We start from the raw sequence: 71,927 nt of genomic DNA, 5'->3' as shown, positions 1-71,927 counted from the left end.
AGCATTTAATAACTCCGAACACATAAAATCAAAGCACGTTCACATACGTTATACACAATACAAATACAGGTTCGAAGTACGAGTTGTCACAATTTCACTTGATGATTTGGTGAACTTGTTACGCTTTGCTCTTGTTGATTGTTGATCTTGATTAATATGTAACATCCCGAGTCTTCTAGTCAATAAAATCCAAATGTCCCAAATAAACCCGCAATCGAAACTCTGAACACGTACGACGAGAACCAGCACGAAAAAAGAGAAAATCAAGTTTTGGTCATCGTCGCGTGACGTGACGAGATCCTTAAGGATCGTCGCGTAGCGTGGCGGGTCCAGATTCCCCGGATGTCACGTGTTGCCACGTGTCGTCACGTGGCAGACCTATAGGGGTGACTCATGCCACCTAAGCTCTAGCACACCCAGCCGCGTGACGTGACAATGGAGTGTGGAGCCGGTCGCGTGACGCGACAACGTCAAAATTCAGCTATAAATAGAGCAGTTCTTGGGCATTCCAAACTGCTCATATTCGATTTCTCAATCTCTTTCTCTCACTCTCTCGTTCTATGGTTCTAATACCAGAACCCCTAAACCTCGAAACTTTGCTCCGTAGAAAGTGTACTAAACCCTCATCACTGAAACGATACCCTGTATGCCAAAGTGTTGCCTGAATAAGGCTATACTTTGTTAACTATGTTGAGGTTTTGATCTCGTGATTGTCGTTAAAGTTTGATTCGGTTTTTACACTTATGCATTGTACTCTGATAAATTAGATGCTTATTTATCAAAAGACTTAGAACCAGGACTATAGATATACAAGAGACTTAATTATCTGAAGACTCAATAACTACAAGCTAGCAAGGTAAGTCCTCTGAACCGTTTCTAAAACAGGATGTGCTGTTCTATCTGATTGGTAATAACTATGGAATCGACTGTTTATAGCATCTATATTAGGGATTTAACCACGTAATAAAGCATAAACAATCAAGTTCTTATTATTGAATGTGTGATCATGTAATAAGCATAATTGTATTAACATTAATTATAATAAATCATATTAAATGTGTAATCACATAATGAATTTACATTGAATGCGTAATGATTTATGTTGAACGTGTAATCACGTAAGGGGTGTTAAAAAATCACGTAGTCATGCACCGGGTATTCAAAATCACGTAATGGATACCGAGTATTCAAAATCACGTAATGGATATTGGGTATTCAAAATCACATAATCATGTAATGGGTATTTAAAGTCCTGTAAATTATTTTTAAGAATACTATAGCAATAGGCTGCTCGAATTAAAGAGAATGAAATGCTCATTAATACGATGTAATTTAAAAAAAAATATTAACGTATAAAAAAGTTATAGCCGTTTGAAAATTAACGAGTAACTTAGTTGAAAGGATAAAAAATCATCATACCCTTCCCTCCTTAAATTGAGCAAAACAAATTTATGGTCATGATCTTCTCCTACACTTCGTACAAAATTATTCTCTTGTACATGATCTCTTATCAACATATATATGTACCAACATGATTTTATTATTTTTACATGATCTCTTATCAACATATATATGTACCAACAATATTTTATTATTTTTAGAAAATCATACAACATAGACGGCATAAAAAATAAACAAACAAGAAAAGAAAAGGGTTATTGGATTTTATCACCTCTAACTATTAACCAGACCACCCCCAACTATGACTTTGGCGCCCGTCACCCCAACTTAACACTTAGTATGTTCTGTATTCACATCGTTAACTGATCGCTAACTTTTGATCTTGGTACTATACTTTTAGGGTGTCATAGGGATCTTATGAAGGTTTTAGGGATCTTAGGACACCCCAAAAGTATAGTAACAAGATCAAAAGTTAATGATTAGTTAACAACGTGCTGACAGAACACACTAAGTGTTAAGTTGAGGATGACAGACGTCAAAATGATAATTAAGGGTGACAACACTTAGGTGCTGTTTGTTTTTTCTGCGGGAAAAGGTCTGCAGTCTGCGGACCACATCTGCAGGCATCTGCAGGAGAAGAGGTGGACCAAATGTCTGCAGTCTGCAAGGAGAAGATGGTTTGTTTTTTTTATATAAAAAGATCTTCATACACATAACACACACAAACACACACATACACCTCTGCTCTCTCTCTGCCTTCCTCACCACCACCAAGCACCACCGCCTTACACAACCACCGTCGTCACCACTACACCACCGCCCTTCACCGTCTCTCTCTCCTCTCACAGATCTCTCTCTCCTCACTCGATCTCTCTCTCTCTGCCTTCATCACCACCACCGCAAACCCTAGCCTTGAACTCTCTCTCTACAGTCTGTCACCACCACCGCCATCTCCTTCTCAGGCACACCTATCTCCTTCTTCTCCGGCGCACGGCGGCGTGAAAGACGCGAGAAGATTGTGGTGGTTGTTTCTTCTTAAAACAGGTAAGTTGGGGATTTTGAGTGGGTTTTTGGATTTGAGGGGTTTTCATGGAGGTTGTGGTGGCAGGTGGATAGTGGTGACGGTAGTTGTGGTGGTGGCCGGCGGGAGTAGGTGGGGGTTGTGGCAGGTGGATGGTGGTTGCAGGTGGGGTGTGATGGAAGGTGGGTGTTGGTGACGGTGGTTATGGCAGGGATGTGGTGGTGGCGGTGGTGGCAGGGATGTGGTGGTGGAGGTGGTGGCGGTGGTGGCAGGGATGTGGTGGTGGAGGTGGTGGCAGGGAAGAAGAGGTCTGTGCCAAGAAGAGGTTCCAAGAAGACATGGGTCATTGTCTGCGTGGTGAAGAGGTCTCGCAGATCTTTTTTAATGAAAGGTCTGCGAAAAAACAAACAAGCTGCAACATCCAACCGTCTGCCCGCGTCTACGCGACGCAGACATAAGTGGCCAGAAGTGCTTCTGGCAAAAAAAAAAAAAAAAAAAACACCACCTTAATAGCCAATAGAATAATACCACAAAGTCACAATTGTAGGCATAACAATAATAATATAATGAAATGATGATATGATATCTCCTGTTTTTAACATTTCTTCCCACTGCACCTCTCTTTCTATTCTATTTTAGCTTTACTTTCTCTTTCTTTCTGTCACCACTGCAAATCAATCTCTCACTCCCTCTCATTCGTCATTTCACACACCAAACCCTAGATCTCTCCTCTCACCGCATTGCAAACTCACAATTACTTCTTCGATTCACTCGCCATGGAAGAAGTAGCTCCATCTCTTCTACTTGCTCTATCCATGGCGGCACTTGTTCTCTTAACTCAATGCACTTTGTCCCTACAATCGGAGCTCATGTTCTCTTCCAGACTGATTCACCGCTTTTCTGACGAAATGAGAGCTCTTATGGATACGGATGTTGATGTTCAGAGGCAGAAGATGAACGTAGGCTCGCAGCATCAGTTACTGTTTCCGTCTGCTGGTAGCAAGACGATTTCCGGCGGAAATGACTATGGATGGTTAAGTTTTCTTACTTTTTTGCTTGTTTATGTTTTGAATGATTTGTATGTATAGTAGAGGATTAATGCGTATAGTTAGGAATATGAGGTTTAAGGAACTTCCGTTTTTTGCTAGGGCTAGGGTATAATTAACTCTATTAACCAAACTGTAACTGAAATAACCGGAAAGCAGATGGTTTCGTTTAGATTTTTTGTTGATAGATTTTCTCTGGTGTAGGTTACTTACTTCTGCTTTGTAATAGATGATTATCCCGTGTTAGTGTGATAATTTTAAGTCAAAGGTTACTTGCTGCCATGTGACCGGGAGGTCTAGGGTTTGGGTAGTGAAAATAGCCTCTTGCAGAAATGCAGGGTAAGGGTGTGTACGTTAGCTCGATTTGGCCTGACACTCCCCTGGACCCGCGCATGCGGCAGCCTCGTGCACTGTGTTGTCCTTTTTAGTCAACCAGTTAACAAAGTATTGATTAACTGAAAAACCAATGGTTTGGTTTAGAATTTTTGTTGACTGGATTTTTGGTTTGGTTGTAAAAGATGACTATCTTTATCTTATGTCCCTGTGGTTATTTTAAGTCAACGGTCGAGAAAATCCTGTGTTTCCTGCAAAGTGTGCATTTTAGTCAATCTTAACACGCTGAACCATTTCTAATTGTGATCTTGTTATAGTTCCTGCCAGTTATGTTGACTAAGTTGTTATTTGTCACAGGTTACATTATACTTATATTGCTGTAGGGGTGCCAAGTGTTTCTTTCCTTGTTGCACTTGATACCGGAAGTGATCTTCTCTGGCTTCCATGTGACTGTGTGCAGTGTGCTAAACTTTCAGTAAGATACTATGGTAGTCAAAATACCAGCCTTAATTTTCCTTTTGTCTTTACACTGGGGGTGCCTTACCTTTGTGAGTTTATTGTGTTTTATTTACCTGGTACGGCTTTTGTTTAACCTTTTAATATTTACATTTCTTTAAAACAATGACTTAAATATCTATATATTGTTATGGAAGTTACATTTTAAATCGTATATTGTTGTAGAATCTTTATTGAAGGTAAAGTTATTGGTTGATAACTGTTCGTGTTTGTCATAATGCTTGTTGTTACATACATTCATATCTGTTACTATTAAGAACCCTACCAAAAAATGGTATTTTCATTTATTAGTTCACCTGCACATCTAACAATTTAGATAATGCCTTCTGTGTGGGTGTGTGGCCAATTATCTCTTCCGCACAGCTAATAGACTCCACCTCCTGGAGATTTAGTATTAGATACCGATGAGGTCTAGAAAAAAAAACTTGGCTACAGTTTTAGCGCTTATTCAAATTGATTGATTTGCAGGTGCTCCCTGGTATTTGGGGCATCTATTATGCAGGACAATGATGAGAATGAATACAATCCATCCCACTCAAGCACAAGCAAAACCATAACATGTAGCCATGAGTTGTGTGAGTTGGGTTCCACATGCAAAAACCCGAGACAGCCATGCCCGTACACTGTTAACTATGCCTCAACAGCTACATCCAGTTCTGGATCATTAGTTGAAGACATACTGCATCTTGCAGCAGATAGTGTTAATGGATCTAACACCTATGTAAGGGCTCCAGTTATCATAGGGTATATTCTTTACTTGATCTTTGTCATTTTTTATTCCCTCCAGATGTCGTTTTCCCTTTATGGATATTATTAGTAGTTATTAAATGCAGATGTGGTAAGAAGCAGAGTGGTGGTTACCTGGATGGTATAGCTCCTGATGGTCTATTGGGTCTTGGACTTAGTGAGGTCTCGGTTCCAAGCTTTCTTGCCAAATCCGGAGTCACAAGAAACAGTTTCTCTTTGTGTTTTGGCGAGTCAGGTTCTGGGAATATATATTTTGGGGATCAAGGACCATCTACTCAAAGAACAACTCCATTTCTGCCAAAAGATGGAAAATAGTAAGGATTGTCAACACGGTTTAATGCACTTTTTTCTTTTATCCTTTTTAATATTCTGGGATGTAAAGCTTAGGGTATTTTCAGTGTCTTTTGAAAGTGGGTATTTTATTGGATAAATCAGATGTACTAAAAAGGGCCGTGGGAGGTAGTGTTTGGGAATTTTGATTAGCCAAGAATTTATCACATAGAATGACCAAAAAAGATCCTAGTGAAAAAAATTAGATTCGCCGTCACATTGGAGTATAAGTAGGATAATTAGGTATTTAGGTAATTGTTGTTCTACCACTTGATAATCAGTTTAGTTGTAGGTAGTGCGAAACTGATTGTTTAGCGAGATAATCAAAAACAGAATATGTTCACTCAAATATTAAAAACTAATTAAAAAGACCGAGTCATAATAATAAGATAATTAGCTTCGAATTGTAAACCCAAACACCCTTTTTTATAAATGTTATAAAAAAATTGACATTGTCATGCAGCATTACCTACATAATTGGAGTAGAGAACTTCTGTATCGGTACTAATTGTCTTGATCAGACAAGCTTCAAAGCTCAATTTGATAGTGGAACATCTTTTACTCTTCTTCCAGATGGAATATATAAAGCTGTTGTTGAAGAAGTAAGCCTTCATCATCTAGATTCTTTATTACATCCGGAAAGTTCTAAAACCTGACCGTTTGCATTCTCTATTCTCATAGTTTGACAGACAAGCACATGCCACAAAGATAACTTTTGACGGTGTGCCATTTGACCACTGTTACAAGTCCAGGTATTTGAAAAGGAAATAACATTTTTTTATTTACTTTTTTTGTATTTTAATTTTTATGATTCTTTTTTGCGTATTCATGGTGATTTTGGTGCCAAACAGTTCTCAAGAACTGCTAGAAACTCCATCAGTGACTATTAAGTTATCAGTGAACAACACCTTTTTGGTCCGCGATCCACTTTTTGTTGTGAATGACAGTCAGGTTAGTGTTCTAAAAGGTTATTGTTGTTTACTTGTTTTAATGTGAGATTTTCACAATTATCAGCTTCGGTTACCAACTAATTGTTGAAATAAGCGTTCCAAAAAGTAACAGGAGTAATCACCTTTATGTTTGTTAAGTAACATTATCTTTTCAATCCGTTATGAGTCATTTAATTACTAGAACAATGAGTACTTATTTAGAAACATTTTTCTACAAATTAGATCACTTGAACAACAGAAGTTAAATGTGCCTAAAAAGGTTCAATAGATTTTATGAACTTATGATTAAAAGTTGGTTTTCTTTTTGGCTGATTAGAACTAACGTAATTTCATCTCGTTAAGGATTCAATGATATGATGTTTTTTTGCCACCTTTGACTGGCTGTTCCTTTAAGCAAATAAACAAAACAAAAAAGTTGGACTAACAGATGGTCAGCCAAACAGAAAAAAAGTAACTGGACTATGATTTAAGCCCGTGTTATCGCTTCAGTAAAAAAGAAACAAACGGAATTTAGACTAGGAAGGGGTGGACTACATTTCTGAACATATTGTTACAAACTTACAATGCAGGCACTATTGGATTTTGGGCCCTGTACAGGCCCAATTTGTCGCACTTATGGTTTTACGAAGTAGCACTTGCATTTGTTGTTTGAAGATCATAATGTTTTTTGTGCCCTTTTGTTGAATTGCAGGGAGGAATTGTTGGAGTTTGTTTAGCTATACAGTCATCGCCTACTGAAATGGGACTTATTGGACGTAAGCATTCTTAGTCTTCCTTTTGTTTGCTCATTGTTTTTTCAAACTAATTCAAACATCCAGTATTTAGTGAAGGTTGTAAACTATCTATCAGATAGATCGGGTTGACCCACAAACACCTTTTTATCCACTTTTGAAATAAGTTTATTGCGAAAGCAATATTATTACAACAAGAATCTAAAACTCTAATAAAAAACATCTTAGGAGGTTGTGTTCATTAAAAATGACTTTGCACGAGTTTCAATTCGTTTGAACGATTCAAACCCTTTTAGCTAATTTTGTGGATTTAACCCGCTTAAGTAAATTGGTTGTTGAGTTCATGATTTCTTTTTAATAATGTAGAATGCTTCCCTTTTCATATGTGCAGAGAACTTCATGACAGGATATCGGTTGGTTTTTGATAGGGAAAATCTTACACTCGGATGGTCACACTCAAGATGTGAGTATATCAACCACTTCTTTTTACAGACAGTTGATGTCAACTGTTAACCACCTTTTGTCAAATTTATTAGCTTTGGTGGGTATAGTGGTCTATATCAAACTTTTTTTAAGACCATTATTCACTTGAGGATACTCCTTTTACCATAAAATGAAATTCTCTATCACCATATGTTGATTTGATAAACCAAAACTACCAAGGCTTGACAAGAAGTTTCGATATTAGATAAAAGATGTCATATTTGACCCTTGTACGAATCAGTTTTTGACCCTTGTACGGATTACTTTGGGTCACACTTTGCCTCTGTCGAGCTATATGGGATTTATGAAAGGTTGGTTAAAGTGAAAGCCAAAATGTTTTCATAATGCATTAAACCATTTCATTAAAAAACAAGATTATCGTTGTAATAATATAGTTTTTGAATTATAGTTGAAACCTTAGTTTTATTCCTATAATTAAAGAAAAGAAAAAAACAAGGTGTTTATAGGCTGGGCCCGACCCACCCTAAAAGTTTACTTTTTTTGACCCGTTGTCCAACTTTCCAGACGCTTAGTTATATGACATGTCAGCCAAATTTCTTACCAGAAACGTTAGTCGAAAAAAAACTGTTGATCCTTGAAAGACATGGTTATAAATAATGTTTTGATTCTTAGGTCAACCACTTAGGGGCGGAGACACGATAGGAAGTAATGCCAGCTCGCCAATTTCACTACCGACGACAACTGAGCAACAGAGGGCCCCACCTAACACTCATGCGGTTGGACCTGCTGTTGCTGGTAGGACACCCTCAGCTGCTTTCATGTTGAATTCATCTTGTTTACTATTGTTGTTACTTATTTCATCAACTATGGTGTAAATATCACTCTTCCTTATAGCTTTTAGGAGTAAGACTTCCCTTGTTTGTTTGTTTCTGGATATGTTTTGTTCTAAAATGCTTCATGTAAATATATGAAAGAAAGGATGGTGCTTGGTCTAAGTTTGCACTCTTATGTTCATTACATATTCACTTGAAGCTTGATTGGTTAGGAGCGCGACTCCTTCACGGTTGTTTTTTTTTTATCATTGTTGCAACGAGGGGTATGCTAAGACAGAAGTGGACTTGGGAAAGTTCTTTTCCGAAACCCAACTCATGTTTCGGATGAATAGACTTGTGGATGTCAATGGTCCAGCAACATTGAGGACATGTGCCCATATCTTCTATGGCCGAGGCTCGAGGAGGTTCGACATAACTCCCCTTCCTCACTACCACTTAGGGGAAATGCAAACAAGTAGTACATGTCCCATTGTGTTAATATTTAATAGACGCACCGAAATAAGTGCAACTTGTTCTCACGGACACCTAGCTCATTTTGCAATAGAAATAAAGAATTTGAGATTAAACAAAGTGAGGGTAGGGCATAAAGATCCGACTCAAGGATAGAATGTAGCATACTAAATTTTATTTAAATACTAAATTAATGAAATATTCAATTATTTGTAATGGTAGTAAATCCAAGTTTAGCATTAAATGGAATGAGAATTGAAGTTCTATTAACCATAAACACAAGTTTTGACTAAGGTTAACATTGTCACTACTTTTACAAAATTGTTTTGAGAGAATTCTACAAAGAAAGTATTAGAAGTTAAGAGGTTGGAACCCATCTCATATTTTAACTTATCATATTTAACTTAGAACTATTGGACTCGTCAGATTTGAACTTTAATAGCATTAGGATTTAACTGGACTAGTTATTTTTTAATTGGGTTACATCAGATTTTAACATAACTCATATTTTAACTGGGTTGTATCAGAACTCATTAGATTTAACAGAGTTACATCTAATTTAAAAGAACTTGTTAGATTTTAACTGAGTTACATCAGATTTCATTAGATATTAACAAAGTTACATCAGATTTAACAGAACCAGGTAGATTTTAACTGGGTTACATCGGATTTCGTCAACACGAGTAACCTTTTAACATATATATTTTTAAGTTCAACTTTATTATGTAATGGTAAAAATCATAAGTTTAATTAGAAAATACCTTGGTGGTTGTCTATGGTCGTCTTGGAGGTGAATTTTGGTGCTTCACTAGATGTTTGAAATTTTGTTGAGGAGTATTTTTTTTAAGAAGAAAAAAAAAATATTGATTTGATAGAATGGAGAGTTTAGGATGTAAAGTTTTTCATGACTTCTATTTCTATTCATAGACAAAGTTGGGTTACAAGTTAGAGAGTTTAGGATGTAAAGTTTTTCATGACTTTCTATTTATAGACAAAGTTGGGTTACAAGTTGCAGAGTTTTGTCAAATGTCATTCTTACAAAATAATACTCCCTCCGTCCCATTAAAAGTGTCATATTTTGAATTTTCAAAGTCTTTATTTATAAACTTTAACCTTAAATAATTTTGTTTGTGTTAGATAATACTTGATGAAAGTTATATGATTTGAGTGTGTTATACAAGTGTTTTTATTGGGTTAATTTTCATCAAGTTTTATATAACACAAAAAATATATAATTAAAGTCAAAGTTTATAAATAAAGACTTTGAAAATTCAAAATAGGACACTTTTAATGGGACGGAGGTAGTAATAGATATGTTGGACACTGGCGAAACTTGAGATTTCCGACCTGGGGGTCAAAAACGTATATACCAAAAATTTTCTATAAAACGGGTGGTCGAAAACGTATATATCCAAAAATTTCTATACGAAAACTACATACTCTCCACTACTTAACGAAAAGTTCGAGGGGTCGGCCGCCCCCTCCCGCTCCACTATTCTTCGCGAATGATGTTGGAGATATTTTTTTTCCTAGATGAATCTTATCCATTCATTTACATACTAATAATTTAGAAATATTTCTTCTTGCAAGTACCTCACTTGCAAGAATATCTTTATGTATATTACTTATTATATTATTAGATTTTAACTTATTAATATTTTCATTTTTAATCTTATGTTTTTTCCGGTTATTACAAAATAATTTGTTTATCAATTGTACATGTCATCCATATTGGGTGTGGTGACTTGTCACACCCCGACCACGTAGAACAACCGGACGTGGCGGAAACGTCGTGGAGTGTTGTAACAGAATCATTGTTTCATAACCATGGAATAAATAAATTTTGTTTTATTGAATAAATGAACTCATTGTTTTAATACAATCAAATAATTACAACTATGATCTTCCAAGTTTTAAAGTTGCTAAGGCACGAGTCCATCCTAAATGTAGCATGTATCAACAATCATCTCAAGACAGCACCTGAAACATGTGTAAAAATAGGTACGTCAGCATAAAAATGCCTGTGAGATACATATGTTTTGTGAATATAGGATTCATGACTTATAAGTTTAGAAAGAGTTGTTCAACAAAAGTCAGTTATGATCCTTGTAAAATGTTTTGTTTTATAAATCATTCGAAAAGTGATGGTAAAGTAGATGATACGTAAAAGAGTAATGTAAGGTTAATTGAATAACCAAGTAAAAATGAATTTGTATAAGATAAGTTGTTGTAAAACAATGTCTTATGAAAAGTATGTTATTTGTATAAAATGTGATATGACTTAAATTGAAATGATTCAAATAACGCTACGATATGTAATACCATACAAACACTTATATATAGGAAGTACCAGCAGCGTATCCACCATGCTTGTATCATATTACACACGTCTCGTTACTTAAGTCACTTACGCAAACCAAACCACCAATATAGAATGTTCATGTTTAAACCAATAGTCCAATGTTATTGTATAACTCAAGTTAAATGTAAACCATGTAATGTATAAACAAAAGTTATGTATGGTAAGTAAAATGAGATTTCTTAAACCACAAGTAAAAATGTACAAAACAAAGTGTTTGAATAAATCAAAAGTTATGCTTTGTAAAATAATGTAAGGTTAAACGAATTACCTTATAGTAGCATATTAAAAGTATACTTTGGAATTGTAAATAACATATTAAAAATATGTTTTGGTTTGTTGATAAAATATATATGTTGGTTCTGTACAATACCACACATGAGAGTATATCAAACTATACTTTTGGGAGTATATCAAAATATACTTTAAAGGTGTGATTTAAGAATTCATTCAGACCTAGTGCATCAAACTACACCTTTGAGACTATAAGGATACCACAAAGGCAATCCCTATTTGGATGGAGAAACAAATTGGTTTCAGACATTCCATGACAACAGGAATGGGGTGTCTAGTCCTATAGCGCTATATCATACTACCAATCGGTCTGGTGAACGTACAAATTAAGTACAATTCAACAATTAATTTTATAATCTTTGAAAACTCAGTGTTTAAACCATAAATAATCATTCAATATTCAATTTGTCAAAAGATAAGTACTAATAATTATAATCAATTATACTTTGAAATCATGAACATAACAAATAGGTACACATGCTTCACCCCAAAACATTGAAAACAGTAAAAGAGGGGACTATGTACTCATTTGAGATTGCTTAGTAGTCCTTGAGTAACAACCAAACAATGCTAGAGATCACGGATATCAAACGGCACCTAATATGGGTAACTATGTTAATAAACCGGACCTAAGTCGGAGGATTTAGATAGAATGAGGGTTCGTAAACCAAGCGAGTATAGAGGCTCGTGTCATATGGTTTAACAAAGCCTACATACTAAATGAAACCTAACCTAAGTGCTTACGACCCATTACGACCCGTTTAGGTAGCTTATGCTACTTTAACGTGTCGTTCGCGTAAAACGCGTTCGGAACGCCTAACTAGTCCTATGATAAGTAAAATATGCCTTAACATGTCTAATATTGTTACCAAATCAGTTTAGATGTCAAAAGTTATGTTACATATTCTTAATATGAATTTTGGCGTAAAAAGGGCATTTTGGTAATTTACCTAAGGCATATAAACTACCTATCATACAACTACTTAAACGAAACGACCACAAGGTATAACCTCGGAAGGTTATTCCCTATATACTATGGTCACCTAATGTGTTTGGTCGGATCTTAATGATCGACCAAATGGGTCGGGTTCGAAAGTATAAGCGATTGTTTAGATCGCTTACCTTACGACCCTATACAACGTGGTAATCAGTAGGCATAGTCACAAGGGACTATAACCATCGTGATTACGCTCACGTTGCGAAGTTCAAACGAACTTCGCATTGACCATAAACTGGTCAATGCAGAAAGTCAAACAAAGTTTGACTTTCGGACTCGAAAAGCAATAAAAGAACGAAGGAATACTTACAAAGGGTCCCCGAATGCTAATCTTGATTCAAGTAGCTCAGGTATGAAATAATGGTTTCAACTTAGAGCTTCTCAAATCAGATTCTTGTGTGTTTTGCAATGGGGATGGATGGGTATTTATAGATTTCGGTTCACCGTTAGGATCGTTTCTTGGATAACGTTCCTTGATATCGCCCGTACACTTGTCGGAATGTTGTGGTAACTCATTTTGCCCCCACCACAAGAGTTTGACATGTGGCATTGGCCCTTGGAGGGTTTAAGGGCTGTTAACAGCTGAAAAAATGACTTTTGCTGATCAGAAGGGGCCTCGCGTGACGCCAAGGGGGCTAGGTGTCACACTAAGGTCCCCCTGATCAGCAAACACTTTCCAATGTTTCCATTTCAGTCCCCGTTGTGTATTAAGGCCATTTCCGACATGTTTAAGGCTCGTTAAGCCATTTTCAAGGCCCTAAAATGATGCCTAGACATTGTGGACATGAAACATGCTCAAAAATATTCCGGATGTTGGCTCGTTTAGTCGTACGACCGCGATGTTCGGTTAATTACGACGGAATGCACATAAGCGCGAAAAACGATCCAAATTGCGTGACGAATGGATTTTTCTTATGCCAAACACTAAAATAAAATATTTTAGTGCTTACATAAATTTTTGGATGTCCGGATGTATTCAGAACGTAAGTTATGCGCGAAAGTGCAAACTTGTGCACTTTTTGACGCTTTTAGTCCCTGAATGACCCAAAAGTTTATTTTAGCACACCGAACCCCTCAATGCCTATTTCTAAGCTATGTGAAGGATATTTATGGTATGTTTAACTCATGGTCATGTTCCAGAATGTCTGTTACAGTTCAAATCGGCATACTTTCGCAGTTTGTCGAATTTAGTCCCTGTAAGCGATTTAACTTGATTTTGTCATACCAAAGCCTTCAAAACTTATTTCTAAGTTATGTAAAGGTTATTTAAGGTATGTTAAGCCTATGTCACTGTTCCGGAGTGTTTGTTACATTAAACTGGTTATATTTATGCATCGGTGCGCGTATAACCTTCTAGAAAGCGATATAGAGTTTGAAATCGAACAAGAATTGATATGTGCAAATGATACACACATTTGTACAAATCCCAAGTATGAATACAATATTTCATTGGTTTGGCATTTGTTTGATGGTTGAAGTGACACAGGTGTCACATGACTGGTGTCACATTGTGCAAAATGTCACCCGTATTGGGTGTGGTGATTGGTGTCATATTATGCAAGTTCTTAGAAGTCAATAAACTACCCTATGTAAGGCACAATTTTTCAAATCTCATTTTTTTAGTTTTTTAGTGATCTTTGCAACAATCATTAGGTGTTGAACTAGTGCCATTTCTTGGTGTAGAATGACTACATATGATATTTTTAACACGTCTCTAGTGTTATATTTTAACCATATAGAGCATATGATATGTGACTGCAATAAAAGGTACAATGACACACATTTGATTAAATATGATATAAAAATGTACAAAGAAAAATAAATCTTACATTTGAATCTGAAAATCTATATCAACACTAGGGCTGTTCAAATTGCTCGACGCTTGAGACTCGTTCGATGCTCGATCGAAAAATGTTCGGAATTTGCTCATTCGATCCAGCTCGATTGAAAAAGGCGCTCAGTTCGGATCGGTTCGGTTTGAAATGAACCGAGCATGAGCAAAGGTCTGCTCAGTTCGGTTCGACTCGGTTGGCTCGAACTATTTTTAATATATATATATATATACATATATATATATATTAATAAAATAGCTAGTGACACACATTAATAATGTTTGGTCCAAGAATCAACTAACGCACATTTAATTATAGAATTGAAGGCTGATACCAATAGTCTATTGCCCAATAATCCAGAGCAATTGAGTCAAAATGTCAAAACACCGAAATGTGAAGTGTCGATCGATACTCAAATATCAACCCGTCATTCAATTTAGAACTATATAATCTTAGTTACAACCCCGCATCAAACCATCTTAATTCGAATTTTTTGTTGCCAAGACGCCAACTCCCTAAGGTTTTGCTTCAATCAATTCATTCAATTTTAATCTTCTCATAGATCAAAGGTTTGTTTCAACCGGTTGACAATTCATCTTTCTGCTTAGATGATCTCGAAAGAACCGGTTGAGTGTTTTTTTCTATTCCATGTTACTTAGTAAATTTATACCCGTGTTCTAATTGGACGAAACCTTAGAGATGAAAACTGCATTTTACTCTAAAAACTAACAACCCCATCTATTTGTTATGCGACGCTCGATACTCGCTCGACACTCGTTCGAAAAATACTCGGATCGAAAGGCGTTCGTTCGAATTTGGCTCGGTTGAAAAACACTCGGATCGATTCGGTTCAGTTTGTAAACGAACCGAGCACGAGCAAAGGTCTGATCGGTTCGGTTCGGCTCGTGAACAACCCTAATCAACACACAAAAGTTTTTGTAACAAAGAAGGTACTTCATATGGTTATAGATTCCACAACAAGATATAAAGGTAAAAGTCAAGCAAACAAGCTACTTAGAAAACTACCATTACATGTACAAGATTGAGACATAAGAATACTAATTTTTCTCTGAATTAGTCATGCAATCATCCACTAATTGGTTCAGGGTAGATAAGCTTGTTTCCTGCCATTAAAGTTCAAAACATACAATACTTTAGAAAGAAAAAAAAAATATGGTAGCCAAATAAAAACAATTGGGAAGTAGAGTTTATGATCCTCTTATTTTAAAATTTTGACCAATAATCAAACATTTTCACAAACAATCTGGAAGTGACGTAGCAGTCATCAGAGACATGAGTTTAAAAAAAACGTGTAGAGTTTAATAGACATGCTTCAAACAGATCACTGATAATATAATCTTGGGTGAAAAAGCCATGCGACCAAGCGTCGCGATCAATAGCAAAGTTAAGGTTTTTTTTTTTTTTTATATGTTACAGCTACCCATTTTTATACAAAGGGCAAAACCCGTCGCAGGCCCTGGTTTTCGGAGCTGCATTGCGGGCACGCACGAGTTCAATTAAATTCCAGTTCAGAAACTCATTTTTTGCACCCCCCTGCGTGCAGATAGAACTTGTGGTAAAACATGTTATAAAGCTACAATAGAGTAGTAAATATTTTACCTTATAAACAACCACTCACTTTGTTCACACACCAATGTGGGACAGGGGCGGACCTACTATGTAATAAGGGGTAGCCTCCGTTACCCCTTAACGCTCCGACGATAGTGTAAATTTTGAAAAATTTTGACGTTTTTTCGATTTCGTTACCCCTTTTCTTTGAAATGTTGCCCCTATACAAACTTTCTAGATCCGCCACTGATGTGGGACAAAGTATTTACTACCTTTTGGGACTTTCATTCACACACCCAAAACTTCCAACATATAAGTCCTAAACTTTTGCTAGTAACTATTAGTTTTTGTTAAATACACATGTAAAATAGCAAATATACAAGGGTATTTGAGGTAATATACATACAAAAATTTTCAAAATTCTTTTCTAGTGTAATCGCTATTTATAAAATAGCCGTCGATATTTGTCGCTATTCGCTATCGACAACTATGATTGTATGTCATATCGACAACCAAACTGTGACAAAACCTATGAAAATCAAACAAAACGAGTTCGAGGTTTCTTGTCACCACAAACGGAACATCAGATTAACTTCTGTTACTAAACCTTCTAGATTTTCATAATTGGACTCATTACTATTACTAGCATACTTGTATACTTTTATTTCCATTGAGTTTCATTTATCTGGTATACTTAGGTGCAATTTGTTTTTTAAGAGATAAAATATTTGCAGTCTGCAGTCTGCGGAACACATCTGCAGACATCTGTAACCTAATATTTGAGCTAACGTGCAAAATATATGCATCTCTTGTTGGAAAATATGTGAAAATAGCATTTTTCACAAATATAGGAAAATATTTTTTTCCTACTTTGGACTAGAAATAAATATAATAAAATGAGCGGGTTTTATATATTTATTTGTGGGTTTGTGTTCTATGTTGGAAGAGCTTCGCAACGAACTAAACCACGTCCAAAACCGAGCTAAGATGAATGAGATATCGATGCTCAAAGTTGGGTGTTTGGAACATTCAATGCTGAAACTAAAGGGAAAGTAGCACCTTGTCCCACATAGGAGGAGAGATGGAACTTAAATGGGTATTTAAGGTGGAACTCTCCATCCTTATTGTTTCATGGAAGCACATACTAGTGTACCCGCGAAGGGTGCGGAGCACCCTAACTCGCACTCGCGCACGCTCGCGCGCGTGGCGTGGGCGATGAGGCGCAATGTGGCGCTTTGATGGCGCACTTCGCACGCTCGCATCGCCGCGAGCCGCTTGAGAGCCGCCTTTGTATTTTTGACCGCGCGCGCGTGGTGGAGCACAAGGGTTGCAAGGACCAAGTGGTAGGTGATGCGGCACATGACGTGGCAGTCATGCGCATGCGCGCGCGGTTGCGCGCGTGGTGCATGGGTCCTGCTGTGTCGTGTGCGGCGCACCAGAGTAAGCCAATACGGCGCGACTGTGTGGGGCGCTCGTATAGGCTCACAGGTGACGTGGCGCACGCGCGCATGGACTTGAGCCAAGAGGACGCACCGCGCATGGTGACGTGGCGCACGCGCGCATGGCCAGTGAGCCAAGAGGACGCACCGCGCATGGGCGTGCAGACCTGGGCGCGCGCGCACCAGAGTGACTTGCACGCGCGCGCGCGCGCATAAGCTTCCAGCATTAAATGTCAGTGCAGTTTCAGTCCAGCTTCGTAACTGACGAGTTAATAGGCTTTGAATGAGAATTAAATGACGTATTAAATTGCATTGAAGACGTTTAATGCAATTTAAACCTCTCATTTAATTCGTTTTTTGGCTGTTTCAAACCGGGAGCTGTATAAATACAACTCCATACCTTGTTGAAGGATACACCAACGAATACCAGCTACACAACAGCAATCTAAACTCTCTCTCTAGAATTTTCTTGCAGCTTTCAAGGTAACCTTCGGGTTGTAGGCGAACTCCGGCAGTACTACTGCTCCGGCTGTTGTACCCTGGGAAACAAAACGAGTACTCCTGGGAGACTCGAAATTTGTTTTAAGGGAAGCGTGTGTACACGTGACTCAGCCCTTCTGTTTCTACCCCTTCTTGTATTGTGTTTTATTTCAGTTGTAATTGTAATAGTTGTTAGTTTTCCTAATTTCTGTATTGTAATCAGTAATAAAAATTTGTTTATTTTTTTTTTATTTACGCGAACGGTTCCTACATCTCTCAAGTGTTTTTCGTGATGTTCTTGTTTATGGTTATGATTAGAGAAAAAGAAAGAAAAAAAAGGATGAGAAGACTGATGTTCTTGTTTGTCATGATCCATGAGTTGTGCTATACGTTACAATTTTTGAAAAAGAAAGAGAGTCGACTTACTAGTTGAGTGCCCTCACGAACAAATACATTCTCCATATGAAGAAAAAGTGACTTCCATCGACCCGTGAGATCTGACTCCGAGTTTGAAAATTTTCCAAAGTTTCTTGCTCCATTCATGCTGTTTCGGTCGACCAAAATGCTCGCTTGTTTCTGACTCTTCTTTATTGCTATGCATCCAAGAAGAAAGTGAACTCGCTAAAAATATAAAACCTTTACAACTACAAATTACACACTTAATCCTGACTCACCGTTTATGCGGCCTTTAATATCCTGGCAGTGTAGATCAGACCAAAGGCAAGCAGCTGAATTGCATAGAAGAATAGCAGAGTCAAATCAGGTATACACAACACTCTAAAAACATTGGTTTTAAAAAGCATGAGCCCCTCCGAAGCATTTAGGTCCCCAATGCCAAGGCAAGAGCTTCACATATGCGTTTATCACGTGAATCATTCATAATTTCTTCACCTTTTTTACGTAATTTGTAGGAACCAATATTCAACCGTGATCTTCTCATTCATTGGCAAACGTATAAATAGTTACAAATACAATCTCCTATTTTAGGAGAGATATTTACAATATCAATTATAATATACAAATAATCTATTACACCCCCGCAGTCGAAGCGAAGGGTGGACGAATGCTGAGACTGGAGCGAAAATCATCAAACAACACCCTTGGAAGCCCCTTTGTGAAAATATCAGCAACCTGATGACGCGATGGAACGTGAAGCACACGAACTGCACCTCGTTGAACTTGTTCCCGCACAAAATGAATGTCGAGTTCAATGTGTTTCGTGCGCTGATGTTGAATATGTAACAACCCGCACCTTCGTGCGTTGTTACTACTCGATACACTCGTTACGCCTAGCACCGGAGATTCGGATCATAATGTAATCATACCAATTTTATCGCTAAATCGAAGTATAATCGAATAATTACGCATATTCTATCGCTATTACAAACCTATTTTGCATAACACTCACGATGATGTCGAGTAAAGGCCTAATCTACCCTTCTCGATAAGCGTGAGGTGTCAAAACGTAAGTAATCAACGCTAACAAGGACTATCGGGTGAGTGCTATGACTCCAGCCGTCATGACGATGATAGCAATACGAGTAAGTAGTGCCCCGGTAATCATTGTGGCACATCACATCGAAGAACGCACTCGAAGGCACGCGTAACTCGATCAACGCACTGAATATTGGATACATAAATACGTATATACGGCCCATTTGTGACTAATTATAATAAATAATTAATTAATTATATAAATATATGAAAATATGGCTTAAACCGTCGAAATCGCACCAAAAACGGGATCGAAAGGCTTCCGAACGGACCAGTCCAATCGATCAGACCAGTCCAATTGATCAGACCAGCCCAATCAAATGGGCCAGTCCGATCGAACGGACCAGTCTGCTCGATCGACTAGGCTGCTCGATCGGCTAGGCTGCTCGATCGACTAGGCTGCTCGATCGGCTAGGCTGCTCGATCGACTAGGCTGCTCGATCGGCTAGGCTGCTCGATCGACTAGGCTGCTCGATCGGCTAGGCTGCTCGATCGACTAGGCTGCTCGATCGACTAGGCTGCTCGATCGACTAGGCTGCTCGATCGAACGGGCCAGCCGATCCAATTGCTGTTTTGCCTCCCTTTCTCCTTCCTTGCCTATAAATACCCCTCCATTCCCTCCCAAACACTTGTGTTGCTGCTCCTAACCGACCAAGACGTTCCAGCCCTCAAATCTCTCGATTTCTTCCGATTCTTGTAAGTTTTCAACCCGAATCTTGTACTTTCTTGATCCAAATGCAATCCTTCATCTTTCTACCTTTCAAATCTCAATTTTTAACCATGAAATCAACGGATTTGGGGTGTTCTAAGGTGATGTCACCATAAAGTTCTTCAAAGGTGATGTCATCCCATGAAGAACAACTCAGATTCGGATGATTACATACGATTCTTCATGAATCTCAACCAAATCAATGTTTTTCTAATCAAAGGGCCACGGATTTGGGATGTTCGGATAGATTTCATCACAAAGTTCTTATGAACTTCAAGTGTTGACCTCATATCATCAAGAACAACTCAGATCCAGGGCATTTCCTAAGTAAAATCAAGGTTTTTACATCAGATCTAGTGATAAAATGATCGATTTCGAGTTAAACACGGAAAAACCGACAAAAACGACCAGTTCCGACGAACGGGGTGATTCCCGGCCGATGAAACAGGTCGGAATTGACGGGATTTCAGTTGCTTAACACCTCATCGTAACGTCCTAACCCAAAACGCCGAAAAACGCTCGAAAAATCATCGAAAACAGCCGAACAGGATGGCCAATCGAGTGGCCCAATCGATCGAACAGACCAGTCGATCGAGTGGCCCAATCGATCGAACAGACCAGTCGATCGAGTGGCCCAATCGATCGAACAGACCAGTCGATCGAGTGGCCCATTCGATCGAACAGGCCAATCGATCGAGTGGCCCATTCGATCGATCAGGCCCATTCGATCGATCAGGCCCATTCGATCGATCAGGCCCATTCGATCGATCAGGCCCATTCGATCGATCAGGCCCATTCGATCGATCAGGCCCATTCGATCGAGTGGCCTGTTCGACTGGGCCAGCCCAATTTCATCATTTTACCCGATTTTAACCCAATTTTGCCCGATTTCACGCAAATCGATACCGTTGAACGTATAGTAATCTATCACTCACATAAATTGTCTGAAATCAGGACATTCTCCGGCACCGATTCCGCAAACCTAACCGAAAACGCGCTGTGAGTATACTTGACCCCTTTTATCGAATTTTGGGTGTAACATACGTTCCATAAAAACCAAACCTATCAAACGAATGATTTAATTGGACTATTTATCACTTGCGAATAACTGTTTGCATAGATATACGTGATGCTAGTACATGTATGCTAGGACTTATACTCGTGACGTCCCACCAAGACTAGTATAGTACTATTTCGCCCGACGGGGTCTAGTTATGCCATCAAGAGTCGAGCATCGAGGACTTAGCTGGTAGTATCAGTTTTGTGAGTATATATGTTGGGTATTACGTTTATGCATGTGGAAATTCGCAGCACTTTTAATCTATCATACTACACATATCAAACCTGTATACTCGCCAATACTTTTGTATTGACAAAGTTTTAACGTATGTTGCAGGTTTAGCCGAAGTTTACATCAAATCAAGCTAGGAAGTCTAGAAACTCATCTAAAATCTAGGTTGTCGGATTTGAATTGTTCGAGAGGACAAGAAATCTGTGATGACTTACGTGATTGTATTGTTTGTTAGTATGGGATGACAAATGTAATAAATATTATCGCAATATAGTTGTTATGGATTCTCTTGAGCAATCTGATTCGCCTAGTGCCGCGCCCCGATGATTCCGCCATCGGTTGGGGTGTGACAGATTGGTATCAGAGCCATAACTATAGGGAATTAGGCAAAGTTTGAGACTCGACCTAGTCCGGGTCGATGTCTTAGAAAAAAATTGACCTAGTCTATAGTCTAAGTACCTACAGGCCGACTCTTACGAACTCGTTAGGGTTTGTTTGGGCCAACTTGCTACTCTCGATCGAATTTGTTGAAAGTTACAACTATTGTGTGAACACCGCATACTATAGCTTCACACAAAGAGCCTTTCCTAAGGCTAGAATATTACTTAGCCTTCCCTAAGGCCGACACAATACACATGTTTTCAAAACTACTCGTACAACAAAACCGGGTGATCTAGTCGAGACCAGGTGTGAAAACCAAGAACTCTCGATAAGATCGCTCACTCAGCATATTTTCCTAGCACGAGAACTCTTCGTCGAGCCAGGAGTGACATCCGCATCTCGACAAAAGGTCTCCATTTCAAAATTCTAGTGGAACTCTCGAATTTATTCGATGATCGCCACCACAAATGGGAACGAAGTTGTTAAGCCAGGGGTGAAACCCATACCTTAATCAACTGTTCCACTCCATAAAATGGTTTACAAAAGCTCTCACCAAGGTCACGGCCATAACAACGACTCAGGCTACGCGAAGACTAGAGAGACGAATGTCAGGAGCTGCATCCCAGTGGAAGCATGAGTCCCCTAGGTCAACGCGTATGCCCGAACTTGTTGGGTATAGTCGGGTTACTTGGGTAGTCAACGCCTAAACACCCAAGGCATTCTATCTAAACTTTTACGTACATGGTATCAATTACGTCTAAGTGTTTTCGAATTTAAGTTTTTACGATTTCCCGATTTCCCGATTTACGATCCTAGATTTACAAAAAGCGCACAACTCGCACAGCCATCGCAATCTAAAACAAAGACCGAATGATCGCAACAAAACAAACGCCTAAGTACTCGAATTCGCTCACGCTATTTCCCTTACCGCGTCCTCGCGAATTCTGAACCAATATCTATGTGTAACCTACAGCTATACCTATACGTACTATATACAAAACGAATCAATTATGTGAGAGTTTAGGAACCTAGAATTTTCCTATGTGGCTCCTATGTGTTTAATTAAATTCTATACCAAGTTTTGATCGAATCGAATCGCATCAAAAGTTCAGAAATCATTATGATCGAATCTCATTCCGAATCCCTCTGTCTAGATGCCTTCCAACAACTCGATCTCGAGACGAGTAGCTAGGAGAAGAGCCCAACGACGCGCCGATAAGAGGATTGCCTCAATTGTGACCAAGGAAGTGGTCAAGCTCATTCCTCAAATTGTCACGCAAGTGCACTCTCAAAGCCACTCTCGAGCCCCGGAAGACGTCAAGACGGAATCTGCATTCCTCTACAAACACTTCAAAGCCTGTGATCCGATGCCTTTCACGGGTGAAGGAGGTGTTTCTCAATTACTCCAGTGGTTCGATGCCATCGAGGTTACCCTTCGTCAGAGTGGGTGCCCCGAGGACCTTCAAACTACTTGCGCCACCGGAGTATTCCAATCCCGAGCACTCGATTGGTGGACCGCCGAACGCAACAAACGTGGGATCTCCGCAGCTTACGCCCTCTCATGGGGCGAGCTGAAGGAACTCATGAAGGAAGAATATTGTCCTCCTCACGAAGTCCAGAAGCTAGAGAACGAATTTTGGGAAATCAAGCAAACCGAAGGTGACAATGCGAGCTATACAGCAAGGTTCAAACAGCTTAGCATGATCTGCCCAAGTCAAGTCGACACTCCAAAGAAAGCTATCGCGAAGTATATTCGTGGCTTACCAGAGTGTGTGGGTGATTTTGTCGAAGCTGCAAAACCTACTACCATCGAAGAAACCTACCGTCTAGCCGCAGAGCTCAACAGCAAACGAGTCGTGGACGGATTCTTCTCCAAGAAGCCTGTCAAACGAGCTCATCAAGCAATCATCATCAACTCATCCGACGATTCCTTTGGAGAATCGGTCGATGGTTCATCTGACCGCGCCTCGGAGGATTCTTCCAAGAATCGCTCCGACAATGCCTCCGCTAAATCGTCAGGCGAATCCGAAGACGACGCCGCATCAACTCAGGAAGCCCAACCGAGCCGCAAACGAAAGACCGTGAGCCCAGACTCTTCAACAACTGGACTGCCGCAACCCGAACCTCTCCGATCAGTTCCAGTTCAGTCAAAGCGAGCTTACAATGGATCTCATCCCCTGTGTTTCACATGCACGTATCATCACCCGCTAGAAGCAAAATGTCGCTATTGCGCAAATTGCAACTGGTATGGGCATTATACGTCGCAGTGTCGTACAGGACCGTGACCTGGAAGGAAGTCATCAGCAACCGCCGTCTCCGCAAGTATCCACAACAACGTTATTTTGATCCTAATGTTGTTGTAATAATCCGACTTATCGCTATCATTTCTGGAACTTATTTCATATATCATCGTGTGTGGATTCTATTTCTCTTACAATCGAGCACTATCTAGACGCTAGCACTATGTACTATATTATGTATTTTATCCCTATAACACTCTTAGAACGAGGTACGGTATACGTGCAAGGGACAACTAATCACGGGTGCACACGGGATTATCTTGGTCAGTGCACGGAGATCGTAGTGAAGTTCTAATGGTGCCATAACGTTTAAAAGCACGGTCAAGGCCGTGTCAACAAAGTGTGACACCAAAGCACGGGGCATAAGTAGTAGGGGTGACGCGGGGGTACGCTTTACCATACTACCGAAACTTCGTGAAGAAAGTGCCATGTGGAGTTGGACGTTATTAGACCTATTATACTATTATGGTTAATTTGACACTCTACCATCAATCACAAGGCGTAACAAAACTAAACCGCATCACTGCGAGGCTTCTCGTAAGTCCGCGTACACAAATTGCCACATCGATGAACTTAGGTAAGTTCACCCCGAAGAGCAATTGGAGCAACGCGAGACTGGTCGTAAAGTCTAGAACGCAACTCAATCGCAGTTTTGCCGGATCTATCCCGCAATCAAATCATTCGATATGTGGCTCGAAATCGCAATCGCATCACGTGTTGTCTAGAAATCTCTAACGCTAGTTATTGTCAATTGTGTGAACCTCTATCAGCTGGTGTGGATCGCCTATTGTGGATTCGCTAGACGAGTATCGACAATCACTCGCCGCCTTCCACTATTAACGCGCCTCGCACCTAATCCATCAACTCGATACTCTTAACGCGGTTCGCTACTGCTTATCGATGTATGCATTCTACGTGTCAGGTTAGCGCGCACGACCTCGCTTCATGAGACGAAACTAATGAGGCTGAAACATGGTGATGTTTTGACCATATTAGTTGACCTTCGTGGAAAAAGGGCGTGTGGGCTAGCCTTAGTACTATTCGTGGTGTAATCAGTTCAATCAATCGTCTATCACTCGCAACGCAGCAATCGTCGCTTATCAATCTGTTGAAATCTATTGTCTATCGATGTTCGAATGTTACTTGGAAGTCATCGCAGGTGGTGTAATGTTAGGGTGCATGACATTGCTTCACAAGATAAAACTAATATGGAAACATGGTGTTTGTCATATTAGCAAGTCTTGTGGAAACGTGCCATGCGAACTTCGTGTGGAATCAAATCGAAATCTCATTTACCCGAATCAAAATCGTGTCATTCGTTGCCCAACCAAGCATACCATATCAGCGTTGTGCGACCGGACTACTCGCACCCGCTGCCTACGCTTGGTTTGCATCCAACTTACTTCTATTCAAAACTCGGTCTAGCACCTCATCGCTAGGATCAAGGGAATCGAAATTCTATCTGTGTCTTATCGGCACGCATGACACTGCCTCATGAAACAGAGTCAATATGGGTAAAGCATGGTGGATACGCCGCTGGTACTTCCTATATATAAGTGTTTTAACCATATTAACGAACTTTTGTGGGAAGGTGCCACGTGGGGCCCGATGTAAGTTATTTTTCCATAGTATTAAGGAAAACCTATTTTTATAAAATTTTTACTAAAACCGTTGGACAAATGAAATTCCTTACAACATGGAGAAAACATTGAATCAGTTTGGCTCCGTGCCCAATGAAAATTTCATAAGTCCAATTCTTTTCTTAAAAAAAACCTTTGCAATGACCGACAGGAATCTTCCCGAGAACGAGGGTTCGGCCGTCGAGTTCTGCTCGAACCCACGTTGTAGGAAAGTTTTCTTAAAACTTATTTTGCCACCTGATTCTTTTAAAATGTAAAACTCAAAACCTGTTATCAAATAACAAAACCCTCCACATAGCGCTGGTGTGGACATCAAAACGGTCGACACCGCGCCATGAGGAGATTTTTCTTAATTAACTTCAGAAAGTAATCGAGTATTGGTAAAATTAAAACGCTATAAAATTGCTTTTTGTGTGTGTTATCGCTTCTAACTAATCGAATCGTATCTTCTCTCCGTTCTCACTCGTCAAATCGTAATCAATCGCTCGTTGTCTAGACGCTATTAATCCCTTCCATCAATCGCATCAACTCTTACGACCCTACTATTGGATTAATTTCGGGACGAAATTTCCTAAAGGAGGGGATACTGTAACAACCCGCACCTTCGTGCGTTGTTACTACTCGATACACTCGTTACGCCTAGCACCGGAGATTCGGATCATAATGTAATCATACCAATTTTATCGCTAAATCGAAGTATAATCGAATAATTACGCATATTCTATCGCTATTACAAACCTATTTTGCATAACACTCACGATGATGTCGAGTAAAGGCCTAATCTACCCTTCTCGATAAGCGTGAGGTGTCAAAACGTAAGTAATCAACGCTAACAAGGACTATCGGGTGAGTGCTATGACTCCAGCCGTCATGACGATGATAGCAATACGAGTAAGTAGTGCCCCGGTAATCATTGTGGCACATCACATCGAAGAACGCACTCGAAGGCACGCGTAACTCGATCAACGCACTGAATATTGGATACATAAATACGTATATACGGCCCATTTGTGACTAATTATAATAAATAATTAATTAATTATATAAATATATGAAAATATGGCTTAAACCGTCGAAATCGCACCAAAAACGGGATCGAAAGGCTTCCGAACGGACCAGTCCAATCGATCAGACCAGTCCAATTGATCAGACCAGCCCAATCAAATGGGCCAGTCCGATCGAACGGACCAGTCTGCTCGATCGACTAGGCTGCTCGATCGGCTAGGCTGCTCGATCGACTAGGCTGCTCGATCGGCTAGGCTGCTCGATCGACTAGGCTGCTCGATCGGCTAGGCTGCTCGATCGACTAGGCTGCTCGATCGGCTAGGCTGCTCGATCGACTAGGCTGCTCGATCGACTAGGCTGCTCGATCGACTAGGCTGCTCGATCGAACGGGCCAGCCGATCCAATTGCTGTTTTGCCTCCCTTTCTCCTTCCTTGCCTATAAATACCCCTTCATTCCCTCCCAAACACTTGTGTTGCTGCTCCTAACCGACCAAGACGTTCCAGCCCTCAAATCTCTCGATTTCTTCCGATTCTTGTAAGTTTTCAACCCGAATCTTGTACTTTCTTGATCCAAATGCAATCCTTCATCTTTCTACCTTTCAAATCTCAATTTTTAACCATGAAATCAACGGATTTGGGGTGTTCTAAGGTGATGTCACCATAAAGTTCTTCAAAGGTGATGTCATCCCATGAAGAACAACTCAGATTCGGATGATTACATACGATTCTTCATGAATCTCAACCAAATCAATGTTTTTCTAATCAAAGGGCCACGGATTTGGGATGTTCGGATAGATTTCATCACAAAGTTCTTATGAACTTCAAGTGTTGACCTCATATCATCAAGAACAACTCAGATCCAGGGCATTTCCTAAGTAAAATCAAGGTTTTTACATCAGATCTAGTGATAAAATGATCGATTTCGAGTTAAACACGGAAAAACCGACAAAAACGACCAGTTCCGACGAACGGGGTGATTCCCGGCCGATGAAACAGGTCGGAATTGACGGGATTTCAGTTGCTTAACACCTCATCGTAACGTCCTAACCCAAAACGCCGAAAAACGCTCGAAAAATCATCGAAAACAGCCGAACAGGATGGCCAATCGAGTGGCCCAATCGATCGAACAGACCAGTCGATCGAGTGGCCCAATCGATCGAACAGACCAGTCGATCGAGTGGCCCAATCGATCGAACAGACCAGTCGATCGAGTGGCCCATTCGATCGAACAGGCCAATCGATCGAGTGGCCCATTCGATCGATCAGGCCCATTCGATCGATCAGGCCCATTCGATCGATCAGGCCCATTCGATCGATCAGGCCCATTCGATCGATCAGGCCCATTCGATCGATCAGGCCCATTCGATCGAGTGGCCTGTTCGACTGGGCCAGCCCAATTTCATCATTTTACCCGATTTTAACCCAATTTTGCCCGATTTCACGCAAATCGATACCGTTGAACGTATAGTAATCTATCACTCACATAAATTGTCTGAAATCAGGACATTCTCCGGCACCGATTCCGCAAACCTAACCGAAAACGCGCTGTGAGTATACTTGACCCCTTTTATCGAATTTTGGGTGTAACATACGTTCCATAAAAACCAAACCTATCAAACGAATGATTTAATTGGACTATTTATCACTTGCGAATAACTGTTTGCATAGATATACGTGATGCTAGTACATGTATGCTAGGACTTATACTCGTGACGTCCCACCAAGACTAGTATAGTACTATTTCGCCCGACGGGGTCTAGTTATGCCATCAAGAGTCGAGCATCGAGGACTTAGCTGGTAGTATCAGTTTTGTGAGTATATATGTTGGGTATTACGTTTATGCATGTGGAAATTCGCAGCACTTTTAATCTATCATACTACACATATCAAACCTGTATACTCGCCAATACTTTTGTATTGACAAAGTTTTAACGTATGTTGCAGGTTTAGCCGAAGTTTACATCAAATCAAGCTAGGAAGTCTAGAAACTCATCTAAAATCTAGGTTGTCGGATTTGAATTGTTCGAGAGGACAAGAAATCTGTGATGACTTACGTGATTGTATTGTTTGTTAGTATGGGATGACAAATGTAATAAATATTATCGCAATATAGTTGTTATGGATTCTCTTGAGCAATCTGATTCGCCTAGTGCCGCGCCCCGATGATTCCGCCATCGGTTGGGGTGTGACAGAATAGAATTGCCAGACAAGTAGATAGCACTTACATTATCACAGTAAACAAGTGAGGCACGTGCGATCGGAAGATGAAGTTCCAGAAGAAGGTTGCGAAGCCAACAGAGTTCAGCAACCACATTTGCAACACCACGGTACTCTGCTTCAGCACTGGAACGAGAAATAGTAGATTGTCGTTTGGACGACCAAGAAATGAGGTTGTCGCCCAAGTAGACACAATATCCGGAGGTGGAGCGACACGTGTCGGGACATCCTGCCCAATCAGCATCAGTGTAAGCGACCAGAGAAAGGTCCGAGGCAGGCATTAGATGAAGACCAAAATCCGAGGTACCCTGAATATAACGAATAATACGCTTGAGGGCATTCCAATGAGCAACCCGGGGAGCATGCATGTACATACAGACTTGTTGCACAGCATATGAGATATCGGGTCTGGTGAAGGTCAAATACTGAAGAGCACCTGCCAGGCTGCGATAAGTGGAAGGATCATCATGTAAAGGACCTGAATCGGCAGAGAGCTTAGATTGCGTATCAACGGGAGTCGCAGCCGGTTTACATGAATCCATGGCAGCACGACTAATGATGTCTCGAGCATACGACTGTTGAGACAAAAACATGACGTCTTTGCAGCGAGTAACCTGTATCCCCAAAAAAATGAAAGAGGCCCCAAATCTTTCATGGCAAACTCACCTGCAAGCGTATGAACTATACGTTGACGAAGATCGTCAGTAGAGGTTGTAAGGATGATGTCATCAACGTAGATGAGCATGTATGCAATATCAAGACCACTGCGATAGATAAACAAAGAATTGTCAGACTTGCTTTGACGAAAACCCTGTAAGGTGACAAAATCTGTGAACCGCTGGTACCAAGCACGTGGAGCCTGTTTGAGGCCATAGAGTGACTTCTTGAGAAGACAAACGTGATCGGGATAGTCTTGATGACGAAAACCCATTGGTTGATGCATATAGACTGTTTCTTCTAAGTTCCCATGAAGAAACGCATTTGTGACATCAAGCTGATTAATATTCCATGATTTCGTCAATGCCAACGAAAGAACCAGACGAATGGTAGCCGGTTTCACAACCGGGCTAAAAGTTTCCCCACAATCAATACCAGGTTCCTGTTTGCGACCATCACAAACCAACCGAGCTTTATAGCGTTCTAGAGCACCATCAGACCTGTATTTATGTTTAAACAACCACATGCAACGAATAATATTCATATCAGGGGTGCGAGGTACAAGCTCCCAGGTCTTGTTTTTAATAAGGGCACTAAATTCATTGGCCATGGCGTTGTACCATTCTGGAATAGACAAGGCAACCTGGGGATTTTTCGGTATAGGTATGACAGTGGAAGTATGAAGATTAAAGGTTGTTTCGGTTTGACTATACCGCTCATAGAGCGAGTCTGAATGGTGCGAACGGGCGGTGGTGGTGGTACGGGTATTGATGGGGAAATGGGTGAGGAGGGGAAACTGGGGTCGAATGTGAAGGATGGGCCTGGGCCGGTTGTAGTGGAGGGACCGGTTGGCTGAGAAGGGGAGGATTGGGCCGATTGAGGTTGGTGGGGAGTGGGGGGAGCATTTGTTTGGGCCGGATTGTAAGAAGAGGGGACGGGCTGGCTATGCAGTTAATGCGGAAAAATATCGGTTATCGGTCAATGACCGATATTTAAGATATCGTTTATCGCGGTGAGATATCGGTGAGATATCAGTAATTTATAATATCATGCATAAATATATATATCTAAACCCTATATGATATATATATATATATATATATATATATATATATATATATATATATATATATATATATATATATATATCATGTGAATATATATATATTCACATGCAACCAGATATGTCACATGCACTAATCACTAGCCAACATACTTTTCGATACTACACACGCAATCTGACAACAATTAATGAATCACATGGACTATGCTATTATCACTTTCTGATTGGACCTTACTTATAAATCACATGGGCCATTGAAATTTGATTGGGCCGCAGCACTATATACATGCAAACTTTTAGTGGAACCTTTTTTTGCTGTGAAAATGCAGTTTTGTAGTAAAATCACTTCTTTTTTTGCTAAAAAATGGCCCAGACGAGATATCGGCGATAAGACCGAGATAACTTATACAGAATATCGGCGACATGTCGGTGGTTATCGCCGATATTATCGTTGACCGATATGTTGACCGAGATGACAAACTGATATTTGAAGGAGGGGCCGATAACCGCTATATCGGTGATATAGCACCGATATATCGCCGATATTGATAGCATAGCGGGCTGGTGAGTAGGGTGGTGTGGGGGATGTGTGGGTGGGCCGGTGAGGGGAGTAGTCGAGGGAGAGTATGTTTGGGCCGGATTGTGGGAAGGGGGGGTGGGCTGGTGTGAAACAGTAGAAGGTGGGCCGAGAGGGGTGTGAGGTGGGCTGGACTGTTGGGCTAAAGGAGTGGGGGACGGTTTGGTATTAAGGAGATTGTCCCAGACAAGAGGATGGATGGTAGGGTTGAGAAAATCATATGATGGAGGTTTGGTTGGAGATTGAATTGTGTAAGGAAAAATAGTCTCTTCAAAATGAACATGTCGAGAGATAATTAACTGATGTGAATTAAGATCGAGGCATTTGTACCCTCGATGATTAGAGGGATACCCCAAAAAAACGCATGGGTTGGAACGATAGTCAAGTTTGTGAATGTTTGTAGAGGGAGCCAAAGGATAACAAAGACACCCGAACACTCGCAGATGTTCATATTCGGGAGTGACTTTGTAGAGGCGAGAGGTGGGTGAACGAAATTGTTGTTTATGGTTCGAATTTTTCGTTCCGCTTTTCCGTTCTGGGAAGACGTGTAGGGGCATGAGAAACGAAACTACATGGTATCACACCTTTCTCGATCCTCTTCCCTCTAAACCCTACCCGCTGCCGTCGACTGTCTTCTTCATCAGTCGGCTCCTTCCTCTGCATACCTCTCTTCTCTTCTTTTACTATGGAATCCAAACTTCACCCCGCCCTCACCGTCTCCAATATAAAAACCCACGTCCCCATCCTCTTGGAGAAGGACTCCACCCACTACACAACCTGGAAAACCCTATTCAAAGTGCACTGTCAGATTTATGAAGTGCTTGATCACTTATCTCCCAAGCAACCCGACACCAAGGCCGCCGATACCTCCGACACAGCGGCTGCTGCCAAAGTCGCTGCTGACTCTCTTTGGACCCAACTGGACGCTGTGGTTCTTCAGTGGATATACTCCACCATCTCGGCACCTCTTCTTCACATCATCTTACAACCGGGTCAGACTGCTAATGATGCTTGGACCGCTATAGAGAGTGAATTTAATGACAAAAAGACTACCCGAGCCATCTTCCTTGGCCAAGAGTTTGCAAATCTGTCACTGGATAATTTCTCATCTATGTCTGACTACTGTGACCATGCTAAGAATCTTGCTGGTCAGTTGAAAAGTGTTGGTGCTCCTGTTGCCGATCATGTGCTCGTCATCAAGATACTGACGGGTCTCAAGGAACAATACGATGGCATCTCCACCGTGTTGCAAAACCAAGACCCACTTCCATCGTTCAATGACGTTAGATCGAAATTGAACCTGGAAGAAAACAAAAAGAAACGGCAAGCGACTCGGGCCTCACAACTGTCCGCCACCGCCTTAGCGGCTGTCTCTTCAGCTTCTCAGCCTACACGTGACGACTCCTCCTACTCAGCCAATGAGCGGGGCCGCGGACGCAACCGGAGAGGACGGGGTCGCGGTCGCTCGGCCAATGGCCGTGGTGGTCGTGCCTCCAGCGGTTATGGTCAGCCCTCCCATCAATATCCCTATATTGTGTTTCCTCAAAATTGGACTCAGTCACAATGGGCAGGACTTTTACATGGGTCTTCACAGCCATGGGCTTCTCCACCAAGTCAACCTCCATGCCCATATCCCTCACGGCCAAACAACAACTCTCAAGGAATTCTTGGTGCGCGTCCTGATCAAGCTCACTACAACGGCTACACACCCATGTAGGAACCAATATTCAACCGTGATCTTCTCATTCATTGGCAAACGTATAAATAGTTACAAATACAATCTCCTATTTTAGGAGAGATATTTACAATATCAATTATAATATACAAATAATCTATTATAATTTTGACCAATTTTGGCCCGTATATGCATGAGTCGCCACCTCAAGGCCCTGAGACGTTTTCCAGTCGCCTCACACCTCATGTTTGCTTTTTATAAAACCAAGATACACACTGGTGGAAGCTTTGCTAACCACGTGTGTAAACTAAATACAAATTTAAAAAAAAACAAGTTCGAAAATCACCTTTCCTGCAGAAAGAACATGAACAAGTTTTGATCATGTCCATACACACGTTCGAGGATCCATCACCCTTCTGTCCAATGCATCTCTCTAAACCACTCCTTGACTCGAGCAATCTTGACCAATCAAGACACTCATCTTTGATCAAATCCAACTTATCAAGACTGACCCCATTGCCATCATCCATACCCAAATCATTTCCCACCACTCTATTCAATTCAACTTGTGGTACAGCAATCCCGTTTTCATCCGGTGGGACAGAGGTTATCAGTTGTGTAGATTCACAAACATCTTTGACAACATCACCATCATTAACAGTAGCAGAAGAGGTCAATGTGGCATTTTGTCGAACATCTGGCGGGCATGGTTCCTTAATTTCACACACAACCTTAGACACATTACCTACGATACTCCCCGTCAGCGAATCGATCTGACCGCACAACTGAGGCCTCGATATAGAGTCTTTAATCTGTGTGTTATAGTTTTCATCTACTCTTAAGCATTCTTTCTTTGAAATCAGAACACTTTCATCTTTCTTATAAATGGAACAAAACCCTTTTTTCCCAACTTGATTAGTTACATCTCCTAACGCGGATCGGGGCTTGTATGATAGCATTTCTTGACTCATAGTTTGTAAGGGTTATTACCAAAATGGAAGTAGAATATTACTCGAAATGTGAAACAAGAGTCTACTTGAGGATGATCTAAAGCAAGTGGGAAGTTGGTTGACTGATCGGGATGAGGGTGTGATTTGCCCCAAAATGCAATGGGATTGTTGAGCGGGAAAGGGGGTTTGATTTTGGGTTGAGTTAAATCGTTAAGAGTTCTGGAGGCGCGCCTTTAACAATCGGCTGCCATCTTTGGTCCTCTTTGGGGGAACATCTTGGATTCTTTGATTTCAAATTTGGTTTTCACTTTTAAAAAGGGCATGTTTGGCTAAGCTTTTTGAAACAATTTATTGACTTATTGGCTTTTTGAAAAGTTATAAGCTCTAAAATGATGTTTGGTAATGAGGGTGTATGTGAGGGGAAAAAGCCAATAAGTCAATAAGTCACTCCATACTGACTTTTCCAAAAAGCCAATAAGTCAATAAGTTGTTTCAAAAAGCTTAGCCAAACATGCCCAAAGATTCAGGATTTATCTCATTCTCTTGTAGGGATGAGCGTGGTACCGGTACCAAAAATACCGGTACCGAAAATACCGATACCGAAATTCACCAAAACTGGGTATCGGTACCGGTACCAAAATATTCGGTACGGTACGGTGCGGTACCGGTATCGGTATCGGTACGGGACCAGTATTTGAAGGTAAATTTCGGTATTTTACCGGTACCGATACCGAAAGTACCGATATCGAAAATACCAAAAAGTGGGTACCGGTATCGGTACCGGAAAAATCGGTACGAGAAATTCGGTATCGTACTGATATGGGACCGGTACCCAGTACCAAATGCTCATCCCTATTCTCTTGTCTATATAAATTAGAGTTAATCGGCCTTGATGGTCTCTATGGTTTGCCATTTTTCACATTTAGTCCCTGCATTTTCAAAGTAACATGTATGTTCCTCATGGTTTGATCGTTTGTTACTCGGATAGGCTCAAGACTGGATAGTTGTTAGCTTGTTCAGTTAATAGTATGTGAAATGACAAAACTACCCCTTTGTATTTTAAGAATATAATTAATATTTAAGAAATATAAGTGGGGCTCACACACCCTTCTTCTTCACCTTATTCTTCTCTCGCATGTTCTCCACCACCCGTATCACCTCCGATGGCCGACCACCAACCAGCAACACCACCCACTAACACAATATCACCACCACTAATTACTTATAGCCCACTTTCGACCATTCCACCTTTTGAATTGCACTGATTATGTCCGTTTTACCTTTGTAATAAATATCAATGAATTGTAGGTGGATCGGAAACGAAGATTAGAGTTTCAAGTTTGAGTGGATCTATGGCATGTTGTTAAATCATGTTCTGTGTGGTAGAAACCAAAGTGGGATGATGAGTATTTATGTAGCATAATGGTGGATGTTGACTGTTTTGGTAAAAAAATCTAATTAAGGATAATGTAACCAAATTTGTAAAGTGAGGTAGAGTGCTTAGGTGATGAACAATGGTAAAATGAACGCTTGATGAATGAAATGATGAACACAATGATTTGTACGAGGAAAAGTCCTTGATCACTAGTAGATCGCCGACATAAAAACCTCGGATAGTGAAAACTATCACTATCAACTATATTGAACAATAAAAATTACAACTTTGGATGTTAATCAAGTGTGGTACAATCGAATGCTAAGTGTATGAGAACCGTGGTTTGTAGTGTATGCGAATGTGTGTGTGTGTGTTCGTCAAAAACTTATTAACTAACACTTGATCAACCCCTTTTGAAATAAGCTAGCAACTAACTCTGAAATTCTTGGAAGACCACGTCCAAGCTCTAGGGGTGTTCAAAACCGGATATCCGAAGTTTCGGATATCCGAAAGTCGGATATCCGAACATTTCGGATAGTAGATTTCACTATCCGAATCCGTATCCGAAATTTCGGATACGGATTCGGATAATGAAACGGATATCCGAAATTCTAAAACAAAAAAAAAAATTCAAATAAAAATATGAACTTTGTCTTTTCCATCATAATAAACAGATCTGATGTTCAAAAGAAACAAACCAACACAATTCAAAGTTCTAAAATAACACATAACATGTCGAAAATAACACATAACATTGTTTTAAAAGTCGAAATAAACACATAATCTTCCAAATCCACTCATCCGATTCCAATCCATCCTTCGAACTTCCAAGGCACCATATGAAACCTGCGCAAGAATATAATGCGAAACGGGTCAACAAATGTTTTTTTGCTTCAAATGTATTAAAGATTTAAAGTAATATAAATAGAAATCAATAAAAGATGGTATAGCTTAAAAAATATATAGAATCAACAATTAACTTTCCAACAGTTAACTTTCCAAATGTTAACTTTCCAATGTTTTTTACCAATGGAATTATGGAACCAACAGTGAGGTTTTTATGTGGCCTAAAACCAACAGTTAACTTTCCAAATCACATCAATGGTATAATGTAAATGGTATAGCTTATAAATATATAGAACCTGTAACAAATACAAAACAAAACCATAAGCAACAAATCTGTTCAAAGTTCAACTGAGACAAATATGTTCATGTCCAAAAATCAAAATACAACGAATCTGTGATGAACAATGGTAAAATGAACGCTTGATGAATGAAATGATGAACACAATGATTTGTACGAGGAAAAGTCCTTGATCACTAGTAGATCGCCGACATAAAAACCTCGGATAGTGAAAACTATCACTATCAACTATATTGAACAATAAAAATTACAACTTTGGATGTTAATCAAGTGTGGTACAATCGAATGTTAAGTGTATGAGAGCTGTGGTTTGTAGTGTATGCGAATGTGTGTGTGTGTTCGTCAAAAACTTATTAACTAACACTTGATCAACCCCTTTTGAAATAAGCTAGCAACTAACTCTGAAATTCTTGGAAGACCACGTCCAAGCTCTAGGGGTGTTCAAAACCGGATATCCGAAGTTTCGGATATCCGAAAGTCGGATATCCGAACATTTCGGATAGTAGATTTCACTATCCGAATCCGTATCCGAAATTTCGGATACGGATTCGGATAATGAAACGGATATCCGAAATTCTAAAACAAAAAAAAATTCAAATAAAAATATGAACTTTGTCTTTTCCATCATAATAAACAGATCTGATGTTCAAAAGAAACAAACCAACACAATTCAAAGTTCTAAAATAACACATAACATGTCGAAAATAACACATAACATTGTTTTAAAAGTCGAAATAAACACATAATCTTCCAAATCCACTCATCCGATTCCAATCCATCCTTCGAACTTCCAAGGCACCATATGAAACCTGCGCAAGAATATAATGCGAAACGGGTCAACAAATGTTTTTTTGCTTCAAATGTATTAAAGATTTAAAGTAATATAAATAGAAATCAATAAAAGATGGTATAGCTTAAAAAATATATAGAATCAACAATTAACTTTCCAACAGTTAACTTTCCAAATGTTAACTTTCCAATGTTTTTTACCAATGGAATTATGGAACCAACAGTGAGGTTTTTATGTGGCCTAAAACCAACAGTTAACTTTCCAAATCACATCAATGGTATAATGTAAATGGTATAGCTTATAAATATATAGAACATGTAACAAATACAAAACAAAACCATAAGCAACAAATCTGTTCAAAGTTCAACTGAGACAAATATGTTCATGTCCAAAAATCAAAATACAACGAATCTGTGAATAGATCTATGGAGCAAATTCACTGTTGGAACAAATCAAAATAAACTAATAAAAGTATTAAACTAATTTAACAAATCTACTGTTAACAAACCCATAAGAAACAAAGTACAAGTTCGATGTTTATTATACAAACAAATCATATATAAACAGCTTCCGCAAATCAGATTATAAACTGATGAACAACGAATCGATGTTCGTATATTATAAACCGATGAACAAATCAGATTATAAACTGTTATAAACAATCAGTTTATGTACGATAAACTAAAAACCCATGAAAGTTGAGATATCATATTTTCAACCCTAAAACCATATAAACAATCACGAAACATAAAACAAGAATCTAAGAAACGTCAAACTAAAAACCCATGAAAGAAAAGTTGAGATTATAAACTGATGAACAACGAATCGATGTATGGAATCAGATTTGATAATCAATATATGGAAACAAACCTTGGGTCTTCGACTTTCAGATCTCGATCTTTAATATTCGTATCTTGAATCTTGATTCTTCAGATCTCGATGTTTAACAATTGCGCAGTTCGATTTTTGAATGGGGGCGTGGGGTGTGTGAGAGCGGCTGGAGTGGAGTGGAGAATGGATTAGGGTTAGGTTTCAACTTTTAAATGGTATTTATATATATTATAAAAATATATTTAAAAAATGTATCGGATATCGGATATCCGAAATATCCGAAATTTTCTGAAATCACTATCCGAATCCGAATCCGAAAATTCGGATTATCCGATTTTCGGATATCCGAATTTTCGGATAATTCGGATTCGGATATACGGATAATTCGGATCCGGATTCGGATTCGGATGATTTTGAACACCCCTACCAAGCTCCATGAACGTTAGTGGAATTCAGCATGTGCAACATTTTGAACGAATTATGCCCGAGATTCCAGTTAAGTCTTAGTCCACGTCGTTCATAACCTGCATACAAATATTAGAAAACATAGAGAACAATTGTTAGAAATCATAAGTAATAATAAGGACCCTTGATCCTCAGGCTCCCTGCACCATCCGCTAAGAATAAGTGATCCAGGGAACATCTCAGGATACATGATCCATAATTAGTAAAACCTACACCATAACATTGACAGTGGTTTACGATGTCAAAAAATCACTCGCTTCATGTCTCTCTTCTTTGTGAAGAAGCCATCGCCACCACCATGTGAGCCAGCCATCAAGTAGCCATGGAACAACCATACATTAAACAGCCATGGAAGCTGTGGTTTTGCATTCTATTCAACCTAAAAAAAGTCACCGTGACAACCATACATCAATTCTCACTTGGGGAGCATTGTAAATAATGCCAAAACAAAATAATAAAGTTAGTTAAAGATCTGTTGATCTAAGAACAGATCTGGAACAGATTTGTAAATCATATGCACATGCCATCGGTTCTAAAAGTGACGATTTATCGGCAGTGGGTGACACTTCTTCGTTTTAAGACAACACGGACCGAATCGATTTCTCCCTATCTTCCGACGGACCCACCTGCGGGTCGGTTAATGGAATGGTTGCCTCCACCATCGTTTGATCGGAGTATCACTTATTTGGCATTGATGCCGTTTGATCAGAATACACGCGTTTCACTTCGCCAAAGGGGTGAACAGACTTAGGGAAGTTGAAGTGAAGGTGATGACTGATGAGGCGGGGACATTTAATATTGCTTTAGAGTTAAATGCCCGGATAGTCCCTGTGGTTTGCCCTTTTTTCACCTTTAGTCCCTAACTTTCTAAAATTACAGCTATAGTCCCCAACTTTTCAATTTTCGTTCCCGGATAGTCCCTGTGCCTAACATCAGTTAGTTTTCTCTGTTTAGAGGGTGTGAAATGACAAAAATACCCTTTCCTTAAAAAGAGCAAACCACAGGGACTATCCAGGTATTTAATAAATAAAAAAATAAAAATCTAATTAATAAGTCAAATTTAAGTGGGCCCCACAACCTACCCCACCCTCACCCTACCCCTATCATCTTCTTCTTATTTAATTTCTCAATCGACTTCTAATCCATGTTATCGTTTTTACTGAATACATGAAGTGTAAGAGTCGAAGTGGGTGTTTGTGGTTCTTTATTTTGCACCAAATTTCAACTTATTGACTTCTTAGAAGTTAAAAGGAATCCCAAACACCCTGTGAGAAAGACTTTTATGGCTAAAAGGAATCACAAACGCTCTCTGTCTCTGAGAAGGACTTTTATGGCTTAAAATGACTTAAAGAAGGAAATTGAGAAGTAAGAAATTCTTACGTCTCACTTATGACTTTTTAGAAGTTATTAGTCATAATTAAATGGAATCTCAAACACCCCGAAGATTCTAAGACAGAGGGAGCTTCAGCTTCAGTGAGGTTAATGAAGATGAATTTGAGTGCCTTCGAATTCCATTAGAGGAGATCAAATTTGGTCAAAAAATAGAATTTCGTGGTTACGGTACCATGTTTGAAGGAGAATACAGACACCAGCAAGTGGCGTTGAAACGGTTAAACATCACAAACCTTCAAAACATCAAACATAAGCTGCTGGCAGCGATTTTGACTATATATAGGTTCCGGCAGCACCCTAATCTTGTGGCGTTAATCCGGTGTTGTGATGAAAACAACAAAGAAATAATACTTGTTTACGAGTATGTCTTGGGTGGGAATTTATCAGATAAGATGAGTACACATCTTACCGCGATACAGCGCCTCCAGATCTGTCATGGTGCTGCTCGTGGACTTGACTATTTGCATAGTGATGATGTCATTCATGGCAATATAAGACTTTCAAAAATCCTGTTGAAGTCAGACTCAAATTCATCAAATTTTGAAGCTAAAGTGTCGGTAACTTGAATGACCCTGAAAGTACAGAAGAAATTACAGTGGATCAGAAGTCGATTGAGGAATTAAACAAGAAGAAGATGATAGGGGTAGGGTGAGGGTGGTGTAGGTTGTGGGGCCCACTTGAAATTTGATTTATTAATTAAATTTTTATTTTTTTTATTTATTAAATGTCCAGATAGTCCCTGTGGTTTGCCCTTTTTAAGGAAATGATATTTTTGTCATTTAACACCCTCTTAACTGAGAAAAGTAACTGATGTTAGGCACAGGGACTACACGGGAACAAAAATTGAAAAGTTGGGGACTATAGCTGTAATTTTAGAAAGTTAGGGACTAAAGATGAAAAAATGGCAAAACTACAAGGACTATCCAGGCATTTAACTCTTTGTTTTATTAGATGAGACTTATTTTTTTTTCTCTTTACGTTAGAAATTAAGTGAGCCCACTTCCTTTTATTTTTTATCATTAAGGTCAAAAATGACATTATATATGTACTTAACTGAACAAACTAATGACGATCCACTTAGGGGATCATCCAAGTAAAAAACGCTTAAACCACTGGGAACATATATGTTATTTTGAAAAGGTAGGGAATAAATGTGAAAAAATGGCAAATCACATAGAGTGTCCGGGCAATTAATTCTATAAATTAAGTACTTAACTAAAAAACATAATTTTCTATAAAATTTGTTTACTTTTTAAAACCTCACATGTCCCATACTCCCATTCTTCATCACTATCTTTATCTTACTTTGTCTATATAACTTAACTAAAACCCATAATTTTCTATAAACTTTGTTTACTTTTTAAAACCTCACACATCTCATTCTTCATCACTATCTTTATCTTACTCTGTCTATATAACTTAACTAACACCATAATTTTATATAAACTTTGTTTAGTTTTTAAAACCTCACACATCTCATTCTTCATCACTATCTTTATCTTACTTACAAACATTATTTTTTTCTTTTTCTTATGCCCTCACAATAAAGTACAGAGACTTGTATTTGAGCTTCTGATATAGAGTTTTGCTTTTGTTTCTCTGAAGTATTCTCTATTCTCTATTCTCTATTATAGATTAAAGGATGGGATGGAATAGTACTTTGGATGGTTTCTTTAAATTCTTGAGAATACGGTAATATTGAGGGTGTGATGTGAATGCTCTACTTGAGAAATGTTCCCTATATTGTTTTACACTATGATTTTGTGTGTTGTTTTGGTTGTTCAGTTTTATGTAATTGTTCATAGTTTTGCATAGAACTGAGTGAAGCATAGTTCGTTTCATTTCGTTTGCTACGACGTTTCATTCTCTTCTTTCTCTTTTTAGCTTTTATCAGTTGTTTTTTCATCTAGATAACATTAGACGATGTCCCCCTTTCACCTCTTGTATCGTCGTTAGACATTGGAACCACTACATACCTCATATTAGGGGCATGCATGGGTCGGTTTGGGTCGGTTTTGACCAAAACTATAACCATAACCCCGATGTCGGTTATTGGATAACCATAACCATAACCTACCGGTTATGGTGGTTATGGGTATTCGGTATTGATGGTTATAGCAGGTCGGTTATGGGTGGTTAACCGTATATTTAGCTTATAAAAATAGCTTTTTTTTTAACATGGAATAAATTGTTATTGCATATTTGTATATATTAGTATATTACATAGTATTAAAAAATACATATAATCTATAATATTAATACCAATATTATCGAATATTCAAATAAAGTGATATGATACATTTCATAAATTCAAATAAACATTCAACCAAAACCAGAAAATGATATGAAAAACCGATAAGTACTTAAAATATTCAGTCAAAAACATCAAATATTAGAAATATGGTGAAAAGTCCTAAATCCTACAAAGATTTATTACATGTAAGTTCGGTTTGGTTATGGTGGATATGGAAAAAATAATAACCATAACGACCCGCAACTTTCGGTTTTCAAAAAAACCATTAACCGACCCACCGGTTTTTTGTTTGGTTCGGTTTTTTCGGTTTGGTTTTATCGGTTAATTCGGTTATGGTTCGGTTACTTCGATTTTTTACACACCCCTACCTCATATCGCTTTCTACCACCAGTGAAGCACAAGAGAAGGAATATAATTTGTGAAAGTGAAGGACAAGAGAAGGAATATAATTTGTGAAAGTTGAACTAAAGGGAGTGGATGAGAGAAATTTAGCAAGTTATAAAAGCAAAAGATTGCAATACTTACTATTTCATGTAGGGATGAGCTCGGTACCGTCCGGTACCGGAACCGAAAGTACCGGTACCGAAATTTCTCAAAAGTGGGTACAGGTATCGGTACCAAATATACCCGGTACGGTACAGTTCGGTATCGGTACCGGTTCGGTACCGGTACGGTACCGGTATTTAAGGGTATAAACCGGTAAATACCGGTACCGAACCGGTACCGAAAATGTCAAAAGTCGGTACCGAATCGTTACCGAACATGTACCCGGTTCGGTAAATTCGGTACCTGTACCGGTTCGGTACCGGTACCGGGTCCATTTTGCTCATCCCTAATTTCACGGTGTGTTTACAACGAACGAAGTGCCTTGTTTATACAAGCATAAAAATTGTTGTAAAACATTATTGGTGCTAGAAAAATAATTATTAAAAAGGGAAAAGATCAAATAGGTAGTTTATTTTGGCTAGGAAGTGTAGGATGCAATAGGATTAGGACATGTGGCAACATTTAAAATAAAGAAAAAGGGTATTATAGTCAATCTAACCCTTTCTTCTTCCTTTTTAAACCCAGTAACTTCAAAACCCACCATTTTCAAAACCCACCATCTTCAACCATTTCTTCACTTTCTAGACAGTTTCTGGTTCTGTGAACAACAGTTTCTGGTCATTGCATTTTAGAAATAAAACATTTTTGAAGTGTTTTTACTCATTGCGTTTTAGGTAAACACATATTTATGTGTATTCAGTTCATTGCGTTTTAGAGAGAACAGGTTCTTTTGTGTTTTTAGGCCATTGAGTTTTAGAAATAAGACATTTTTATGTGTTTTATAGGCATTGTGTTTTAGAAATAAGACATTTTTAAGTGTTGTCTGGCCATTGCGTTTTAGAAATAAGACATTTTTAAGTGTTTTCTGGCCATTGCGTTTTAGAAATAAGACATTTTTAAGTGTTTTGGGTGCATTGCGTTTTAGGTAAAACATATTCAGTCCATTGTGTTTTAGAAAGTACACTTTCTTTTGTGTTTTTAGGCTATTGCGTTTTAGAAATAAGACATTTATTTGTGTTTGCTGGTCATTGCGTTTTAAAAATAAGACATTTCTTTGTGTTTTTTGTGCGTTGCGTTTTAGAAAAAGTCATTTTTTTACGTTTTTTTTTCATTGCGTTTTACGCAACTGGGTTTTCAAAAAAAAATTCGAAAATAAAGCAATAGTATACTCGTTTTAAAGATAAAAAACGCTCGTTTTTTTGGTGCAATTTTTATAAAAAAATAATATCGTATGAAAAAGTTATTAACGTTTAAAAAATGGGGGGGGGGATTGGAGGAGAGAGAAACTATTGTGCTGGATTGACTAGAATGCCCTTAACAAACCCACACGCCTATTTTTTTTTGCTTCAATTTCATTCATTTAATCTTAGCCCTTGATTAACTAAATGAATGGTCAAGATCACTTTCTAGCCTTACTAGCCAAATAAAATTTCTATTGTATCTCCATCCTTATTAAAAAAAATAAATAAAAAGAAATATTCTAACGAATTCTAAAATGATATCATACCACAAAATTAATATTGTTGTCTTAGACGTTAGAACTCAAAAAAAGGTTATAAGGGCCCAATGGACAAAATAAAAACCAAGGCCCATTTAACACAAACACCCATTTCCCCACCTATATCACTTCCACTCAAAACCCTAACCCTCTTTGCCGAAACCCTAACCCCCCTCCCACATTCTCTCTGCACCCAAAAATGGCCGCCGCCCGCCCTCTCGTCACCGTCCAGCCACTCGAATCCGACATGGCCACCGACGCCACCACCACCCTCCCCCTCCCCTCCGTCATGAAATCCTCCATCCGTCCAGACATCGTCAACTTCGTCCACTCCAACATATCCAAAAACTCCCGCCAACCCTACGCCGTCTCCCGCAAAGCCGGCCACCAGACCTCCGCCGAGTCCTGGGGCACTGGCCGTGCCGTATCCCGTATCCCCCGTGTCCCCGGCGGCGGAACTCACCGTGCCGGCCAAGGAGCCTTCGGAAACATGTGTCGCGGTGGCCGTATGTTCGCTCCCACGAGGATCTGGCGCCGCTGGCATAGAAAGATTAACGTTAACCAGAAACGATACGCCGTCGTTTCGGCGATCGCTGCGTCTGCTGTTCCGTCGCTTGTGATGGCCCGTGGCCACCGGATTGAGACGGTGCCGGAGTTACCACTAGTGGTTAGTGATTCAGCTGAAGGTGTGGAGAAAACGAATGCTGCAATTAAGGTTTTGAAACAGATCGGTGCGTATTCGGATGCTGAAAAGGCGAAGGATTCGGTTGGGATTAGGCCTGGAAAGGGGAAGATGAGGAACAGAAGGTATATTAACCGAAAAGGACCGTTGATTGTGTACGGAACTGAGGGTGCTAAGTTAGTGAAAGCGTTTAGGAACATACCTGGTGTGGAGATTGCTAATGTGGAGAGGTTGAATTTGTTGAAATTGGCTCCTGGTGGACATTTAGGTAGGTTTGTGATTTGGACGAAATCGGCTTTTGAGAAGTTGGATTCGATTTACGGGTCGGTTGATAAGGTGAGTGAGAAGAAGAAGGGGTATGTGTTGCCCAGGGCGAAGATGGAGAATGCCGATTTGGCGAGGATTATTAATTCGGATGAGGTGCAGTCGGTTGTGAAGCCGATTAAGAAGGAGGTGAAGAGGGCGGCAATGAAGAAGAATCCTTTGAAGAATTTGAATACTATGCTGAGGTTGAATCCGTATGCCAAGACTGCTAAGAGGATGGCTGTGCTTGCTGAGGAACAGAGGAAGAAGGCTAAGAAGGAGAAGCTTGACAGCAAGAGGCAGCCCATTTCTAAGGTATATTTCATTCAATTTCGATTCGTTTTTTATTGTTTTTGTTTAATGTTTAATTATATATGTGTTGGGCCTTAATTGTTTTGTTGCTTGATTGTCTGGTAAGTAGTAACTCCCATTTTGTGTTTGGTTTTGTTTCGTATTATGTTCTTTATTATTCTGTTAGTTAAGACTTTAAGGATAAATGTGTGCTAGTATAGTAGTATGTTTCATGAGTTTTACTCCTAAACTTACTATAGACTTTTTTTTGACTGATTCAAAGTACTAGCTTTTTAGATGTTTTTGACAAGTATAATTGAAATGTGGGTGTTATAGAATTTATGTTATGTAACGGTCAAGTATTTTCTCATTTTTTGTGTTTGAACGGAAGGTTAGTTTATTTGTATTGTTTGGGCACAATTACGGTTATGCATTCTTTTTTGATGCATTGATGAACTTATATGATATTAAGAGCGTTTTAACAGAAGATTTTTGTTGGATAGATTGCAAGCTAATTTTGCTGTGATATCTTGGTTTTGTAATAATTTGTAATGTCAATCCATATGTTGTTCAATTTAGTTAATAGTATTGGTTTATAGATAATTTATTTGTTGCACCATGCAAAGATAGGTGTGCTAATGAGACTAAGTTTAACCAAGTGGGATTATACATCGCCAACAGGGATGGTGCTACATCATCTTGAGAATTTAATCTATTCTAGCCTGCGAAAGCTGTAACGCTTTGTTATATAATTTATTTGTATTTTCTTCACTTACATAACATTTTGGTGCGCTTACAAATAACTCGTGATTTCATTCTAGGATCAAAGTTTTTTTTCCCAGGAAAGCAATGCATTTGATTTTTATGTACAAAGTAGGGAATATGACATAACACAGACTGTTGATAGATTTTTAACAAGTTTTAGTATATCTCTATCATAGTGTTTGATTTTGTCTGAAGTTTGATGGACTTACTGAATGAGGCTAATTTTAAGTAGATAATTGTATAAATGATAACATGTATTTAATATTTATTGCTCTATATATTATACATAATGCGGATATGTATTCACATAACTGACAACCTGTATTTGATATTTATTGCTTTACATTTCAAGTAGAGAATTGTATAACTGATAACCTGTGTTTTATGTTTCTGCTTGGCACTATGTGCAAGTGTTTACACACAGTTTTCACGCTTACTAGATGAATGGTCTTTTACTTGCTGAATTAGAGCAATTTGAACATGTGTTAAGTTTGAATGACTGTAATTTTTGTGAAACAGGAGGAGTCTGCTAAAATTAAGGCAGCTAGCAAGTCATGGTACAAGACAATGATCTCTGACAGTGATTATGCTGAGTTTGATGTTTTCACCAAGTGGCTTGGTGTTTCACAATAATTCTTCTACTCCACTCTCGTATGCTTTGAAGTCGCTGCTGCATCTGTTTGTTAGGTTTGAGATAGTATAAACACTTTATCTTTTGTTAATTTGGATTTTTGTTGTGGGTTTAGTTTGGCAACAAGTTTTGTTGTGATTCGGCTTCTGTTATTGGATTTGAATCTATTTTACCAATTATCAATCTTTTGGTTCATGGACTTCAATTGTTTTTTACAAGTTTCAGTTTATTTAATTCCAATAATTTATTTCTTTAAAAACATTAGGTAAACCAAACATTTTTCAAGTATGTGAACTTGAACATGACTTGAAAGTATCATTCATTTTAAAGACGTTAAAGATGTATACTGCATTTATCTGATAAGTTAGAGATGTGTAAGTTGAATGTTTGCGATTTCATTGGGAAGACCTTGTAAAAACTATAAATTTGTTTACTTAACATGATGGTGTCATCGACTTGAAGACAATGATGGTTTAGTTACAAAAAGTTAAACAAATCGAATTGAATATTACTTTTAACTTGATTATTCTAGTGTCATGTCTGAACTCTGAAATGGTTGCCAGTTTGCCACCTCCACACCATGACATGGGGCGGTGTGCCGGTGTGGTGGAGGCATGGTTGTAAAAGTCTCGCCTAGGCTCCGAGTGCTCCCTACAAAGTAGGTTGCCGAGGTCCGAGTATTGTTCGCCTAGGCCAATTATTCCCCGAGTAATCTCCGTCTAGGCCGAGAACTTCCTAAGTACTCTCAAATCTGACTAGGGAGCGCCTAGTAACTTTTGCAACCATGGGTGGAGGCCCCCACGCCAAAACCATGCCTCCACACCGTGGAGTCTTAAAGAGAAGCTGGGGAAGTGCAGTGTGTGTGGAACTGGAAACATCCTTCTAGGCCCTAGCTATGAGGAAGTGGGTGAGCTTAGTGGTGCACAAAAAACCCGAACCTGGACCCGGACCCGAAAAAAAACCCGGAACCAGGTATTATAAAACCCGGGGTTTTTATACCCGAACCCGACCCTACCCGTAGGGTAGGGACCGGGTATGCATATTTGATCTAAAACCCGAACCCGGAACCGGTTTTTTTTATACCCGGTTTATACCCGAAACCCGGTTTTATAAATACCCGAACCCGAACCCGGAACCGGTTTATACCCGAAACCCGGTTTATACCCGAAACCCGGTTTAAAAAAACCCGATTTTGATGTAATCTTGTTTAATTATGTATGCATTAAGACTTCTAGTTCTTATGATTTTACAAAATTATGTATGCATTTTGATGTAATGAATCTTGTTTAAGTATTAGGTTTCTAGTTCTTATGATAAACAAAATTATGTAATCCACATATTTCTTTTCAAAGCCCAAAAGAACTAAACCAAAACCCCACTAAATCTCGTGACAATGCATGGCTGGTCCTGGTTGTTCTCATTTGATTTTTTTTGGCTCAACATGCAATTGCTTAAGCCACCTGCATCACTCGTCTAGCCTTCTCCAGCCACCTGCATCACTCGTCTAGCCTTCTCCAGCCACAACCGCACTACCCGATGCGGTTTTTTCCCAACCCGATGCGGGTTTTTTCCCAACCCGATGCATACCCGAACCCTACCCGATGAATACCCGAACCGGACCCGAACCCGGAAATAGGGTATTATAATACCCGGGTTTTATAAAACCCGACCCGAACCCTACCCGAACCCGGGTATATAGGGTATACATTTTTGGTAGAAAACCCGGACCCGGACCCGACCCGGTTTTTAAAAAAACCCGATTTTTTAAAACCCGATCTTACCCGAACCCGATCCTACCCGAAACCCGGTTTTTAAAAAAACCCGATTTGTGCACCACTAGGTGAGCTTATCGCTTGTCTATCTCTGCTTCACATTGTCATTCTTTCGGGTGAGAGAGATCTTTGGGAATGGGTTCCAGATCTCAATAATGGTTTCTCGGCCAAGTCAGTCGATCTCTAAATCCTCGTGTGTGGATGACCTGTTTGTCTTTCCATGGAATAGATGGCTTCCCCTTAACGTTAACATCTTTGGGTGGAGGGCGTTGCTGAATCGGTTACCCACGAAGGAAGCTCTTTGTCGTCGGATGTTCAGGTTGGATCTCTATCTTGTTGCTGTTTATGCGTGGAAGAACCAGAAACGGTGGATCACATATTCACTGCTTGCAGTTTATCCTTAAAAGTTTGGGCAACAATTGCCTTTGGGTGAAGCTATCAAAGAAAGGTAGGAGGGTGGTCCAATCAGTCCTCTTGTTGACCTGTTGGGCTTGTGTTGGAGCCGTGGTGGCGGAATAACCAGATTTTCAATCATAAGAAGGCTTGTGTTGGAGCCATGGTGATGGAAATCAAGTCGGTGGGGTCTCTTTGGATCAAACAACGTGCAATTGTAGTTTGTGGCACATCTTTAATCTTTAATGTAATGAAAAGCAACAACACACTAACTAGGTTTTTTCATACCAAGACACTTTAAATTGATCCATATGATTTTCATTTCTTTTAACGGCAAAGATATTTTATTAAAAAGAGACCACACTAGCAAGTAACTAGAAAATGATCGCTACCGATCTAACAAATTGAAATTTGATTTATTTTTTAACGACACGAAAAGATTGGCTTTGATCTCCTCCACATGGGTGATCTTTTCAACTATTTCACTCGTATTTTTCAATTATCAAACATGATACATTAGTAAAAGTTGATATAGAACCGAACCGTATGAAGTATACTATAACATAGCTATGGGTATGTTCTAACCAGTGGCGGATTCAGTATTTTTTTTACTGGGGTTCCTTTTAATAGATTCTTACTAATTCTTACTCTGTTTTCAAATTATTTTCTATTATTTTTTTCTAAACCGAAGAGGTTCCCAAAAACCCCCTAGATTCGCCCTTGGTTCTAACATAACCGTGCATATAAACCATACTAAGTATTTATAGGGAAAAAAGTTCAAAACAAAATTAAAGACTTAACATAAATGAATAAAAATGTAAGACGTTTGTGTGCAATACATGGATGAAAAAAATAAAAAGACATCAAACTGTCTAAAAATGAAACTACAAGGACTGAATAGATAAGATAATTAAAGTAGAAGGGTAAGGCTGTCGTAACTTACATTTCTTAATCCACACGTGACGTGGCGTCCCAATCCTTCCTTAAATTGCGTGCAGGATTCACTTGCACGTTATCTATCCATTTGACGTCATTGAGATAGATATAGACGAGATCTGCCCAATATATGTATAACTAGTAGATAGACACGCCCGCGTTGCCGGACGAAGGTCGAATAATTTTCAAACAATTAAAAAAATACTACTATAATTTTCCTAGGAAAAAAAAAACAAAAACGATGTTAAGACCGTAGTAAACCAATTAAAACAAAAAACATTTATAGTTTTCGTAAAAAAAAAAAAACTAAAATGATGGGAAAAACGTAATTTTTAACTGAGGGCCAAATCATAAATTTAATTCGGGGATAAATTGTAAACTAAATGGACCAACGGGGGAGTGTCAGGAAGTTGCCAGCACGACTGTAATTTTACACTGGGGGCAAAATTGTAATGTCACCAGGAAAACAAACAAAAACGATTGGGAAAATGTAAAGTTAAGTTGAGGGTAAAATTGTAACTTGGCTGTGAGAAAAAAAAAACTAATGGCAAAACTATAAATTTATACGGGGCAAAATCGTAATTTTGAACCGAGTGTAAAATCAAAATTTTTAGCAGGGAGTAAAAGGGAAAAAAAAATTTAAGTAGGGGTAAGAACATAATTTTGAACTGATGACAAAATCGTATTTTTAAAGGGAAAAAACTAATGGCAAAAGTGTAAAATTAAACGGGGCAAAATCGTAATTTTTAACCGAGGGCGAAATCGAAATTTTTAGCTAAGAGTAAAAGCGCAAATTTATTTTTAAGTGGGGACAAAAACATAATTTTATACTGATGGCAAAGTCGTAATTTTAAGGCGGGACAAAATCAGAAATTTGTTTGGCCAATAAGGGAGTGCCAGGCAGGTGCCTGACATTGTTGAGTCTGCCGCCCATTTCACCCAATTGGGTGGCGGAACTATTACCCGATGACATCATCATCTTGAAATTGTATATGTAGAAAATTATATTTGCTGTTTGATAATTTAGGTAGTTTGGCTTTCTCTTTCGTTTTCTGTTATCTTTAGAGTTAACTGCCATTTTCGTCCCTGTGGTTTGGTCACTTTGGTCATTTCAGTCCATTTTTCAAAAATGCGCCATTTTCCTCCCCGACGTTCTGGAAAGGTGCCATTTCAGTCCAAAAATCATAACCCAGTTAAGTCGGTTAGTAAATAAGGACTGATTGTGTAAATTTGTAACATAAAGGACTAATTGTGTAAATTTGTAACACCACCACCACTAGCCCTGCCACCACCACCACCCCGCTGCCACCACCACCACCACCGCCGCCACCACCACCACTCCGCTGCCACCGCCACCACCACCACTCCGCTGCCACCACCACCACCACCACCACCACCACCGCCACCACCACTCCGCTACCACCGCCACCACCACCACTCCACTGCCACCACCACCACCACTCCGCTGCCACCGCCACCACCAATTTTGTTGATGATAATGTTGTTGCTGATAATGTTGTTGCTGCTGTTACTGTTGCTTCCTTCAAATATTAATAGAGGCGATGATGATGATGATGAATTTGTCGTTCATCACCGCACCACCACAGCCCTGCCACCACCACTCTCACAGATGTCAACAGTGTCATCTCCCCCAAAGCGGTCAACATAAGGTCAAACAGGAAAGTCAACGGCTCAAATTAACGACCAAAATCAGGTTATATTCCAATTAACCTGGTGCAAACATTGTACAAGTATAAACGAATGAACCAGAACAAGAAAAACGAACCGTTAACGGCTAGAACGACGTGTTGACTGATTCCGGCCACTGTGAAGATTCCGGCGAAGTTGCAGGTTCGGTTCCGGCTAAAATCGATGTGTTTGAGCATTGTGAGGGGTGTAAAATGTTTGTGGGGATCTAAGGAACTTCAGATGTCCGTTCAATTCGACCCAGATAGACAGAAACAAAAGATTAACACGTGGGGGTGTGGGGTGTCGGAAAGATGGTCAGATTTACTCCGGTCATCGGAGTAGAGAGGTAAAGGTGATGGTGGTGGTGATTGCAGAGCATAGAGAGAGAGTAGAGAGAGAGTGTGTGGTGGTGGTGATGGCAGTGGTGGTGGTGCCAGCGGAGTGGTGGTGGTGGCAGGGCTGTGGTGGCGGTGGCGGTGGTGGTGGTGGCAGCGGAGTGGTGGTGGTGGCAGGGCTGTGGTGGCGGTGGTGGCGGTGGTGGTGGTGGTGGCAGCGGAGTGGTGGTGGTGGCAGGGCTAGTGGTGGTGGTGTTTAATATTTACTTAAATGGTCCTTTATGTTACAAATTTACACAATCAGTCCTTATTTACTAACCGACTTAACTGGGTTATAATTTTTGGACTGAAATGGCACCTTTCCAAAACGTCGGGGAGGAAAATGACGCATTTTTGAAAAATGGACTGAAATGGCCAAAGTGACCAAACCACAGGGACGAAAATGACAGTTAACTCTTTCTTTTAAGATTTTCTCTGTGTTATTTTTTATAATTATTACTTTTATTAACTTCTAAAGTTCATGAAATTCTAGCAAGAAAGGTAAATAATGAATTGAAACTTTTTAATTTTAATTTGTTTATGAAACTTTAGTGATTAATGTTGATTATTCTTTTCTAAACATACTCGATGGAATTGGAATGGGCATTCGTCCAGAAATTTTGAAATTTAATTTGTAATTTAAGTGTGTTTGTTTTGCAAAATGAAATGAAATTCGGATGGAATTAGAATATAGATTTCATTCTTTATGTTGTTGTTCAATTCCAATTTATTTTCTTGTTTGAGATTAACAAAATAAGGAGTGAAATCAACATTCCAATTCCCTCAATATTCTATTTCATTTTTTTGAAACGAACACTACCTTAAATTTACACCATTTATTCGCTATGAAACTTAAATTTGATAGTCAATACGAATAGGCCAACGACCATGTGATACGTAATGGCTAAGTAGTCTCTATAGTTGCTAGATCAAAATATTTGTGGTGTTATAATGAAACACGATAACATAAAGAAAACGCAAAGAAGAGATTTATAGAATGTGACAACCGTCATAAATCCAGGTATCCGTACAACTAATTAATAATGATTAATGCTTAATGACTGTGCTTAATTACAACTGATGACTTAAACGGCTTTCTGATTTCTATATCATACATACATGTGCATCACATTTCATATTGTCACATCATTTATCACATACAAAGTTTAGTGACATAAACGATGCACAAAGCACAGTTATCACCGTTAGCGGATAGCTCAGAAATATGCTGACAATGTCAGTACATAGACAGACAATGTTTTGAGACCCCGTATGGGCCAGAGACAAGGTACTATACTAGTATGGTGTGTAGGGAAGTAAGGACCATAAAACTGCGTCACTAGGTGATAGCTTAAGTGCCGGAAAGTGCCTAAACCCACTTAAAGTGCAGAATTCTGCATATTTCAGCAAAATTCAGCATTTTAATAAACTAGTAACATGCAAAAATATGGCAAAATGGTCCTGTATGCTTTCCTAAGTGTCGGGAATTAAAAGTGTCACAAAAAGTTACATAAATGACACTATACGGTATAACTTAGCACTTTAACGAACCGGTATCTAACCGAACAACCGGACATTACCCGGAACACCAAAATATTGCTTGAAGCATTGTTTTATTGTTTCTTGGCTAGTTATGGTTCCCAAACACCTTAATACACTACATAATACATCCTACACTTAAAACACTAGACTTTTACACTTAACCTCCACTAATTACTTACATTACCATTTAAACTTACATTTACCCCCCCCCCCCCCCCCCCTTGATATTTACGGTCACAAGGACCCCACCAAGATCACCACAATCTTCCATAATCTTCCTAGATTTTTCTTGGATTGATCAAGATCATGTGTGTACTTAGGGGACATTAAACCCAATGGTTAATAGCATTTGTGGTTATAAGTAAACCATCTTTATCATCATTCCTCACAACTCACCACCCTCATACTCTCTCCCTCCCTCCCGGCCGACCCCCTACACCCACACCACCATCATCATCAAACCTTGATCATCCTTTCTAAGGCCTCACAAAGGTGTTAAACTTCATACAAAGGAGCTTGGAACTCTTGGATCTTGAAGGACCACTCACACAAGCTTTTATCCACTCCATTTTCATCAAGAGTTCTTCCCTAGCCTTTGAGCTAATTGTAAGCTTCTTGTTACTAGTTTTTACTTCTCATGTTGTTGGTTAAAAGATGTTATACATTGATGATCATGATGAACACTAAAAGACATAATCTTGAATCTTAAACAAAAGCCTAACATATGATGAAATATGGATGAAATGATGTTGTTTAGTGTATGAATGATGTTTGATTGTTGTTTACTAGAGATTGTGATATTGATCATCATATGGAACTTGCTAGATTGTGATTAAACACATGATCTAGCAAGTGAGAGGATGATTATGTGACAACATAAGATAATCATCTTCTTGTGTAGACATGAACTTGATGAATAAAATGATTCTTGTAAAACAATAATCAAAGTAATCTAGTAACTTTATGAATCTAAGATTCATGAAGGATTTTCCAAGAAAACTAAGTTCAAAATATGATTTTTAGTAGAACTTGATTTTTACCTAAACTTACACTACTTTTGGTGATGAAATAAGTGTAGAAATACTAGAGAAACAAGAAAAGGTTATAAATAAACATTTTTGTAAAACATGTTTACAAGTTGTAAACATCTAAAACTTCCAAGAATGAGGTTTATCAAGAAGTAAATATATTTTGGAGGATAACTAAACCCACTAAACACTTTACCGTGTTACTACAAATTTTTGTGAAAGATCAAGTTCACGTTGTATTGTAAATTGAATAGTTTTCGCACTTGGTAAGTATAATATTGTTTAGGGTTGATTGTTGATTATTGTGTGATGATTTTTGAAAAGAAAATGATATGCTAAATAGCATGGACACCTCCATTTTCAAAGGAAACTATGGCAAAATTTTCTAAAAATACAAACACTTAGAAAATATTTTCTAAACAAGTATTTACAAGTATGTTTTAAACTATGTTATTCAATATAAACCTTGCCATAATTTTTGTAACAAAAATACAAGTATTGGAGGTTGATTTTTATAAATAAAAATAGATAAATATATATTTAGAATATATATTTTATATTAAGATACTTGTGTGAATATTTGTATACTTTGTGAAATAGTTATATTATTTTAGGGTAAAATAATATAACTTAACATAATACCAAAAATCACAAGGAATAAATATATAAATTACACACTTAATATTGTAAAGAACGTAATTTACAAATATTCCGGAAAATACCATTACAATATATTTTTAGTAAATATTATTTTGGGTGCAAGAAATGAAAATGTGATTTTTGTACATATTACCAAGTTATGTCATGTTTTCAACAAGAAGAAAATATATTATTTTTGGGAGATAAAAATATATTTTCCTAATATATATTTAGAAGATATATGATTTTTGGGAAAAATATATATTTTCTTGGGAATACATTATTTTTGACAAATAAGTTATATCTATTTTCTAAAGTGAGACTTGAAAATATATTGTTTTAGAAATATATTATTTAGAGAATACAAAATATGAGACTACGGAAGTACATGTAGAAAATACCCCCATCCTTGGGAAGGAAAATATGAAATTAAATACTTGAGAAGTATTAATACAAAATATTGATTAAACAATTATTCCCAAAATTAAATATAATTTAAAGTTAAAATAATTATTATTTTAACAAATAATTATAATAAGAAACGCAACTCGAAAACGTTAAACTCTAAGCCAAGGCACGGCCCGTTCGTCTAATAGACGTTAGTACACTGTAGGTAGTCGTGTTTGCTGCGGAGATTTGAGTTGCTAGTTCTGAAGACGCAATACTGTGAGTTCATGTCCCCCTTTTCTTTAAGCTGTTTTGTTTATTAACTTCGGAGGTGAAATACATGTTACAAAAGGGATTACATACGAATACTATTGGTATGATTAGCCTAGGAAAGAACCATAGATCATGTGATAGGGTAGGCGGATACTTGGGACCATTAATCCCCGTATCAGGACCGAGGGGCATGAGTGATAGACCTATTTGGGTGTAGCGAGCCCACACCCATGAGGACCAGGGTGGCCCATAGGGTGACTATGTCTTCCAGCCGGAAGCCCGGTACAACTTTGCTAGGTTTGAGTCTTCCTACACCGTCACACATATCAGTGGCCTTGCAAACCATTGGTGATCTTTTCCTTGTTTGCTTTCATACCGGGACATACATACATATACTGTTTACAAAGGTTTATACATACTTATACAAACACATGAACTCGCTCAACTTTTGTTGACGTTTTTAAACTACATGTATTTCAGGGAACTAGTGGACCTGGCAGGTGTGTGCATGTGTCTTCAAGCTGCGTTTGAATAAAGGATGTCATCCATGGTCGTAAAGTTTAGGAGGTGTATCCTATTCCTGGACGGGATACATGTTTCTAAACTTGGTTTTTAATTAACGTCTTTTGTTGAGTCTTTGTAAACTCATTTAAACAAGTCATGGTTTGTAACTTAAATTTGGTGTCGATGTTTTCAGACAAGTATGTGTGGTATTTTCAAACTTAACTTTTATGGATGAATATCTTTTGGGTTTTTATCATATAGCATTGTTATGATTGATTGCTATGGTATTAAGAAGTCACACCAAATAACCACGCTTCCGCAAAAGTCAGGGTGTGACATAGAAAACCTAATATTATTGAAAAATTTTAAAACTAGACATTTAGATTATAGTGTTTCTTTAAAGAAATTGACACAAGAAAACTACGTAATTAGTTGGATAACAAATACAAAACTATTTAGTTCCACATTACCATTGAAGCATTTTAACGAAACACCAAGGTTCCCTTACAAACCATGAAGCTAAAATTATTTCTCATCCGATTTATCTACGTGGTCTAGATGAAAACGTCAATAAAATTCGTAAAAACTATGACATTGAGGACCAGGAAGAGGAGCATACGTGACCCAAACCGACATGGGATTGGTGGATTAAGAAATTCTTGAATCCTTCTTTTTTTACACTTTTGGTTGTCTTAGCCTTAGTTTTGCCTCAACACTTTGTTAAGAGTATAGTTTTGCTAGAGCGTACATACACCTTCAAGGAGATTCGTGCTACTTTTTTAGTCTCTCTATTCTTTCATATATTATTGTTATAGTTTTCTCTATTTTACGGTATTTGCTATACGCTTGTTTGCTCGTTTGTTTAAGAGTGGAAGGGGCACTCAAGAGTATTACTCTAGCCTCGTCCAATCCTGCATTGTTATGTCAATTTTACACTCAAATACTCTAAAACCATCAAAACACTGACCACAAGTACATTAGAACCATAGATCCTACCTTTTTTCTCCACCCACCAATCACACTCACCCTGACCTAAAGAGATAGACTCCGCCTCCTTAAACCATAAACACTCCAAACAATCATGACAAAGATTTGCCTTGTTAGGTATCCGAACAGCAAACCTAGAGGGTGGCGACAGTGTTGCCTAGCGACTTCGCGCCTTAATTGGGTTTGCCGCATGGCACAAACCCAACAATATACACAAAAATCATTAGGGTGGGCGGTGTGGTTAATCACTCTAGGGCAATGTTGTAGAAGGCACTAGGCGCTAGTCGGGCGGTGAGGTACAGCCTAGGGATTAATCGGGATTAATCGCGATTAATCGGAATGGGATTTTTATCTGTATTTTTTCAAAATTATATATATATACCCAATAATATAAAAATAATACTTCAAAATTCACATAAATATTTCAAGTTTCAGATAGTATGGTTCGATTTTGACCGATTTTGACCAATTTTGACCGCCTAAGACCGCCTAGAACCGACTAGGACCGATTTTTATCGATTTTGACCGACTAATATTGTCCGATTAATCCGATTTTTGACCGCCTAGGATCGATTTTGACCGCTTAGGACCGATTTTGACCGATTTTTGACCATGACCGATTAATTAACCGCCTAGCTCAAAATTAGGCAGTAGATGACCGCCTAGCGCCTAGGCGCCGATTAATCGGCCGCCTAGGCCGATTTCTGCAACCATGCTCTAGGGTGATTGAGTGATTCTCTACCCAATAATATTATGTCATGTCAACTCCTCATTCCACTTCCCATTTTGCACTCAATCACTAGGTATGGTTAATCACTCTAGGGTGTTTGAGTTATATATTTTTTGATTGGTTCTTCTCTACTCTCTCCTCTCTCTCTCTCCATCACTCTTCAATCACATTCGATGATTATACACCGATTTCTCACCCTCTCTGCTACTCAAACACCCTAACTCAATCACCACAGTATGGTTAATCACTCGGTGACTCCACTCACCGATGGGCGATGAAGTCCCCGCAAACCGCCACCCTTAACAAAACTTGACAAACAGTTTGGTCAATATGGTACCAATTTTTTTTAATCATTATCCCTATGTGGGTCCAACATTTTTTTTTTGAAAAGTGAACTTCATAAACCAACACCGAACCCGAAAACCGGGACGGCCGAACAAAACAATCACATATTTACAAATTTACACCAATCCCCCCAATCAAAATTACCTTTTCTAGCTCTATACTTGAACCAAAAGAAACTAACTAACATGATTTCGCTAAACACTTCCTCAACGCTACAACTTTTGCCGTTAAATCTCAAGTTGTTCCGAGCCTTCCATAAGACCCAACAAGTGGTAAGAACGATGCCGTGGATAACATTCCGCTCAGCAGCTGTTCTGTCTTGGACCCTGTGCATTTCGACTAAATCTCTGAACGAAAATATGAAAAACTTCGGGATTCTGCACCAGTAACTAATCCTCTCCCACACACCCAAAGCAAGCGGGCAAGCCGTAAAAATGTGAGCCACCGAGTCCAGACCCTCGTTACAGAATTTGCACCCATCATCAATAAAAAACATACCTCGTTTTTCAAGAGCTTCCACGGAAGGAATTCTATTCTGATCCGCCCGCCAAGCAAAAATATTGCACTTCTTTGGAACCCATTTGCTCCACTTCATGACGTACCGATCACTGAAATCCCGGCTGGCCACAATAGACTTCTTCACAGCCGCAACCGAGAAGCCATTAGAACCAAGACCTAGCCAAACCCACTTGTCCGGACCGGAAGAGAGGCTGACCGACTCCAAAGACGATCTCAACGCTGACCATTCAGCCAATTCATCCGAGGATTCCGGGTCGTGCCTCCAAAGCCACAACCCTTCGCCACCGAGCCGATCCAGCACACTGCAATTTTTTACAACTTCCAATTTGAAGAGATCGGGGAACTTCTCTTTTAAAGGAACATCCGCAAGCCAAGGATCTAGCCAAAAGTGAATTTTATCACCCCTCCCCACCTCTCCCTTGCACAAATTCCGAAACCGAATGTTATCGAAAAGAGGACGATTGATGACCGAAACAATACCACTCCACACCCCGCCAAGCGACTTTTTCACAGGAAGGAAATCCCAATCCGACTTACCGCCATGGAGCGCATTAATAATCTTAACCCACAAACTTCCTTGTTCATTTTTATACCTCCACCCCCATTTAGCTAGAAGAGCCGTGTTGACGTCTTTAAGATGTTGGAGCCCTAAGCCACCCAAGCTCACCGGCGAGGCAACCCTATCCCATGCAACCCAGTGAACCTTCTTCACCTCCGAGGACCCTCCCCAGAGAAATTTTCTAATGAGAGCTTCCAGGTCATTTATTACCTTAACCGGGGCACGAAATAAGGAAAAAAAGTAGCACGGAAGGCTCTCGAGAACTGAGCGGATAAGAGTGACTCTGCCTCCCAAGGAAAGAAGCGAAGCCTTCCAAAGAGACAGCCGTTTCTCAATTATGTTGTTGAATATTATGTTCTCTTACACACCGACCCAGTTGACATTTTTAAATAATAAAACATACCCATACTCTCCCATCCTTCATCTTCATCTTCATCTTCTTCCTTACATAATCAATCACAATCAAATTCCATACATAATTCAACTAACAAAATTTCATCATCCTCTTCACCTTCATCCCCAACCATGTCCTCTGCAACAACCCCCAATACCAAAGAGGTCAACAACCATGTTGACGACGAACAACCCACCACCCGCAGAATCCGCCACCTGTCCCTCCACCTCAACCCACCCTTCACCCACAACCACCACTACAACCACCAGATTGAGCTCGGAGCGTGCTCTTCACGCTCCAAGGTGGACGTGAACGCCGGCCAACTCTCATCCTACTTGCGTGGGAAACACCGTGACGTGCAAGAAAGGGTTTTTGCCTATTTCAATTCGAGACCTGATCTGCAAACCCCGATTGAGATCTTGAAGGATGATTATCGGGAACTTTGTATGCGACAGCTAGTTGGGCTTGTTAGAGAGGCTGGGATTAGACCCTTTAGATATGTTGTTGAAGATCCTGTTAAGTATTTTGCCATTATTGAAGCTGTTGGGAGTGTTGATATGTCCTTGGGGATCAAATTGGGCGTTCAGTACAGGTCATTCTTTAACTCCTCCAAATCGGTTTTATTTCTTGTTTATGTTCAATTGATTTAGTGAAGAATTCTGATTTAGGGTTTGGGTATTATGTGTGTGTGTGTGTGTTGTGGGGGGGGGGGGGGGGGGTTGTCTTGTAGAAAACTGAAAAAACTGATTTAACCGAACCGAAATTTATGGTTCGGTTTAGGTTTTGCATTTAGTTGTTGAATATTGTTAATCTGTATTAAAGGTTTGGATAAGTACTAAACTTGGGTGTGTGCAGTTTATGGGGTGGCTCAGTGCTAAACTTGGGTACCAAGAAACATAAGGATAAGTACTTTGAAGGTATTGACAATTTGGAGTATCTTGGTTGTTTTGCCATGACAGAGCTTCACCATGGTATGGTTTTAATCCTATCTTGTGTTTGTTTGTTTTTTTAATAAGTTATTGATTATGTAATGGGCTACTTTTGATCTGCTCAACCCGTTTGACCCGTTTGTCTTCTAGTCAAGGTTTTAAGTTTACGTGACTGACCCGTTAGCGTAATAGTAACTCCCGAACGGCCAAACCATTAAAACATTGAATTTGTTAGTATAATAATTGATGATAAGATGGGCTACTTTTAATCTGCTCAACCCGTTTGACCCGTTTCCCTTCTAGTTAAGTTTTAAAGTATGCATGTCTGACCCGTTAGCTTTATAAGTAAGGCTCGAACCAACCATCAAAACATAAAATTTGATAACATAATAGTTGATTATGTAATGGGCTGCTTTTAATCTGCTTAACCTGTTTAAAGTATGGCTTGAACCAGCCATTAAAACAAAAAGTATGGCTTGAACCAGCCATTAAAGTTTTCCTGTCTGACCCGTTAGCTTAAAAGTATGGCTTGAACCAGCCATTAAAACAAAAAAAGTTATCAAAATAATAAACGATTATGTAACGGGCTACTTTTAATCTGCCAACACGTTTGACCCGATACCTTTGTAGTCAAGTTTTAAGGTCCCGTTAGTTTAAAAGTAAGGCCCAAATCAGCCATTAGAACATAACAGTTCGTTAATAACGAAAGCTAACGAGCTCTCTTTTGACTGCGTGTCTTTAAGGTTCAAATGTTCAAGGCATCCAAACTATTGCTACCTTCGATCCCGTAACAGACGAGTTTATTATCACCACCCCGAATGATGGAGCCATAAAATGGTGGATTGGGAATGCTGCAGTTCATGGTAAATTTGCAACGGTTTTTGCTAAACTAATGTTACCGGCACACGACAAAAATGCTTTGTCTGATATGGGTGTTCATGCTTTTATCGTTCCAATTCGGGATCTAAAAACCCACAAAACACTTCCCGGAGTTGAAATAAATGATTGCGGTCATAAAGTAGGTCTAAATGGTGTAGATAATGGTGCTTTAAGATTCCGTGATGTTAGAATTCCACGAGAAAATCTTCTTAACCGATTTGGAGACGTGTCAAGAGATGGAAAATACACAAGTCCCCTTCCAACTATAAATAAACGATTTGCAGCCACGTTAGGTGAGCTTGTAGGTGGACGGGTTGGGCTTGCTTATTCTTCAGTTGGTGTACTCAAAATAGCTGCCACTATTGCTATTAGATACTCGTTACTTAGACAACAATTCGGGCCTCCGAAACAACCGGAAATTAGCATTCTTGATTATCAATCTCAGCAACATAAGTTGATGCCAATGTTAGCCTCGACTTACGCCTTCCATTTTGCAACCGTGCATTTGATTGAAAAATATGCTGAAATGAAGAAAACCCATGATGAACAATTGGTGGCGGATGTTCATGCACTTTCGGCTGGACTCAAATCTTATGTGACTTCTTATACGGCTAAGTCATTAAGCATCTGCAGGGAAGCTTGTGGGGGCCACGGTTATGCTGCTGTTAATCGGTTTGGCAGTTTGAGGAACGATCATGATATTTTTCAAACATTTGAAGGGGACAACACTGTTCTTTTGCAGCAGGTATGGTTTCCTTAAATGGTCAACATATGTTGTGGTTTGACTTTTTAGCTAAAAAAGCATTGGTTTTTTGTTTTTTTTTTTTAAATTCAGGTGGCTGGTGATCTGTTGAAGCAATACCAGGAGAAGTTCCGTGGTGGGACAATTGCCGCTACATGGAGTTACTTGAGAGAGTCGATGAATACGTATCTTTCTCAGCCCAATCCCGTGACCGCCAGGTGGGAAGGTGAAGATCATTTACGAGATCCTAAATTCCAGTTGGATGCTTTCCGGGTAATTATCAAATTTCCCCGTGTTTTTGACACTATTAAAATTCTAAAATGTTACCTTGTGGACCAAAATCTTTATATCAGCATTTCACCAATTCCTTGATGAGATTAATGTTATTACGCCTCCGTCTCCCGAAAAAGTCAATATTTTGACTTTTGAATCTCGTGAGATTTGTATTATCGGGTGGTTTTAGAGACATGTGTCGATATTTAGAATAGGGATACTTCATGCACCCCCCTCAAAACTTGGTATAATCATATATCTACCCAACAAAAAATCTGTTTTAATAAAATGGGTATAAAAAGTTAAGTATATTGAACAGGTATATTTGATAGTTACTCTTTTGGTTGGGTAAATCGATATAACGAAAGTTTTTAAGAGAGTATATAAAATTTCCCCTTTTGTTAAACCGCATTTGCAATTCAAAAGATGGTTAACGTGTAAATATATATTTGCGTCGCAGTATCGAACATCAAGATTGCTACAAAGTGCTGCAGTCCGATTAAGGAAGCATACAAAGACTCTTGGAAGCTTTGGTGCATGGAATAGATGCTTAAACCATCTTTTGACACTTGCGGAATCCCACATTGAAACGGTCATTCTTGAAAACTTCATTGAAGCAATTAAGAGGTATCTAAATATATTTGTCAATGTTGTTCATGTATATCTTCACCGTCTTAATGTTTTGGTTTATGTTGTCTAATTCAGGTGCCCGGATGCAAATTCTCGAGCTGCTCTCAAGCTTGTTTGTGATCTTTACGCCTTGAATCTCATATGGAGTGATATAGGAACTTATCGGAACGTGGACTATGTTGCTCCTAACAAAGCCAAGGTCAATACCTTTTGTTACTTATAGTAATGGCCTATTTTGTCTAAACGTTCCTAAAATAGTCGGAATTTTCTAGGGTGGCAATTCCTGACACCACACATGAATAATGGTACATGATGAGGCTTTGAGTTGCCATATATGTTTAATAAACGGGTCATGTTCGGTTTAACAAGTTTGATTGAACAATTCGTGTTCGGGTTAACCAGTCAACTCATGTTAGACAGGTCGACCCGCCAACCTGTTTAAATAATATGTTACGACACTCCAACATGTTAAGCACGTTTTCAACTTGGTTAATAGTTTACAACCCAACAGCATGTCTTATTCGTGTTACATGATTTTAAGTTTCCAAACATGTGAATTCAATGCCCGTTTTCTTTTTTATTTTCTGTAGGCAATCCACAAGCTGGCGGATTATTTAAGTTTCCAGGTGAAGAACATTGCTAAAGAACTTGTTGACGCCTTTGATTTACCCGATCATGTGACAAGGGCCCCGATCGGCAAGCAGTCACCGGGTGAAGCCTATGCCGAATACACCCAATATGTTGGCTTCTAGCCATAGAAACCAGATCATACAACTCAGGAAAAGAAGTCTGTGCTCAAAGTCTGAAAATAAGAACATAAATGTGGTGAATTTGTTGCTTTCTTAAAATTGTTTCGGCTGTTATTTTTGTGAAATTACGATTTACGAAAATAACACTAGACATTATGAAAATGATAGTTTGGTCAAATTATTTGTCTGGACCCAAATTAGGTTTGATGGTTCTACTGGTCTTATACCATCCTTAGCCAGGAACCGGTGGCTTGGACCAATGCCTGTCAAAGGCTAGTTAGACACGGTTCGTACCCTGATATCATGTTTTTTAACTACTCTTTTAGTTCTTATCAATCCTACTGTAATTCCTATAGGCATCAATGCTTTTGGTCTTTCTTTTTCACTTTGTGTTACCAGCTATAGTCGCCCCGCTTGTGCAAATATAATGTATATGTGTGGGCTTTTGAGGGGGCAAAAGTGAAATTGCACTAATTTTAATGTAATTTTACTAATATCGTGAAAATAACGTTAAAAACAGCGGACGGTTAATCATGCATCATGTGGTGGCGTTGATAGCCAAAGACAAAAGGGTACATGCACTAATCGGCCTTTGTCACGAATGCCGAGTGTTATGTGCCTTATGTCTAGGGCTTGATGCAAAACTACTATCGAGCTGGGGGTAGAGATGGGCATAATACCCGGTTCCAAACCCGACCCGGTAGAACCTTTCTGGAACCGGTTCCAGTTCCAACCCGATGTATAGAAGAACTGATTCCGGGTTCAAAAAACTCGTAGGTTCGTACCCGGTTCCTCAATTTGTAAAAAAAAAAATAGGGTCCTACCCGGAACCGGTTCCGTTACAAACACAAAGAACCTACATGATTTAAATGAAAGATAATACATTAAAAGTTAAACCCAAACATTACAAGTCACAACGAAACATTACAACCAACCTTATACCATTACCTACCTACCTACCTACCATACATTAAAACCAAACATTATACCTAAACATAAAACACATAAAACAACCAAACTAACATCACATAAACACACTAAACCTTCGAGGAACGGTTCCGGATGATTCGCCGCCTTCACTTTTCTTCGCCGCAGCCTTTGTCACCGGACAATGACGGTCGGTGTGTTTTTTGAGGGTCGAGTTCGCCGTAGCCTTCATGAACTTCCCACAACCTTTGCAACGTGCCATTTCATGACTACCAGACATCAGACACATATCAAAGTGCTTCCAAACTTGGGGGTTTCTTTTGGTTTCCAAAACCATTACCACTTCGTTGTTGCATGCCATAACCGATTTTAGTTGTAACTTGTAGGGTGAAACCGATTTGAGTGGGATTAAGTTTTGGTTGAAGGTGATGTTCTTATAAATACTAGAAACCGATTTCAAAATTTTAATGGCAATTAATCAATTTCAACGGATATAAAGCCGTTAGGAATCGATTCCGGCAGCTTTTTCGCAGCTTTTTCTGGAAGATACCGGGAGGAACCGGTTACAAAATACCTGAACCGGTTCGGAACAGTTCCGGTAATTGTGGTTTGAAACCGGGTACTAACCGGAACCGGGTCCTAGAAGAATCGGGTCCAGTCAAACTCAGTCACGAACCGGGTACGGGTAGGAATTGGGTCCGGGTATACAAAAAACCCGATTTGCCCAACTCTAGCCGGGGGTCTCGCTAGAAGCAGTCTCTCTATCACAACTAACAACTTGAATGGATCACCAATTGCCAATTCACAATGACTATCTTCACATTTTCATGTTTGGATTCCATTTCTGTTCAACAATATTTTGAATACAAGTCTTTCATAGTTTCATATAATAAAATGTAAGAATACCATGTTAGACAAATATTATATTCTCTACCTATACAAAAAGGAAGCCGGAGAATAGTGCCAGGCAGCTACGTGGCACTTTTCCCCGGTTGGACCAACAGTTTTATTATTTTATATTCGTTTTAAAATTGTTTTATATTCGTTCTAAAATTACGGTTTTGTCCTTAATTTAAAATAAAATTACGTTTTTGCCTCCAGCTCAAAATAAAATTATATTTTTATCACTCGCTCAAAATTACGATTTTGCTCTCGGTTCAAAATTATGATTTTATCCCCATATTACAATTACAATTTTGGTCCCAGTTCAAAATAATTTTTGCTTTTGCCCCAAACTAAAAATGACGACTTTGCATTTTCGCCCCGTTTCAAAAATTATGATTTCGCCTTCAGTTTAAAATTATGTTTTTACCCGGTTCAAAATAAAACTATGCTTTGCCCCCTATTCAAAATTACGAATTTGCCCTCAGTTCAAAATTTTGATTTTGCCCCAACTCAGCCACGCAGCTGCGTGGCACTTCCCTATTGGACCAACAGTTTTATTATTTTATATTCGTTTTAAAATTGTTTTATATTCGTTCTAAAATTACGGTTTTGTCCTTAATTTAAAATAAAATTACGTTTTTGCCTCCAGCTCAAAATAAAATTATATTTTTATCACTCGCTCAAAATTACGATTTTGCCCTCGGTTCAAAATTATGATTTTATCCCCATATTACAATTACAATTTTGGTCCCAGTTCAAAATAATTTTTGCTTTTGCCCCAAACTAAAAATGACGACTTTGCATTTTCGCCCCGTTTCAAAAATTATGATTTCGCCTTCAGTTTAAAATTATGTTTTTACCCGGTTCAAAATAAAACTATGCTTTGCCCCTATTCAAAATTACGAATTTGCCCTCAGTTCAAAATTTTGATTTTGCCCCAACTCAGCCACGCAGCTGCGTGGCACTTCCCTATTGGACCAACAGTTTTATTATTTTATATTCGTTTTAAAATTGTTTTATATTCGTTCTAAAATTACGGTTTTGTCCTTAATTTAAAATAAAATTACGTTTTTGCCTCCAGCTCAAAATAAAATTATATTTTTATCACTCGCTCAAAATTACGATTTTGCCCTCGGTTCAAAATTATGATTTTATCCCCATATTACAATTACAATTTTGGTCCCAGTTCAAAATAATTTTTGCTTTTGCCCCAAACTAAAAATGACGACTTTGCATTTTCGCCCCGTTTCAAAAATTATGATTTCGCCTTCAGTTTAAAATTATGTTTTTACCCGGTTCAAAATAAAACTATGCTTTGCCCCTATTCAAAATTACGAATTTGCCCTCAGTTCAAAATTTTGATTTTGCCCCAACTCAGCCACGCAGCTGCGTGGCACTTCCCTATTGGACCAACAGTTTTATTATTTTATATTCGTTTTAAAATTGTTTTATATTCGTTCTAAAATTACGGTTTTGTCCTTAATTTAAAATAAAATTACGTTTTTGCCTCCAGCTCAAAATAAAATTATATTTTTATCACTCGCTCAAAATTACGATTTTGCCCTCGGTTCAAAATTATGATTTTATCCCCATATTACAATTACAATTTTGGTCCCAGTTCAAAATAATTTTTGCTTTTGCCCCAAACTAAAAATGACGACTTTGCATTTTCGCCCCGTTTCAAAAATTATGATTTCGCCTTCAGTTTAAAATTATGTTTTTACCCGGTTCAAAATAAAACTATGCTTTGCCCCCTATTCAAAATTACGAATTTGCCCTCAGTTCAAAATTTTGATTTTGCCCCAACTCAAATTAAAAATATAGTTTTGTCTCCAGCTTAAAATTACGATTTTGTCCTTAGTGCAAAGTTATATTACGATTTTGTCTCCGGTTCAAATTTATAGTATTGCCATCACTTTAACTTTTGCCAAATTAAGATTTTACCCAAGTCAACAAATACAACTTTGCCCTCAGTTCAAATTACAGTATTGCTATCGTTTTAGTTTTTTTAGCAAAACTATAAAAGTGTTTTTTTATTAGTTGACTGGATTTAATTTTTTCCATGTCAAGGAGCTTCCTAAAACTCGCTCATTAATCCTTACAAACTACAGTTTTGCCCTGAGCTCAGAACTACGATCTTGTCATTGTTTTAGTTTTTTTTTTTTCCCTAAGAAAACTATAATAGTGTTTTTTTAATTGATAGAGAATTATTCGGCCATCGCCCCGCAACGCGGGCGGTGGCATTAACTAGTTAATAACAAATGTGAATGTAGTTCGCATATGTATTAACCTTGATATAAGTTTAGTTCGATGAAAGAGATACGTGAGCATATGTTTATTAATATTTGACGATTATTCGTATATCCCAGGTTTGTGTACTTCTTAGAAGTCTTGATGATACACGCTGAAAAGTTAATACGCTAGATGGTAGTTATTACATAAGTTGTGTTTACTTCTAGTGAATAACTATGACATAATGACATTGACTATAGAGGTATAACACTCCTAAGTCATGCTTATTTTGATGAAACTGAAACTGGACAATATGCTATTCGCAATGGCTGAAACAGAACCATCGGTTATGTCAGTTTTCAGTTATATTTGGATCGGTTATGTTGGTTATTCAGGTATCTATGCTCACCCCAACACAAACCATAATTTATTCCATACACATCTCTGAATGCTGACATGGGCAAGAAAGAAAAACAATAACAGTTGAAATAATAAAACTATAAATTAATTTTCATGTGATGGAAGTTCTAGTTGGTGGTCTATAATTCAAATACAAACTTCCTGCAGTTTCCCCCTTCTCTTTTATATCTTCATACATCTTCCATGATTCTTCACAATAGCTGGTCAAACGATCAAAAACCTTGGTCAAACTCCCATCAATCATGCTTAAATCCCACCCTGCAATCTTCTTCTCCTCCTCTCCATTCTCAATCAAACTCAACTCCTTGTTCTTCATTTCTTCTTCCATCGAAAGCCGACGAATATGACATAACAACTCTTTTATCACATCACTAACTTTCTGCCAAGGCAGAGTTCGAACCCCCGCTGACCAATCACGGCACAATATGAAAATCGGCGGGGCCACAGCCCGCCGAGGAGAAAATGGTCGACGGCCCTTGACCCGTTCCTTTGGTTGAGTGATGCAGTTTTGGAGCCAGTTGTTGATTGCTTCCACATATGATGTGTAGGATTTGACCAGGTCTGAAAAACTTGACCCGAAGCGCTCCACCTCATGTTCCAGCTCACCAATGATCACCGAGTTCTTGGTCCGTGTTCGTGTTCTTGTATTCTTTGCATAGTTTGCTGTTAGGTATTGAGCATGGTGGCATTCGAGCATCGACTTCCACATTCTCATCATTCTGCGTAATTTAATCACCAAACAGAAGTACGATAAGTTGTTGAAAAACACTAGATTGGTTGGAGTGTTACAATTACGTATTTACATGCTTACCCTTGAATGAGTTCCATGAGTTGAGGTTGTAACTCTTCATCGCGCATTTTTTCAATCCGTTTTGATATGGAATCAACTGTATGCAATGCCACCTTCATACGCGAGTGCAAATCTTTAGCCACAGCTCGGGTTTTATCGATTAAATGAGGTTTGAGATCCTTGGCGAATTGATGTCTAAGTTCATCACACTTTTTTTCGTACTCCTTCCTAATACTTTCACTGGCCTGCATATTTTAACAACACAACAATCATAATAAACTTTCGGAAAAAGACATTTGACCCGAAAAGTCAAAATGTCAAAATCGACATTTGGTTTACCTTCACTTCATCATAGAGCTTCCTTTCCCAAGCATACAATCTGTCAAGAGTTGAGGAATGGCTTCCTGCTATCATGCAAAACTCTTCTATGAAATTGTTTTCGTTATCGTTATCTTCGTTTGATGGTGGGCCCGGAAGACGCAACAACGAGGAATTAGTAGACATTGACCGCTTCCATGTAATGACTTTTGTTCTTTGTTGAGGTTCTACAATTGAAAAAAAACGGTTACATTCGTAAGATGTTTGTTGGAGTCCTATTTCATTTAATATCCTTCGGATCATGCTTGACATATGTGCCATGTATTCAGTAGAACACAACATTCGGGACATGTATTCAAACGCAACACAAATTACCCACAAAACTACCAAACTTACCATGTAAAACAAGCGAGTTTTCCCCTCGAAAACAAGTCAGAAGCGACGAAGATGATCCAGTTGAGCCACCTGAATCAAATAAACATCTTAAATCACAAAACAATCATACAACTAAACCTTATAACCATCTTACAAAACACGACATACCATTCGCTTCGGAATAGCTAATCTGGATCTGATTCGCCTCAAGCATCCTCGAAACGTCATTCCCCGCTTTCGAACCTCTAACAAACCAATTCTCAACCTCTTTCATCCTCCAAACAAAACCTTTACCCCTATGAAACACAACCTCAGCAGGATCCCCTGTTTCCTCTGTTTCACAACCATCTTTCAACCCACATTGTTCAATCTGACCACTTTCACAAACCGAATTATCCCCGATCGCTTCACCATCATCTGAACCATCTTCCCCATACCCAATTTGACCCTGTTTCACCGCAACACCCATTAACCTAAAGCTCCCATCACTGGGATCAAAATAGTCCCACGAGAACCGCGGTGGTGGGGGCGGTGGCGGTGGCGATGGTGACATTGTTAAGGAATCGACGTCGTCTACGTATACCTTACAGCTGTTATTAACAGTGGATGGATTAAGATTAACTGTTACAGAACCAATTCCAGATGATTTCATGTAACTTAAGGTTGAATTGTGGGTTGGAGATGGTGGAAGAGAGGATTCCCCTGTTTCTTGTGCTAATTTAGCGAGGGTGATTCCGAGGTTATGAAGTGATTGGATGTAGAGAAGATGGGATGCTGCTAAATTGTAGCGGGAATCGATAGCTTGTTTGATGAAGCGTCTTCGTTGTTTGCATAATCGCAATGGTTCGCAGGAGGGCTCTGTTTTTGAATTGGAAACACCCATTGTTGGAGTTTGATGGTTTTGGTTCAACAATTGGTGTAGTTTATACAGGAGGAGGAGGAGGTTTCTAATGAGTTGGGGGTTTTGAAGAAAAGTGAAATACAACGAGGAAACATGAATATCTGGGAATCTGATTCACTGGCTTTTTCAAAGTGAGGGTCCATACCTGCACAACACACCTGCTTAACTATTATATAAAACAATACTACACCTATGCTATGCGATGATATACTATACCATACTATACTACATATCTATACGAGGCCTATACATGACCTATACTACACATATAAGTATATACGGGGCCTATACGACACATATACTACAGTTATACTAATCCAATACTGTACTATACGATACATATACTACAACTATGAGCATATATGGTACCTTTACTACACATATAAGCCTATAGAGGCCTATACAGAACCTATGCTATACCTATATTGCAACTATAAGCATATACAAGATCTATACTACACCTATAAGCATGTAAGACGCCTATACATGACCTATACTACACCTAAAGCTTATACAAGGCCTATACGACACCAATACTATACAACATGCATTCCTATACTACATTTATGCTACACATATACTATAGCATACTATACTATAAGATACCTATACTATACTTATAGGCTTATACGAGATCTATACTACACCTATAAGCATGTATGTGACCTATACTGTAGTATACGATACTATATAATACTATACAATACGTTAGGATACGATATTACACTAGACTAGACTATACCTATACTAAACCTATGCCACACCTCTAGGCCTGTACAAGGTCTATACGGGAATCTATGGGTTTAAACAAGTAGGGCCGAGCCCGACTAGGCTCGAGCTCAGCTCGTCAAGTTTTCTTGAAGCTCGAACTCGAGCTCGACTCAAGCTATTTTGAGAAAAATCTTAAATGAGCTAAAATCTCGGCTTGAACTCGCTTTGATTCGATTGTTTAGGCTCGCGAGCTAAACGAGCTTTGTATTTCAGGCTTGAGTTCGGGCTCAAGTTCGTTAAGGCTCGCCTCGTAACGGGACCTATACTACACCTACAGGCCTATATGAGGCATGCATTGGACCTATACTACATCTATACTATATATACTATACTATTA

General features: G+C 38.9%; 5 protein-coding genes and 1 long non-coding RNA gene across 6 annotated transcripts; 3 read left to right on the top strand and 3 right to left on the bottom strand.

The window, feature by feature from the left end:
- Nucleotides 1-2,992: 2,992 nt before the first annotated feature.
- On the top strand, nucleotides 2,993-8,525 carry LOC110941188 (aspartic proteinase-like protein 1). Its single transcript, XM_022182801.2, has 10 exons — nucleotides 2,993-3,455; nucleotides 4,159-4,276; nucleotides 4,820-5,061; nucleotides 5,151-5,378; nucleotides 5,858-5,996; nucleotides 6,076-6,146; nucleotides 6,246-6,345; nucleotides 7,036-7,099; nucleotides 7,467-7,538; nucleotides 8,192-8,525. The coding sequence occupies exons 1-10, from the start codon at nucleotides 3,199-3,201 to the stop codon at nucleotides 8,392-8,394; spliced, it is 1,494 nt and encodes a 497-aa protein (XP_022038493.1). The 5' UTR covers nucleotides 2,993-3,198; the 3' UTR covers nucleotides 8,395-8,525.
- Nucleotides 8,526-15,260: 6,735 nt separating this feature from the next.
- On the bottom strand, nucleotides 15,261-33,804 carry LOC110939112. Its single transcript, XM_022180956.2, has 4 exons — nucleotides 33,128-33,804; nucleotides 18,447-18,500; nucleotides 18,199-18,365; nucleotides 15,261-15,408 (listed from the first exon to the last, which is right to left on the bottom strand). The coding sequence occupies exons 1-4, from the start codon at nucleotides 33,750-33,752 to the stop codon at nucleotides 15,343-15,345; spliced, it is 912 nt and encodes a 303-aa protein (XP_022036648.1). The 5' UTR covers nucleotides 33,753-33,804; the 3' UTR covers nucleotides 15,261-15,342.
- Nucleotides 33,805-36,893: 3,089 nt separating this feature from the next.
- LOC110939111 lies at nucleotides 36,894-40,337 on the bottom strand. Its single transcript, XR_002591978.2, has 4 exons — nucleotides 40,138-40,337; nucleotides 38,299-38,395; nucleotides 37,911-38,037; nucleotides 36,894-37,059 (listed from the first exon to the last, which is right to left on the bottom strand). It is a non-coding gene; the product is annotated as an uncharacterized LOC110939111 (long non-coding RNA).
- Nucleotides 40,338-44,164: 3,827 nt separating this feature from the next.
- On the top strand, nucleotides 44,165-46,903 carry LOC110941187 (60S ribosomal protein L4). The gene is made up of 2 exons (XM_022182800.2): nucleotides 44,165-45,326; nucleotides 46,587-46,903. The coding sequence occupies exons 1-2, from the start codon at nucleotides 44,226-44,228 to the stop codon at nucleotides 46,698-46,700; spliced, it is 1,215 nt and encodes a 404-aa protein (XP_022038492.1). The 5' UTR covers nucleotides 44,165-44,225; the 3' UTR covers nucleotides 46,701-46,903.
- Nucleotides 46,904-59,722: 12,819 nt separating this feature from the next.
- On the top strand, nucleotides 59,723-64,152 carry LOC110941185 (acyl-coenzyme A oxidase 2, peroxisomal). Its single transcript, XM_022182799.2, has 7 exons — nucleotides 59,723-60,361; nucleotides 60,625-60,740; nucleotides 61,442-62,322; nucleotides 62,413-62,592; nucleotides 63,053-63,219; nucleotides 63,298-63,421; nucleotides 63,813-64,152. Exons 1-7 carry the CDS (start codon nucleotides 59,901-59,903, stop codon nucleotides 63,972-63,974), a joined length of 2,091 nt encoding a protein of 696 aa, XP_022038491.1. The 5' UTR covers nucleotides 59,723-59,900; the 3' UTR covers nucleotides 63,975-64,152.
- A 4,352-nt stretch (nucleotides 64,153-68,504) lies between these two features.
- On the bottom strand, nucleotides 68,505-70,967 carry LOC110941184 (protein ROLLING AND ERECT LEAF 2). Its single transcript, XM_022182798.2, has 5 exons — nucleotides 70,087-70,967; nucleotides 69,940-70,008; nucleotides 69,565-69,770; nucleotides 69,247-69,470; nucleotides 68,505-69,154 (listed from the first exon to the last, which is right to left on the bottom strand). Exons 1-5 carry the CDS (start codon nucleotides 70,799-70,801, stop codon nucleotides 68,527-68,529), a joined length of 1,842 nt encoding a protein of 613 aa, XP_022038490.1. The 5' UTR covers nucleotides 70,802-70,967; the 3' UTR covers nucleotides 68,505-68,526.
- Nucleotides 70,968-71,927: the final 960 nt, after the last annotated feature.

The sequence above is a fragment of the Helianthus annuus genome, chromosome 9 (genome assembly GCF_002127325.2).
Source record: "Helianthus annuus cultivar XRQ/B chromosome 9, HanXRQr2.0-SUNRISE, whole genome shotgun sequence".
NCBI classification, from domain to species: Eukaryota; Viridiplantae; Streptophyta; class Magnoliopsida; order Asterales; family Asteraceae; genus Helianthus; species Helianthus annuus.
The sequence above is the reverse complement of the archived record's forward strand: the minus strand, read 5'-3'. Positions and strand labels throughout refer to the sequence as shown.

What these genes read in the sequence shown, in the direction of transcription:
- LOC110939112 (XM_022180956.2), bottom strand. Translation starts at nt 33,752, where the DNA reads ATGAGTCAAGAAATGCTATCATACAAGCCCCGATCCGCGTTAGGAGAT. An exon ending in TATTAAAGGCCGCATAAACG is followed by an intron (nt 18,366 to 18,446) that starts GTGAGTCAGGAT and finishes TTGGATGCATAG; the next exon opens with CAATAAAGAAGAGTCAGAAA. An exon ending in TTCGTGAGGGCACTCAACTA is followed by an intron (nt 15,409 to 18,198) that starts GTAAGTCGACTC and finishes CTTTAATGGCAG; the next exon opens with GAAACAAGCTTATCTACCCT.
- LOC110941188 (XM_022182801.2), top strand. Translation starts at nt 3,199, where the DNA reads ATGGAAGAAGTAGCTCCATCTCTTCTACTTGCTCTATCCATGGCGGCA. An exon ending in GGCGGAAATGACTATGGATG is followed by an intron (nt 3,456 to 4,158) that starts GTTAAGTTTTCT and finishes TATTTGTCACAG; the next exon opens with GTTACATTATACTTATATTG. An exon ending in CGGATGGTCACACTCAAGAT is followed by an intron (nt 7,539 to 8,191) that starts GTGAGTATATCA and finishes TTTGATTCTTAG; the next exon opens with GTCAACCACTTAGGGGCGGA.
- LOC110941185 (XM_022182799.2), top strand. Translation starts at nt 59,901, where the DNA reads ATGTCCTCTGCAACAACCCCCAATACCAAAGAGGTCAACAACCATGTT. An exon ending in AAATTGGGCGTTCAGTACAG is followed by an intron (nt 60,362 to 60,624) that starts GTCATTCTTTAA and finishes GGGTGTGTGCAG; the next exon opens with TTTATGGGGTGGCTCAGTGC. An exon ending in TTGCTCCTAACAAAGCCAAG is followed by an intron (nt 63,422 to 63,812) that starts GTCAATACCTTT and finishes TATTTTCTGTAG; the next exon opens with GCAATCCACAAGCTGGCGGA.
- LOC110941184 (XM_022182798.2), bottom strand. Translation starts at nt 70,801, where the DNA reads ATGGGTGTTTCCAATTCAAAAACAGAGCCCTCCTGCGAACCATTGCGA. An exon ending in AAACTCGCTTGTTTTACATG is followed by an intron (nt 69,771 to 69,939) that starts GTAAGTTTGGTA and finishes TTTCAATTGTAG; the next exon opens with AACCTCAACAAAGAACAAAA. An exon ending in AGCTCTATGATGAAGTGAAG is followed by an intron (nt 69,471 to 69,564) that starts GTAAACCAAATG and finishes TAAAATATGCAG; the next exon opens with GCCAGTGAAAGTATTAGGAA.
- LOC110941187 (XM_022182800.2), top strand. Translation starts at nt 44,226, where the DNA reads ATGGCCGCCGCCCGCCCTCTCGTCACCGTCCAGCCACTCGAATCCGAC. An exon ending in AGAGGCAGCCCATTTCTAAG is followed by an intron (nt 45,327 to 46,586) that starts GTATATTTCATT and finishes TTTGTGAAACAG; the next exon opens with GAGGAGTCTGCTAAAATTAA.